The sequence below is a fragment of the Carassius auratus genome, chromosome 46, assembly GCF_003368295.1.
Source record: "Carassius auratus strain Wakin chromosome 46, ASM336829v1, whole genome shotgun sequence".
NCBI classification, from domain to species: Eukaryota; Metazoa; Chordata; class Actinopteri; order Cypriniformes; family Cyprinidae; genus Carassius; species Carassius auratus.
This window is the reverse complement of record NC_039288.1, coordinates 17,601,950-17,674,038: the sequence shown is the minus strand read 5'-3', so window position 1 is coordinate 17,674,038 and position 72,089 is coordinate 17,601,950. Positions and strand designations below refer to the sequence as shown.

The following is a 72,089-nucleotide window of genomic DNA, read 5'->3' as shown; positions in this document are numbered from 1 at the left end:
CACTGTGTTAGCCGATGGTTGTTGATTCACCATCATAGGCATAACAGCTGAAGGGTTAGCAACACTGAAGGCCAACTGAGCATGCTCACATTAGTGGCCACTCTTAAAGCATTGTCCAAATTCACCGCGCCATGCATTTTCAACTGAAGCGATGGCTCTAAACTGGTCACAAATCTACGAAACATTTCGCAATTCCGTGCTGCTGCAAAACGTTGAGGAAACACTTCAGTCACTAAATTCGTGAGCTCAGCAGCATAGACTTCAAGAGGTTATTGTGTTTTATGGAGACGTACATTCAAAAATGTCTGAAATGTGGCAAAAAATTTTGAATGGCCAAATTGGCTTTAGTTACCTCACAATCAGCTTTCACTTCAGATGAGAGAGACTGCCAGTATGCAAATGCTGGACCAGTAAGCTTCACAGGGAGGAGTTTGGCCTAATACAGGAAAACAACATTAAGTGCAACTTCAAATCTCTGTATCAGTGAACTAAAAGGCTCTGTACAGACTTTAGAAAAAGGATAAAGAAGGTCAATTTTAAATGGCAGATGTGGAAAAATAGCAAGTGAAAAACCATTCAAAAACAGTATCAACATTTCTGCAAAAAAAAAATGTAAAAAAAATATAAAGTGGTGATATCCTCATCATTCAATACAAACAAACTACAAGTGTCCCAACAAACAAAAAAACAACCAATGCTGCCACCAGTGTAACACACATAGTGCGCTTCACAGTTCTAAAAGCGCGCTGACTCGAGGGTTCTTGGCTTTGTTGCAAGGAAGACAGGGAGCTCGGCAGATCATAACACTTGATTTATTAAACCTAAAGAGGTGAACCAATCTCTGAGAGAAATGCAGAGAAACACAGACGATTCCATCAGAGATGGTACATTCATCAGCAGGAACTACACTTCAACCGTATTTAACAATTAATTATGAAATTACATAAACATAAGTACTTACGTGGTCAAATTGCATTTAATATAAATTTAAACTATTATACAGTTTAATTATTTGCAACCAACATGCAATAAGCATCCAAAAACATTATATTCAGTTTATATTTAATATTCTTTTAAAGTATATTTCAGTACTCTTTTTAAAATTATGTAAAAGTTACCTTTTTTCCGGAAGGCGATGTTAGTTTATATTTTAGTGAAGTGCTCAAGAATTTGACCAGTTTGATAGCAAGCTTGACAGTCTGATTTGTTCTTTGGTCTTGTGTCAGATTTTATTTGAGTTTGTGTGTGGAGGAAATCTTTAATTCAAACTTTAAATGACTTAAACTTTACATTAAATTTAGGGCATACTTTTTTAAATTAAAAATTTTAAGTTTTAAGTTTTTAATTGTTTTATGTTTTAAATGTATTTGGTTACCGTTGCACAATAACCATCAGTCTTTGAAGAATTAGAAAATGTATTCTTGGACTGTTTTCTCAGAAATGTTCATGTCAGTCATACCTTAAGCATTCATAATGTATGTAGTGCTAAAGTTTAAACGATAATTAATGCAATTAAATGTATTTGAAACCTCTCAACTTAGAAGACAAAAACAAAACTAAACGAGTTTGACCTGTATGAACAACATAGTACCTGTTTATCTTTACATTAATGGAGTGCTGATGATAGTAAGTCATGCAAGTTTGGAATGACATACCATTGAAAAAAATAATTAATAATAACAATATTATTATTCTAAACCTCAGTACAATTTTATGCAGTAAACCCTGAGTATACCACTTTTGTATGTCTACAAAACAATAATATTAATAATAAAAATAATAATAAAACACTTTTGTGAGTGAGAAACTTTTTTTTTTATTGATCTACAACAATGTCAGTTTCCTACATTACAATATTGACACTAGCACTTGTGTGAGAGAAGAACAGTATATGTTTAATGCTTTTGTAACGTACTGTATTTCACATCTGTGTACAGAGTATTTTTAAAATCATTGTTCATTTAAAATCACTTAAGCACATATTTAGGAGACATACTATTAATGGCGTTATTTCTTGCAATGTTTTAACACAAAAAACTAAATATTTTTACACTACACTCCGCATTACACTTTGACTTTGTACTTAAGTTTTTCTTAAGTGGGTCAAAAAACACTATAAAGTTTAACTTAAACAATAATTCATTTTCAATTAATTCCATGTAACATGCAACTAAATGTCCCCAAAAAAATTACATTCAGTTTGTACTTAAGTACGTTATTTTAAAAGTATATTATTTAAATTATAAGTACTCTTTTTAAAATTATGCTAAAGTGTACTTATTTTTTCACAAGAGTGATGTTCATTTACACACTGTAGTGAAGTGTTCGAAACTTTGATCAGTTTAATATAGTGGGCTTACTTTAAAGTGACGACTGATTTGTTTTTTGTTTTTGTTTTGTTTTTTGGTCTTGTGTCAGATGTTAATTTTAAGAAAAAAATGAAATGACAATTAATGATTTTAAAAACACCTGTGATGTTTCCTATTAATTCCTACTAAATTTAATTCCCATCCAGTTTTCATTTAATGGGGTTTAGTTAAGATTTCAAGTCAAACAGTTTCCGTGAAACAGAAACTATTAGCCTGGTTTCTCAATAATGTTCCATCGTAATGTTGGTCATAGCTTAAGCATTCTTACTGTATGATTACTGTAGTCAGTCAAGATTGAGCAAACACAATTAAATTCAAATCTAATTTGTGAAAAAAACTAAACTAAAAACTCAACTAGTTTGACCTGTATGAACCCCTTTTGTTTTTCAGTGTACAGAACACAGAAGAATGTAAGTCACACAGGTTTGAGGTGACATTATCGTGTGAAAATGAGACAATGTTCATCTCTCACGCAACCCCCACCCCCACCTCTTCTGATGAGCTATAAAATGAGCACCGGAATGGACACCTTATCTCATTCACCTCCTGATCAAAGATGGATCTGCACATCTCACTTTTTCTTCTGTGTATTCTTTTCACTGCGGGTACAAAATACAAATAGGTTCTGTAATGTTACTGGGTACAAATTAGATGTTTTTTTGTTTAACAGCTGTCTTTTTAATTACTAAAGGACACTCTCTCAGCTGTTATGAATGCAGTCTTACGGGATCTTGTACCACAAGTCAGTGTTCCACTGGGTTTACCAACTGCTTGAGCGCAGCAGTTACTGGTAAGTTCATTATGATGGATTGAAAGGGACTATTAGAACTGACTGACAGAACTTTTTTTTTGGACAGAATTTATAATTGCACTCATAGAATGTTCTATAGATTACTGAAATCATTATGATAATACACATAAAACATTTTGAGAAATGAGAAAAAAAAATACTAGTTGTCTAACACCTTTGGACCTCGTTCTAATAAATATTAGAGATAATTTAATATTGCAAAGTTTGTCCTTTTGATACACTATTGGACATGCTTTCTGTTGGTATATTTATAAATAGATTTTCCATCAAAATATTGTTCAGTCGAGCTGCTCATTTCTGTATCACTTGTGTGTTTTCAGTCAACAGTACTACAGTGAAGCTTAAAAGTTGTGCTCCATCTGTCTGTCCAAGTGGATCCATCAACCTCGGCATTGGAAGAGGCTCTACTCTGTGTTGTAACACTGATCTCTGTAACAACCAAGATCCTCCAGGTATTGTACTCTACTGTAACAGAGCATTTTATTGAACATTTAAGAAGAAAAAAAGAAGGATGGAATTTTTTTTCTGTCAGGAATGTGACTTTAGCTGAAAACAAATGTTGCTTATACAGGCAGAGCAAATTGTTACTTCTTTTTTTTCTTTTTCTTTTTTTTTTTTTTGCGAAAGATCAGGAAGACAACATGTTTTATCTTTGGTCCAATGAGCACCTGTAATGTTGTGTGCACAGTAAGACCAGGACCATGTAAAGAAAGCAAATCTATTTTCCCTCCTGTAGATCCCAGCACTAACACTCCCAATGGAAAGTCATGTTACTATTGTGATGGGAATACCTGCTCAAACACAGTTGGTTGTTCAGGGACTGAAGACCGCTGCTTTAGTACAACAGGTGAGAATCTGGAAAACAAAGCTGCATCATTATCTTTAATTTTTTTATGTCTTAACATTTGGTACACATCATGTACCAAATGTTAAGATATAAAAAAGATAAAAGATAATGAAGTTCTGTCAGTGGCCAACTTGTCTCTGACTCTAACTGTTTTCTTCCAGTCCAGTCACAGGTTTTAAAAGGCTGTGTCTCTAAATCTCTTTGTGATGCCACACAACTGATTCCTGGTTCAGGAAGTATCTCATGTTGTGAGGGGAACCTGTGTAATGGTGCTCAGAGCGTCACTCAGAGTGTTATTCAGAGCGTCACTCATAGTACTAACGGTGCTGAGAGCATCACTCAGAGCTTCCTGTTCCTCTGCTGTTCTCTGCTCTCCTTCATCCTTCTGCACTGAATCCAGCAGATCTTCACATTCTGCAGCTGCAGCAAAGATACAGCATGATGTGCTTTACGAACATATACAAAATCTGATCATTTAAATATATATTTCAAATATATATATTTGTTTACACAATATTAACATAATGAAATGAATTACTTTAGATTCACTGAATGTTTACTTGTTAACTCATTCCTGTCAGAAACTGCAGAAGGATGTTCCACTAAATCCATCTGTGATAGCAAATGTCTGTTCCACAATAACACCTTTGCAGTTTTCTGTCAGGCCTACTTTGCTTTATTGGTAAATTATTTGTTTAAAGAGGACATTGGATGCCCAAGCTGGTGTGATTCTTTAGGGTCTTTTAGGGTCTGTCGGGAGAAAATGAAGACTCGCTTCATCATCTTCGGTGGTTGTGTCCAATCACTGCTAAGACACATTTTTATGCAAACACCATGTAAAAGTGAATTTTGCATCCGATGTCCCCTTTAATATGTATTTATACTCTTGAGGTGAAGAGGGAAAAGGTGATAAATCTGTAACTCAAGGCTACTTGAGCCTCATGTTATGATGGGTTGTTGGTACACAGTGTCTTCAGTCATCTTTCTCATTGTGCTCTACACAAATATATTTTCTTTGTTTAAAATAAAACTACTGATTTAATCAACTTACGCCTCAGACTACGTTCTGTATGTTCTACATTGCTAAATAAAAATCCAGTGATTCAAAATTAATAAGTAAGTTTTGTAATTCATGATGAAATTAATAATTTACTTATCTTTTTCTCCAATACAGTATGTATTTGCATGGTTGTATTTTGTATCAGTATTTATATAAATACGGTGTAAAGGTTGACTCTGCTGCTTTATTTTTAATATTTCACTTTCTTTTACACAAGTTATGTTGCTCTACCTATTAAAGAAAAAAAGAAATTTTACCAGGACAAACAATTATATATTTTAAGATTCATATCACATTTTCCTCAAGAGGATTTTTCACTCCCCATCCTTTGTTTTCTGTCATACTGACTATAGTAAAAACACACAGTGTCCCACAAGCTCTTGCTTTGAACTCTCATCTTCAGACATGTGCTTGTCATCTCTAATAGTATGCAAAAACTGTGGGAAACTGTATATTTCTTGAGTTACTGAGCGCATGTCAAAAGATTAATCCAATTTGAAGCTTGTGACATGTAAACGCACTGAGTTCAGAGTTCATAAAGTTAATGTAAAAACTGTATGATTTCATTCTGACTTTTAAGAACGTTCAAGAAGATTTTCAAAAACATAAAAATAACATCACATGTGCTTGCACTTCTGACTGTATGTCCAATCAAACATCTGCATATGAACCAGAATGCAGCAGCACAATTGATCTTCGGTGAGCCAAAGAGAGTGAAACCTGCATGCAAGTGACTTAAGTTAGGCTTAGGATGATAATATTAATGATAGTACTCCTCCTAAATGACTTTCATATTTGTACTTTGGTCTATTGTCACATTTAATTTGAGTTTGCAGGTGCATGTTAGAACAAAAGTTTGGATGACAAAACTCTCAATGTTTAAGTTTTATGTATTAAGATGCTCAGTGTTAGATCATGCTGTTGTTAATTTGTATCCTTGTCATTGTAGATGGAGTGGATGATTACAAATGGCTGTCCCCTAAAATACTGTCCTATTTAAGGATATAGGGGGAGATCTCGGACACAGCACTGCACTCTCGTGAATGGACTACATGCACGGTTACTTCCTGGTTTTAGATAAGCCAGCTCAGTTATTTCAAAATCAACTTTCAACTTTCAAACATCAGCTGTGTTATAAAGGGAGCACATTCACAATTTTTAAAGGGGTCATATGATGCGATTTAAAATTTTCCTTTCTCTTTGGAGTATTACAAGCTCTTGGTTCAAAAAGAAGATCTGTAAAGTTGTAGAGAGAGTCTCAAATCCAAAGAGATATTGTTTATAAAGATAAAGACTCGTCCACACCCCACTAAAACAGCTCGTTCTAACACGCCCCCACATCTCTACATCACTATCTGGGAATATTTGCATAACACCACCCAGATTGTTCACACAAAGAAAGAAGGTGTACCTTTTATTCTTGTTGTACAATTGTTTAGTTTTTTTTTGCCGCCACCATGTTGTATAAATGCTATGAAAGCGAAAATACTTTGTTTGGCCTTCCAAAAGAGGATAATATCCGTTTCGTCATGCCTGGAGCTGATCTGTGCTGCTGGCTGAGGGAATACATCAACTTTGCACTGTGGATCGCTGGATCGGCTTTCACCGTGGACGAAGTTGCAAGCCGCAAATTTTCACCATCTTTACTTACTCCTTCGTAGAATCCGCCGGCCGTGCTGTTCTCAAGCCGGTCTCCGCTCACTCTAGACACTTGTGTGACGCTGTTTCGTTGAGAAAGCCAAACTACTTCGCTTGGCCTTCCAAAAGAGGACATGACTAGAAATCTATAATTTTTTATACCTTAAACTTGCATAAACACAATTCATTACACCAAATACACAAAATAATGTTATTTTAAGCAACGTCATATGATCCCTTTAAAAAAAGTTTTAAAAAAAGTGGCCGAGACAGCTCAACACGCTGCAACTTAAGAAAACACATGCAAATTGAAAAAACATCAGCAAGTGAAGAAAACATCTTCATCAGTTTGACAACACAAGTGTTGCAAATCATCACAACACATGCATATAGCGAAATGCACTACAGATCCTCACAACACTTGCATACAACGAAACGCGCTGCAAATACTTCACAACACATGCATATAGCTATGGAAGGCCAAAAGGGTCAAATACACGTCAATTTTAACATGTTAAATACGTGTATTTCACGCGTAAACAACATGTATTTAATGCGCTAAATACGTATTGTTTACGCGTGAAAAATCATTTCACGTATTTCACGTGTTAAATATGTGTGGAATACGCATGAAATACATACAAGTTATAAATGAGTTTGAATGGGTCAATGTCATTGGCTGCTGAGGACTTGGGTCAAACCACTTCTGTGAGCTTAGGGGGTGTAGCATTTATAGACAGGTAACCACCATTTCACAAACTGTTCAAACTGATTTTTAACTCGTACTACACATGTATTTCAGGTGTATTTTGTATCATATTGTATATGTTATACACACTCTAAAAACGGCTGGGTTATTTTTTAACCCAAAATGCTGGGTTGAGTCTGTTGGGTCATTTTGTTGGGTTATTTTATTTCTTTTTAAACACTTTTGGATAGTTTCAGTTTACCAGGTGTTGGGTTAAACCTGCTGGGTTGCGTCGCTGGGTTGTTTCAGGTCAGCGCTAGGTTATTTAACGCGCCTTGAAGATGTTTAAATCGCTCCCCAACTGTCATTTTGGAAGAACAACGGGGCAAAGCCACGGCTTTCAACTGTTTTAAGGTAAGTTTATTTAATGTTTTCATTAATAATTATTTTAAATTGGCAGAATTATAACTTTTTTTTGCGGCAACAATACTGTTAAACGTCTACAGGCCAACATTATTTACGTTAAATGATGAACTGTTGAACGTACCTCAAACGGCCAACCTACGTTACGTGACTCGCATAATCGTGAGACGACAGATTAATAGTTTTATTAAGTTTCAGACAGTGACGGATGGCTGAAATATGCGAATACCTGTGAAAATAGAGGAAAAAGTCGTTTCTGACACTGAAAAGCGAATTTAACATTTAAGTGAGTCAAATGAGTTCAAAAAGTGAATACGACTTTCTGCTCTAATTTAAACGCCTGCAGTTGTCCATATCGACATGTAAATCATACAAATTACGTACAATATAGTCGGACTGCAGGTCTAAAAGAACCGACGATCCAGTTCAAATAAACCGGTTCAGTAATTCTCGAACAAATTTCCCGGAAAAGAATCGACGTCTCAGGGCATTTCAAAGTGCGCGCACGCACAGCGATTGACTTAGGACGCGTTAGTGAGGTGTTTTGATGCTTTTGTGGTTTATAAAGTCTTTTTACATACAAATTATAATTCAAAATGTGTTTTTTCCTGTCAGAAAAGCACATGGATACATTTGTGAGAGAATAACTCGTCGAGTGCAGTCTTATTGATGTGTCTAACGGTAAGTTTGTGTTTATTATACATTTTACATAATTGCTTGTCTGTTATAATCAACTAACGTTAACCCTTACGTAACTTAAACGCACATATATTTGTATTTCGTGCTATAGTTAAAGCTAACTTTGTGTTCAGAATGTAACTTACCTAATTTAGCAGCGTAAACATCATATTATACCAATTTTCCAGCTCGTGTTTTTGACTTGTCCTTATCACTTTGGTACATCTATAAGTGTTTATATATGGACTGTTTTAAAGCTGCGGAGTAACCCCGTACCTGCGTGACTTGTCATAGAAATGTCTGTGTGCGCGCATGCAGTGTGATCTCCCTTATCTGTGCCAGTGACTGTGTGTGTTTGATATAGCCAGCATATTAACATAAAACTGTGATTTATAATAACTGGAACTGGACAGTTTGAAAGCACACCTTTCAGCCAATCACTATATCATATTCTGTTTATATATAACAAATTTTTTTTTTCCCCTTATTTTAAAGGTTGGAACAAACATGGAATTCCTTAACCCAGCAGAGTCCACAAAACCCCATCCAATTGTCATGGCGATTTAAAAATGCCAGCAGATCTCTCAGACATTGATCATAATCAATGGACAGGTAAGGATATTCTGGACTATTTTCCAAATAAATTGCAAATTGTATATTTAATTGCATTTTTCCACATGTGGACGCATACATTGTGACATAGTCCAAACGCAATTGAAAAGCATTTGAATTACAGATGCTTTACACAGAAAGCTGTCAATTTGTGTCAAGCGTGGGACTATACTATGGGGCATGTTTTTATTGGGATATATTCTGTAGTTTTACCCCTAATCTCTCACTGTATGCACTCTGATGCTCGTCAGCAAAACAACATTGCAGTTCTACTCTTATTTACCTATTTGCATCTTACCCTATATTTTATTCCTCAGGTGAAAAGCATTTGGTTAATGGTGAATATTGACCAATAGTACCATGTGGCTCTAACTGTTAGCAGGGGATAGTAGTTGCATTTGGGGTAAAAATGACAGAATTATTTATTGTGTGAGGTGCCAAGAATATAGGGAGATCCGGGTTGCACTGTCTGTTCTTTAACACGCATCTCTCGGAGCGGCAGCTGCCTTTAGTAGTGCCTTAACCTCCATTGTTCAAAGCATTTGGCTCCATAGTATGGTACCACCTCTAGCAAAAATTGACAGTTTTCCATGTGAGGCTAAAGTAAATTGCTAAAGTAATTGCGATTCCCTTTGAGTTTTGGCAGGTAACGTGCAACACAGTGAAAAAACAGACATAACAGGTAATTAGTAACACCTCATGTACTTATTCTTATGTTGCATCTATGCTAACATTAGTCTGTTTCTCTCTTGTTCCGAGGTCACCGTAGCCACCAGATCCAGTCTGTATCCAGATCAGAGGGTCACTGCAGTCACCCGGATCCAGTACTTATCCAGACCAGATGGTGGATCAGCACCTAGAAAGGACCTCTACATCCCTGAACGACAGCGGAGACCAGGACAACTAGATCCCCAGATACAGATCCCCTGTAAAGACCTTGTCTCAGACGACCACCAGGACAAGACCACAGGAAACAGATGATTCTTCTGCACAATCTGACTTTGCTGCAGTCTGGAATTTAACTACTGGTTTCGTCTGGTCAGAGGAGAACTGACCCCAACTGAGCCTGGTTTCTCCCAAGGTTTTTTTCTCCATTCTGTCACCGATGGAGTTTCGGTTCTTTGGTTTTCCTTAGTTTGGGACAATTAATATCAAGCCATATCATCGACTTGATCGCACAGAGGGACGATACATCACTGAATCAATGATGAACTGACTTTAACTGAAAACTGAGTGTTTACTGTTGTCTCTTTGCATTATTACACACTATTTTCCTATTTAATACTGTAAAGCTGCTATGATGCAGTATTTGATCAATATGAGAGGCTTATTACTCATAATAAATGGAAAATACAGCTGCAAACGGACTTTGCTTTTCCATTTGAAATTTGGCAGTCACTGTGCATTCATGAAAACTGAAAAGGTAATTTTTGTTCGTTGTTTCTGAAAGTGTTTTTGTTCAAGATTTGCAATTGTGTTTGGATTTTGTCACAATTTGTCACATGTGGAAAACGCAATTGAAAACATAATTTGCAATTCCTTTTGAAAATTGTCCTTCCATTGACAGGCTCTAAAGCAGAGTACACTGCTCTCAGGTGATCTTTGAGTAGATCTTTGAATTTTCATTTTTGGGTGAACTATATATGTTGAACTACCCTAAGCAGTGCACATCTACCTACATAGGAGTCTTTCTATACTTGATATAAATTTAAGGACATCTTTAAATTGTTTTACATTTAAATTTAAAGAATGTTAATTGTCAATGTCATTTCACTGTGTATTTAAATAGCTAAACATGTCAAAATGTAATAGTTAAACAGCTAGACACAGGTCATTTAGAAATAATTTTCTTATTTATTGCAACTGTAATTCTGAGATTTTTATTTTATTAATTTTTTTTGCATTTGCTGGAAACAAAAAAAGGGAAAATTCCATGTTGTTTGTCATTGGTACACATCAGATGGCATTAAAAATATTTTTTAACAGTCTAAATAACCTGTATTCTTCATTATTTATTAATCCATGATTGCTTTGTTAAGCAAAAGTGAAATTATGAGAATAACCCAGCAAGAATAACCCAGAATCATAAAAATGCAAACCCACAAATGGTAAAAATGACTCTAACTTGGGTTTTCTAAATAACCCAGCATGCTGGGTTAAAATATGTAAACCAGCATGCTGGGTTACTTTAACCCAGCATGTGTTCTGTCCAATATTTACCCAGTGCTGGGTTGCCAATTGGGTTATTTTTAACCCAGCCATTTTTAGAGTGCATATGAGTTTATGAGGACATATAGTGGTCATCTGATATAATGGCATCCAGAGTCACGTGTGTATTTTTGGTTACTGAAAGTAGTTAAATAAAGTTAGGTGATGGCGCAGCAGCTCGTGTTCGTCTGTCAGTCTTTTGAGAGTGAGGAGTCACGTGTCGATTTGGGTTGATTTGGGAGGGGTCTGAGCCGATCGGCCATGATGGTAGGACACGCTATCGGTTGCCAGGGGCAACGCCTTCAGAACTTCACAGAGGCGCGACTAAACATTTCAGAGCTCTTAAATTTTTGCGCATTTATTATGTCAGTGGAACAGAGACGGATCTACGAATACGAGAAGGAAATGAAGAAAGTAAAGCAATGCAAAAAGATAAAGCGAAAGAAAGGGGACATTACAGGAACAAGCTCACACCAAACGCAAAACAGTGGTATTTGGAGAAGCTCTCAGGCATCCAAAACACTGACCCCTTTGAGTTCCCTGCAGCGACACAGAAACCTGGACCATTTACCTCAATGAACACATACGGACATTGTGAATTATATTTTTCAAATGTTGACACACTTTGATACTGTTATTTACTGTTACTGCTGCTGTGTGTAATGTTCATTTGTTTACGCTAGCCATATTATTGTTTATATTACAAATGTTATATTGTATTCTGTTTTCTCTGTTCATTATAGACCACACACACCCACACGCCCATATGCACCTCTTATGGGCAAGTACCTGTAACAATTCAAGCATTCAAGAATATTTCAAATAAAATCCTTCAACTGGGGCCTGCTCTCTTTACTCCCATTACCATTTCTACATGTACATTCTACAACAAACTCTTGAGCATCCCTTACGCTCGTGTAACGTAAGACTTTGTGACTTCCTGCACTTGCTATACTTTATACTTCAGTACAGTAAAATGTGTTGCAATAGTAATTTTATAATAAATCCAAAAGCAAGACATAAAAAAAAAAAAAAGAAAAAAAGAAAAAAACCTTGTCACAAAACTGCTACTCATTTTCCAGGAAGAATTTACAAATTCAAACAAAATTTTCTAAAATTCTGATATTTCATTTGTTTCTTTGGAAATGAATGTTACTCTTGTGATGGACAGAGCTGCTCAAACACATTTTTTTTTTTTAGTATTTTTTTTTACGTTTTCTCTCTTATGTTTAAACATTTAATACATATCATATAAATCAGTAAAGCTTAGACTCAACCTGTTTTCTTTCTTCTCATCAGGGACTTTCAAAAGCCAGTCAGCGGTTGTAAAAATCTGTGTTTCTAAATCTATTTGTGATGCTGCAACATCAGTAGAGATGTTCTCGTGTTGTTCAGGGATCTTGTGTAACGGTGCAGAGTTTCCTGTTCCTCTGCTGTTCTCTGCTCTCCTTCATCCTGCTGCAGTGAAGAGCAAGAGGTATTAAGTGTAACTGTAATACATAATTCTTTGGGTAATGATCCAGATTCTACGATTCGATTCTGATTCACAAGCTCTTCATGTCTTTTGCTTTTCTAGGTCCTTGAGAGTTTTGTTATAGCCTAAGTGGGCATTAATCAACTATTTAGTTTCTAAGTTCTTTATTTCAACTAAAATGTTGCAAAAATATTTTTTAAGGTCGGTTGAATAAAATGTAAATTTTAGCAACGTTTATCAACGTTTAGTAACATTTATCAGCAGGTGGCAGCAGATTATCTTTTTGACCATTACATTTGCTTACAACAAGCACCTACTGGAGACTGTGCTCATGAAAAAATATTTAAGGGTTTAGTTTTAATTTGTTGTTGTTGTTGTTGTTGTTGTTGTATCAATAATCTATTAATTGCTTTTGTATGTTAACTCACCTGTGTCATACTGCAGAACTATAGAAAGGTCATCAGACAGAATAATGTGACTATCAAGTGATTTAGTGATTTATCACTAAAATGGAAACTGCAAAAAAAGAAAAAGAAAAACTGAAGAAAATCGCAATTGCTTCACAATTATAAACCAGGATAACTTTAAACCTAAGCTCCGCTGATGATTGACTGCTTATTTAGTTAATTATTGTGATCTACAGAAGTAAAATAAGTCATGCAGATGAGCTTCACAGTTCTTACAGAGCACTGGCTCATGGGTTGTTGGCTTTGTTTCAAGGAAGACACTGACAGGGAGCTCAGCAGATCATAACACTTGATTTATTAAACATAAAGAGGTGAACATCATGAATTAACCACATCCGATTACAAAGTGTGTGTCATCTCTCTCTCTCTACCTCTCACAACTGCACATAGACCATTCTTTATACCTCTAGATCTTATTTAAAGATATAGAACATTAATTTTAACCTTGAATTTCACTCCCTACATAATACTCCCATACCCAACAAGGAATGTCCTCATTTCTAATACAACCCCTATAATTCTATGGCACAAAACAAAATGTAGACACAACATTCAAAATAATATATTACCCAAAAACTGTATCAAGAGGGGCAAAACTTACTAAAACATGTCTAACAATAATACAACATAGATCACATAGGCCCATAAGAAGGGTGCTATTTGTGAAAAAAAAACAGAGGGGGGGATGTTTTGAAACATTTTAATTCATAAAAATAAATCATGAGAACATGAACTTCATCACTGCATTTGCAGGAATTGTAAAATCTTTTTTCTTATTAACTCATGAAGCAGCCTAACGCAGTATTTTTACTCTAATAGCTTATCATTCCCCACACATATGACCTCTGATCATGCACAATGAAAAAACACACAAGAATTAAATCCCCCTCCCAGTAACATGGATAGTGCCACTCAGCTAGACATGTCAAAACACTTTTATGAATGATAAAACTAAATGGCACAACGTAGTGTCAACTTAAACATAAATAGGCTATAGTGTAGGCCTATGCATTATACTAGGAAAGAGTCTGCCATGATGTGCTCGTCTTCATCAGATGGCCAATTTGATGGATTTAGAGCAGCTGCATCAGAAATAATTCTGTTGTCATCCAGCCTGTCCTCAATGTTGTCGGCCAGGGAAACAAACAGTCTTTCACGAAAGACCTATGCCTTCCGATGATCACTGTCACTTGGCTGAGACACATTCACTCCCTTGAAAGAGTGGAAACTTTCAAATTCCTCCTTCAGGCCTCTTGCGTTCACACCATCTTCTTGCCACATAGACCTCAGTGTTCTCAGTGCAACATCCACCTCAGCACTGGCACTGACAGCTGTGGCAACTCTCCTCTGCAGAAACAGGAACAAGGCTTGCAGGGTTTCCAGTGCACCTTTTACAAACGCCATCTCCACCAAAAAAAGCCACTGTGTCATTTTACCATGAATGCCCCAATTCTGCGAGTGTGCATGCCCAGATCGGAAGCTGCAGACTCAAACTCTCTCTTATATGTTTTGGGCTTTAAGAGAAAAATGAATACAGAGAGTCAATGAACATCTGAAAATGGCTCGCTCTGTTATGTGTTTCACAGCATCATGGACCGCAAGTTCCATCTGAATGATGGTTAGGTTAGGGTTGATCTTGTCACGTAGGAGTGTGGTTGCTCCCCTGTATCGGCCCATCATAGCAGCACCCCCATCTGTTGCAAAGCCAGTAAGCCCGGTGCGCAACATGTCTTCAGAGATGCCCCGTGTATAAAGGCTTTGGAGCAGGATGTCACAGATGGCCGATCCAGTGCACGACTGCAGCTCAACAAGTTGAAGGAAGAAGTTGCAGACCTCACCTTCATAGGGAATCCTAATGTAGATGATTATGCATTTTTTGTTGAACACTGTTGTGCTCTCATAAATGAGAATACTGAACTTATCAGTTGATTTTTTGATACTGAACTTATCAGATGAGCTCTGCGCGAAGTCCACTAGCTGAGTTATCATTTTTTCTCCAATAAACATGAGCATATTACGACAAGCCTTGTCAGAATGCAGCATACATCCCAGGTTTACACCATTCAGTTGTAGTGAGAGGAAGTTCGGATAATTTTACCGACTCTGACTTTTGAGTCTTGTTCAGTAAAATGAACTAATCTTTTTTCGAGTCATTTCGTTCATTTTGTTAATTTTAGCTAAATGTAACTAAAATGTTACCTGTTACTTCCCCAACACATCTAGTACTTACGCAAACGTTGATCACACTACAAACAATACAAAACTAAAATGCTATCAGATACAAAGAAGATTAATTCAATGTTTACCTGGGTCTTCAGTCTGTGATTAGCTCACCTCACCTCTTTTCTGAACAGTCTTAAGGTTCAAGTCATTCCTTAATCACGTGACAGCCCCATACGCTATCTCTGACATTTCTATAAACCCTGTTATAAATAAAATATTGATGAATTTGTCTTTTTAACTGTCTATCAGTAAATAAACACTAGGCTATATAATAATATAATAATACAAGCCTACAATACAAACTATTTATAGCCTAGTTTGTTCATTTTTAATCCAATTTTGAGTTTGCTGGTATAATAATTGCTTTTCCTAAGCAAACTTGACATTTTGGTCTAATATATGTACAAGAAGATTGCTCAAAAAAGGACATAATGACATAAATTAAACGCAACTAACATTTCAATCCTAAACAAGTAACACTACAGTTCTACAGTCTAATCAGAAGGGTGAACTCAAAAGACATAAATCATACAACAAGGTCATTTCTGAAGTTTAGAATACACTGTAAAAAAAGAAAAAAAAGAAAAACAAATTGCAAAAGTATTAAAGATCTATTAATAATCGTATTTATCAAAGTGATTTCGCCATCATATGGACAAAATTTAAAGCATAACCAATAATTATAATAAAAATAATAATAAGTACTATGCACCCATTTGTAAGGAAGGTTGTAAATTAACTAATACTCTAGTCTAGCCAATGTTGTCAAGTCACGTGACAAAAGAACAACCCGAAGACCCAAAAGATGAAATAATCAATTCTCTTTCGGGCTCAATACCGCATTGGTTTAATGTATGGTATGTCACGTGATTAAGGAACGAGTCAAAAACCCGATTGACCCGAACTATGAACTAATCAATTCTCTTTCCGGCTCAAGACTGCTTTGACTGACACAGGTGAATTACTACTACTAGAACAGATCCTATAGAATATTGCGCATGCGTGACTGAACATTCTTCCCGAGTCACATTAAAGATTTGTTCAAAATGAACGAATCATTCAAGAACGACACATCACTATTCAGTTGTTGCAGTTCCTCCAGCTGTGGCTGGATTTTGAATGAGAGGTTGTTTTGGCAGATCATATAGGCTGTACATATGCAATTCTCAGTTACTTTTAAACTCTTCTCATTGTGTTTTCTCCACAGAGCTGCACTGTTATCTACTGCCTTTTCAATTGCTGTCTCGCGTCTTCTCTGCAAAATTTCTATGCATTTGATGTGGGACTGACACTTTCCATGTCTGCTTATTTTGTCATTTTATTTTTTTTGCAGACTTTGCTTTTATGCCATTAATAAAAGCAGTATAATTTCTCATTGTTCCAAGCTAGCTAGCTAGAGTTTTCGAGGTGAAATAACAAAAATATTTGTACTTGGTGACATTCTGAAAAGCTGTACATTAATCAAAGCTAATGGACAGGATCAGATAAATTAGCTGCAATTTCATCTATTGTATCAGAAGGCTAACGCTGACAGTGGGTGGTCCATTTCGGATTTTATTGTTCTACTATTCCCACTTCAGAAATATGCTGAATATGCTGCCTTCCTTTGTTTCGACAATGGTTTCGACACACAGCTCCACTGTCCAGCAGACTGGCTTCAACCATCTCGCAAGTGTTGATAGGCTATTACTCGTGAGGTGTTACCAATCAAATAGCGCTGTGGGCGGGACATTGAGCAAGTCTGCAGAGAGGCTGTGCAGCAGCTATATCAGAGCCAGCCAAAGTAGAGCATTTTTAAATAAAATTGACTTTAATCAAACCACGGATCCGTGATGAGTTTTGTGATCCGTCTCGCCACTAGTGTAGTAGCACTGATCACTTTGAGGGGGGGATAAATTTATATAAAATAATTAAGCAGAGGCAAGGGCATACATTGACCAGAAAGGGGGAAATCCCACGCATCCCCCCCGGCAAATCGCACCCTGCCCATAAGGAATCAGTATATCAAGAAACTCTGCATTCATATTCTTATTGTTACATGTATTAGCCCAGTACATAAAAAAATAACAAAGTTCAGAGAACATTTAGCAAATCAGTAAAATGCTAAATCCCTCAAATGGTAAGGCAATTGACGTTTCCTGGGAAGCACATTCCGAGTGGACTCTGGAGTATCAGTTGATTCAGAAACCGCTGTTGACAGTCCAGCTTCAGGTGTGCCCAGTGTTGGAATCAACAGTCCAGAGTCTGAGCCCTGTGGGGCAGGTTGTAGGGTTCTGGGTGGTTGTAATTGGGGTGAGGTTGCAACTAAGACAACGGTAGTGGTTCCCATGGTACCTGAGGTGTGCGGAGTCCCAAGGTATTTCTCAATGTCAAGGAAGGATCCTAGGAAGCCAGTATTTCGAGGATGCTACATCATCGACATCCGTCAAAGGACTGTTCCAATGTCGAGGATCCTCGGAATTTCAACCAAGGACTGAGTCCTTCATTCGAAAAATATCCCATACACAGGAAAGGATGCACCTGTGTAGCCTTCGCGCTCTTCGCACTCTCAAATCACCCACAATCCTATGCGCGCAGCTTCTTGTTCAAAAAAATTATGTCTGACGTTAGCGGAGTCGGAGCATTAACGGGCAATATGCTTTCAAATGTAAGTATTATTTACGTTACCAAACATTTGTTATAACTGTAAAATATGTCACATAAATAACGTTTAAATGCCAGGACAAATTATTACCGTATTGATATTATAAATTATACAAATTATGTTATTGATGGCTAACTGAACCGTCATATAACAATTATTAGCTTTTATTATTACCAATATTAGCAATTATTGGTTGCCGTGACCGGCATTTCTTTTATAAATAACTAGTTAAGTTGTCCAAAGTAATTTAACGTTAATATTCATTCACCGCATTATTCACAGCTTTCTCGTCTTTTCGGGACCAAGGAACAAACGGAGGCGTTCATACGTCTCCGTATAAAAAACGAGCAGCTGTTCACCGGGGGGAGAGACACGGCGGTGAACGGATATCGGTGAGAAGCAAATTAATTAATGTTCAGAAGTGATAGCTGTATAATCTTTTTATTTCTTCCCCCGTCATTCACATAGGCTTATTTTGGAGAAGATGGGGCTCGAAGGGAGGGTTTCCCACGCCCAGGCTAAAAAAAAGTGGGACAATTTAAAAACGAAAGTGACAGTAAAGACCTTTATAATGTTACAAAAGATTATTTTTCAAACAAATGCTGTTCTTTAGAACTTCCTATTCATCAAAGAATCCTGAAAAATACTGTACAACTGACAGACTGTTTTCAACATTGATAATAATAAATGTTTCTTGAGCATCAAATCCTCACATAATACTGATTTGTGAAGGATCATGTGACACTGAAGACTGGTGATGCTGAAAATTTAGCTTCGATCACAGGCATAAATTACACATTACTGTATATTCACATAGAAAACAGCTGATTTACATTGTAATAATATTTAATACTATAACTGATTTTTGTAGTATTTTTTAATCAAATAAGCACAGCCATGGTTAGCTGAAGAGAATTCTTTTTAAAGCATTTAAAAATCGTAATGACCCCAAACTTTTGAACAGTGGTGTACATCATCACAACTTTTTGATCTTCACTGTTTACGAGTGTAAGTGTCCTGCCACAGGTCAAGGGACAGAGGATGGCAAGGGGACCGCAGCAAATTGGCCCTGGTTTGCACTCATGGACGAGGCATTAGGGCAGTCTGCTGCAGTCTCGCCCCCCTTGCCTTATTGCCTCGATCCAAGAGGAAAAACCAGGGCCAAGCACTGCTCAAGAGGTAGATGAAGGGAGAGGAGAGGATGAGGATGAGGAGGACAGTGAGAGACAAGAGCAAAGAGAGCAGGACACAGAGGAGAGAAGAGGAGAAGGGAGCAAGAGGATCCAATCCTACAACTACTAAAGGAGGATATCAAGTACCAGAGGGAGGCAGATGAGAGAAGGGAAGCAGAAGCTAGAGAGAGGGCAAACCGCTTTTTTTTGCTGTTGGAGAGGTTGGCAGAAAAATAAATGCTATTAAATTGAACTGGTTTTGTCTTTGCCTCTTAATTATTTAATATAAACTGTATATCCATTTTTTAAAAACCTTTGTTCTTTAGACCGCAATAGAAAAACAAAATGTATTGAACAATGTCTTCACCCTTATTTACAACGTTTTGTGATTTAGTATTCCAAGCTCTACAGAAAGCATTAAAGGGGGGGTGAAATGCTATTTCATGAATACTGAGTTTTTTACACTGTTAAAGAGTTGGATTCCCATACTAAACATGGACAATGTTTCAAAAATTAAGTTGTACGTTTGAAGGAGTATTTCTGTTCCAAAAATACTCCTTCCGGTTTGTCACAAGTTTCGGAAAGTTTTTTTCGAGTATGGCTCTGTGTGACGTTAGATGGAGCGGAATTTCCTTATATGGGTCCTGAGGCACTTCTGCCGGAAGAGCGCGCGCTCCCGTATAGCAGAGCACTGAGAGCACAACAGACTTCACTGATCAGAGCGAGAGCGTCACGAAAAGTCACAAAAGAAGTGTGTTTTTGGTTGCCAGGGCAAGACAACCCTGCACAGATTACCAAAAATAAAACAGCATTAAGGGACCAGTGGATGGAGTTTATTTTTACAGAGCATCAACGGAGTTGTGCAAGTGTTTTTGTTTGTTCCCCTGCATTTCGAAGATGCTTGTTTTTCAAAGAAGGCCCAACATGCGATGTTGTCATCAAACTGCACTTTCCACATGTACAGCTTAAAAAAAAAAAAAAAAAAAAAAAAAAAAAGACGACAAAGTGGAACTTAGTCATTTTCCAAAACCGCTAAGCAAATATATACAGTTTCCGTACATACCACATAGAGACGTCGTTGCTGATGCAGCTCTTGTTAAATTTCAGCCTCTGGATCTGATTCTGGATCATAAATAAACGGCTGAATCTGACTGTTAGCTATGGTTTGTTTTGGATGGTTTTGTCCTCACGGTAATGTCACAGCTTCCAAATGCTCTCAACGCAAAAGCCTACTCGCGCTCGTGATTCTTTAGCTCCGCCCACACGTCACGCCTCCAGCCGGTCGCGTTTTTCCGGGAAAAATTGGTACAGACTATCTTTCTCTTAGAATATAATAAAACTAAAGACTTTTTGGAGTTATTAAGGATGCAGTACTACTCTATAGGTACTCAAGATTAACAGGATATTGAGTGAAAACGAGCATTTCACCCCCCCCCCTTTATTTCATCTTTGTTACATAAAAAAATTTATTTAAACATTTCTATATTGAGAACTATATACATGAAGCAGCAAATTAATTTAAACAACATTTTTATATCTACAACTATATACAACAACCTAAACATTTACACCATATATACAACAAGACAAGAACTCAAGTGAGCATCAGCCACACTGCCTTACAGCACCCCCGCTGCTGCTGTTGTTACTTCAAGGCTGCAGACAGAAGAAGAAAGTCTAGGTTAGTCCAATGGTAATCCAATCTGACATGTACATTTAACATTTACAGACAGAAAGATGATAATTGTAAGATGATAATTGATCCTACAACAGTTGCAGTATATTTAATATATCATTTTAGGAAAATAAAATATACTTAATGTAATTTTATGGTCAGTTAAGACCATAATACAGTACATCACTGGTACATTAAGTATATTTCATTTACCTTCTTGACAGTATGGGTGTTTACCAATGGTGGTGTTGTATGTACTTGAATGTAAGTGCAGAAGGTCATAGTCCACACTTAAATATTCACCTGGCAAAAATAGTCATGGTCAAGAGGTGCCTGGTGGAGTGCAGACACCTCTTTGGTCAGCGCAGCCCGCCAAGCAGCTCCACTTCGGCTCTCCCCACCATCAAGCTCCCCAGGTGGCTGGTTGTCCTCCTCCTCCACAACCTCTTCCAGCACATCTCCGACACCAACACAAATGTTGTGCAGGATTACACATGCTGTCACCACCTGTGCACAAGGCAGACCAAAAGGATACAAGACATCTGTTGAGATGTGAAAAAACATGAAGCACAGAAGATAGTGTTACTTTAGAAGTTGTTAAGCATTAACTGTTATTTTGAGTAAGATACTATGATTTGATAAAAAAAAAATCCACTACAGAAGTATTGCAATGATTTATTACCTTAGGGACAAACAGTGAATGTACTTCAAGTGCTTCTAAAAAGATGCACCTGAAGCGGGTTTTCATCATTCCAAATGCACGCTCAATGATTGTGCGACCTTTGGAATGATGGTAGTTCAACCTTTGCTCTGCCATGCCTCTCACTGGCCTCTTATATGGTGTGATAAGTGCCAGGGGTTCCTGTAGACATGGGTAGCCACCGTCAGCTAGGAGAAAATACCCAGGCGGAGGGTAAGTCCCCCAGTGTAGATGGGGCTGTTCTTAAGGATGCGTGCATCATGCACACTTCCTGGGTAACCCACAAAGATGTCAATGAAGCGACCCTGATGGTCACAGACTTCCTGGAGCACCACTGAAGGGAAGAGCTTTCGGTTATTATAATCATGACCATCAGGGCCACCGGTGTGCGTGGGAAGTGCACAAATTGGGGGAGCACAGCCACCACCTCATCCACCATCTTGTGTACAACCCTGTGCACTGTGGGAAGAGGCATGCTGAAGACCCTGGAGACAACTCTGTAGGCTGAACTGGTTGCCAGCCAGAACAGGAACACGAGTGTCTCCAGGGCCGGGCCCCATCCATGCTGCCTGTCAGTTTTCAGGGCCACCATCAGCTGCTGTATGGCCTCTCTGCCCAGCCTGAAGTCTGGCCGAGTGTCCTCCCCTCCATAGTACCGTTGCAGTACTGGCACTGTGGCATTGATGGCACAGTAGTGTCGAGCCTGTACAACATGTAAAAGAGAGGAAGGTTTAAGTATATTTTCAGTTTTGCCATTAATTTAATGTTTGTTTAACTATTAAACATATCAGCTCAACTGATTTGCATTAGGTGGATTTAAAGCTGTTCCCATTTACTGGTGATTCACCGTAATTTTTACTTAATATAGCTTTTTGATCACATATTTTACCATTGCATGTGTTTTAATAGCTAGAATGTTACTTAAGCTTAACACTCTATTATGTTGTGGGTCAATTTGACAATTTGTCAATTTATTCTTTCAACATAAAAGTGTCAATGGAAAAGATGCCAGCTCTGCTCATCTCGACAAGCCAGTAAAACCAGTACAACTTGTGTTGAATGCAATAAATACATATGCGAAAGCACACACATACATTATGTTCAAAATGTGGAGAGAAAGACTGAAGGGATCATTTTGCTCAATAAAGTAAAAAAAAGTTGGGGAAATGTAAAAAAACATTGTTTATGAGATAGGACAAGCCTTTAAAGGGGAGGTGAAATGCTCGTTTTCACTCAATATCCTGTTAATCTTGAGTACCTATAGAGTAGTACTGCATCCTTCATAACTCCAAAAAGTCTTTAGTTTTATTATATTTATAAGAGAAAGATAGTCTGTACCGATTTTTCCCGGAAAAACACGAGCGGCTGGAGGCGTGACGTGTGGGCGGAGCTAAAGAATCATGAGCACCAGTAGGCTTTTGAGTTGAGAGCATGTGGAAGCTGTGACACAGATCCAGAGGCTGAAATTGTGCCAACACACAATTGTGACCCTTTTTCGTTGGCACTGCATTATCCTTAAGAAATAAACGACGTGCAATCCGAAATGCAGGGAACAAACACAAACACTTGCACAACTCCATTGATGCTCTGTAAAAATAAACTCCATCCACTGGTCCCTTAATGCTGTTTCTCTTTTGGTAATCTGCTGGGTTGTCTCGTGTTTTTCCGGGAAAAATCGGTACAGACTATCTTTCTCTTATAAATATAATAAAACTAAAGACTTTTTGGAGCTATGAAGGATGCAGTACTACTCTATAGGTACTCAAGATTAACATGATATTGAGTGAAAACGAGCATTTCACCCCGCCTTTAACAGTGTAAAAAAACTCAGTATGCATGAAATAGCATTTCACCCCCCCCTTAACAAATAGTTCTTATATATATTTTTTAAATCTAAATTATAATTGGCTTGGTTGAATTCCAGTCTGTTATTTCTAGATAACAGACCACTGCGAAGTATAACACACCGTTGCCATGAAAAAAAGAGCGCTGCCATGGACACAGTTCTGTTCCCAAAGGCAATATAATCGCAATATAATCGCTTTTAAACCAATAAACTCAATTTTAATCATATTTATTCAAGTATGTTTAAACAGTGCGGGTCAATTTACAACTTGACCCATAACATAATGGATGTAATTATTTTTAAATGAATGATAAGAGCGTTAATGTTACTTACCATCCCACATCTTTGACGGCATTAAAAATCTCCTCCTTCTATCCTGACGCTGATGCTGCCTCACCAATTCAATTTCCATTTTGGAAAAAATGCTATACAGCAACCAAAGAACAAACATTTCCATCTTTTCAGTGCCGAAAGCGGACCTTTTCACTGACGTAATGACGCAATGACATGCACTTGGTAGTCTGTTCCATTTACGTGTTCTCCGAATCCTACACAGGAGACTCACCTAGCCTCCGAAGGAAGTGACTTGGAAGGACAAGTCCTGCTAAGGAAGGATCCTTGACATTGAGAAACGCCTCCAATGGAGCAGTGTAATATGGGGTGAGAGGAGTCCAGACAATGTGTTCAGAGCGGTCGGCTGAACAGGGGAGGAAGGGGAGGTGAGGGCATATGGGTGTCCTTTAAGTAAGTGATCTACAGTTTCAGGCGATTATAATGAATGATTTTTGCTTTTGCATGAGGTCTAGATACATCCCAAACTTAAAAATTAACTGGGGTGGAACTACCACACTGTAAAAAATCCAACTTACATTTTGTATTGCAAACTCAGTTTTTAAAGTTAATTCAACAATTTAACATTAAAAAAGTTGAGATAACACAGAAATGTAAGTTGAATAGAAATTAAGATCAATTTGTTACACCAAATTAATATTTCAAGTTAGAACAACTAACAACTTTAAGTTGGTTATTAGTTTTGCCAACAAAGGCTGATGAGCATGCGCAGTTCGAATGCTTTATTATAAACAACGCCATTTTATTTTCTCCTGTTTCATTTTCGAGTCCCCTTAAGCGGCTTCTGTTTATTCCCTCATTGTGATCGCTCTGGTAAGTGTAGTTCTATGTGTATCAATTCAAGATATGATTTAAATAAAGTTTATTCATAATATGCACTTTTGTACAACATAGGTGGCAGCAAGTTAGTCAGTTAAATTTTCCCGCCTGATCTTATTGTTGCCTCAGGTCAGACGTTGCCTATTTTTTCTGCCTGACAGTGTAAGTTAATCTCTCCGGTAGGTGCTGTTCTCTATATTATATTTACCATAAGAGTTGAAATATGTTTGTTCAAAATATGTGCTTTTGTACGCCGTTTTAGAGTTGCCTCAGGCTGCGCCCTGTTAACGTTGGTCCGTCATTGTTATCACTCCGGTAAGTGGTGGTTCTTTATGTATCAATTTAAGCCATGATTTAAATGAAATTTGTTCACAATATGCACATCTTTACAACGGTGTAGGTGGCGGCAAGCTAGTCATTTCAGTTTTCCTGCTTCGTCTTCGAGTTGCCTGAGAAGGGTCAGACGAGAGCGACTTTTTTTTTTCTCGACAGTGCAATCGCTCTGGCAGGTGAGAATAATTAACAATAAGGTCTGAATGGTATTTGTTCACAATATGTGCTTCTGTACAGCTGCTTAGGTGGCTCCAAACTGGTCAGTTCAGTTTTCCTGCTTCATCTTCGAGTTGCATGAGAAGGGTCAGACGAGCGCGAGGTTTTTTTTTTCTCGACAGTGCAATCGCTCTGGCAGGTAATTTTCTATGCAAGTAATGAGAATAATTAACAATAAGGCCTGAATGGTATTTTTTCACAATATGTGCCTCTGTGAAGCTGCTTAGGTGGCTCCAAACTCGTCAGTTCAACCTCTCCTGCTTCGTCTTCGAGAAGTCTTTAAATCATTCGGTGGCTTTTTTTCCCGACAGTATCATGATGACTTAGGTAAGTACTGTTTTATATATATTAAGTAAAGGGATTTAATTATTGTTAAGGATATAGAGTTTTATTTATTTGTATATAATATGTTCATTTTGTACAGTTGTGTGGGTGCCTTTGAGTTTTGAATAAGGTTATTTAAGTTATAAGTGTATTAATAAAAAAAAGTTAAAACAACTGTAACCGTATAAGATAAGCTTAGGTGTTTTCGTCTCAAAGATCTATTTTCTTCTTTTAACTTCTTTTAAATTTATGTGCTTATGTTTGCTAGGCGTGCTATAAATCTGTATGTTGTAAAAATGACTTAAGAGCAATTTTAAAGCTTAAATTCATCGTTTATATATATATATATATATATATATATATATATATATATATATATATATATATATATATATATATATATATATATATATATATTCGTTTAAAGCTCCAGTATGCGATTTTTGTAATTGACCACAAGAGGGCGCATTTCCAACAATAACAAAGGCGAAGCTTGATGACGCTATGAAGCAGGTGATGATGTCTTTTTTAATGCGTTTTCACCATAGCAATGTATCTAAACTGGATAAACGAATCATGATCACGGATGAGGTAATTTATTCGTTTTTGTATTACCTGTATATCTGATTGTATTATTTTATGTCATCATAATTAATGAACTGCAAGGAACGTGAAATGTTATACTATATTATCACGTTACAATTTACAGCTATTTGTTAAATGATTTGTTGGGTTAATGTTGTGCAGTGTTACGTGTTTATGGTTAATGCCGTGTTGTTTAACGTACTCAAACCAATCGTTCTAAAAGTAAATTTGAACGAACATTTGCAAGTAATGACTAAATATATTTTTAACAACACATATCCGATTGTATTTAATTGTACTGCCATAATCTCAGTCACCACACGTGATAAAAATCCTTACCTTAGTACAAAGAGCAATATAACTTTGTTTATAAGTGCTATTATTGACAGTTGCATGTGTTGCAGGGAAACACAGATACATCCTCACTGGAATTATCAAATCCAGATGAGACCTGGACCATCTTTACTGTAACTATTACGTTACTTGTACAATAACAAAATAAATAATTGATTTGCTTACCTGTCTATCAATACACTCGCGAGAGCAGAGTCTCTGTCAAATCCAAGATTTTCGCGCAGCTCTCTCCATCTCGTAAACGCCTGGCCGATATTTTTTTTTTGTCACACAGTGTCTGCGTGTATCCGAATATGGACGCTTAAGTTTTACTGGCACTTCAATACTCGCCAAAGAGTAATCGTGATCCATAACAACTACAACCAAACCATATGCGCGGCTATAACACCAATTAATAACCAACAATTCCGCATTTGACCATTTGATATTCCGGTGTGGTGGAACATCACATGGTCTACACCAGAAACAAAGTATAGAACGGACATTGCGTCACTGAGAGGTGACATTTATTTTCCGGGACGGCCAGTTATTTAAAATCGGAATTTCTCTGAAATAAAAAATCTTTGGAGACTTTTGAGATATTGTAAGTACACAACTGGAGGAAATATATCACACTGTGCAAGTTATTTTTGGAAATTTTATTTAACCAACTTGCTTGCTTTTAGATAGTACTTTAAAGGCATAGTTCACCCAAAAATCATAATTATGTCATTAATAACTCACTCTCATGTCGTTCAAAACCCGTGAGACCTCCATTTAAGATATTTTAGATTTAGTCCGAGAGCTCTCAGTCCCTCCATTGAAGCTGTGTGAACGGTCTACTGTCCATGTCCAGAAAGGTAAGAAAAACATCATAAAAGTAGTCCATGTGACATCAGAGGGTCAGTTAGAATTTTTTGAAGCAAGGAAAATACATTTTGGTCCAAAAATAGCAAAAACTATGACTTTATTCAGCATTGTCTTCTCTTCCGTGTCTGTTGTGAGAGAGTTCAAAACAAAGCAGTTTGTGATATCCAGTTCGCGAATGAATCATTCGATGTAACTGGATCTTTTTGAACCAGTTCACCAAATCGAACTGAATCGTTTAATACGGTTCGCGTCTCCAATAACTTTTTTAATGTGACTGACACTCCCTCTGAGTCAGAATAAACCAATATCCCAGAGTAATTCATGTACTCAAACAGTACACTGACTGAACTGATGTGAAGAGAGAACTGAAGATGAACACCGAGCAGACCCAGATAACGAACAAAACATTGACTTGTCGGTTTTCGGGTCACTAGTAGTTATTTCGGACAGTTCGATTCAATAAACCGGGTTGAAGAAAACGATTCACGGGTTCTTTTGCGCTCGACGTAATGGCATCATTGGCGATGATTGCAAGCCTTCGGTTTACCCGCACTCATAACATTAGCACAGAATAAGTTCAGAATCAATCACCAAAAGAATCAGTTCGGTTCAGACGCTCTGTGTGTCGGTTTGCGTCACGCTAAATCACACATGCACAGCATCATCAGCTCCTCGGTTCTCGAATCGGACACGTCTGACAGAAACGGTTCTTGATTCGTGAACGAGTCATTATCTGGCTCGGCTCGGTGTTCATCTTCAGTTTTCTCTTCACAGCAGTTCAGTCAGTGTACTGTTTGAGTAAATGAATTACTCCGGGATATATGTTTGTTTTAACTCGGAGGGAGTGTCAGCCACATTAAAAAAGTTAACAGCTTAAGTCATTTGTGGATTAATGCGTATTTGAGATGCGAACCGATTAAAGCGATTCAGTTCGATTTGGTGAACTGGTTCAAAAAGATCCGGTTACATCTAATGATTCGTTCGCGAACCGGATATCATAAACTGCTTTGTTTTGAACTCTCTCACAACAGACACTGAAGAGAAGACAATGCTGAATAAAGTCGTAGTTTTTGCTATTTTTGGACCAAAATGTATTCTTGATGCTTTAAAAAATTCTAACTGACCCTCTGATGTCACATGGAATCTAAATCTAAAATATCTTAAACCATGTTCTGAAGATAAATAGAGGTGTTACTGGTTTGGAACAACATGAGGGTGAGTTATTTATAACATAATTATGATTTTTGGGTGAACTATCCCTTTAAGTTGCTATTTTATATTGTTCTCCAGCAATTAATATATCCTTGGTGGTAAAAAATAAAATAAAATCGTATGTTGTTGCCAAAATAATTAGTTCTAACGTTAGCGCTGTAATGTGTTTATTTTATTTTTATTTTTATTTTTTTCTGATTAGGTTGATGCAGGGCAAGATATTCAGATTTGAACACCCTGCCCAGGAGGTCCTTTTGAAACATGATCAATTGTGCCACTACCAGGGAAGATACTGCCAACTACCCTGCCTCTACACAGATTGCATCTGCTCCTTTAAAACCACTGGTTGAAGTCTCACCTTTTAAGATCACACAAGTGCTTATCTTCACATGAGAGTCACTTAACATTGAATGGTGAATTGTGTGACTTTAAGGAAATTTGTAAAACACCCTATTACTCTAAACATATAAGGAGTCATTTAAAAAAAATCATGAAACTTTAAGGTGCCCTTTTAGCCAGTGTGGTTTTTAAAACACATCTGATTTCATCATCCAGTGGTCACAGAAGTCCAAAAAATTTGCAGCTTTTCCACTGACTGGACCCGTTGTTATTTTTGCACATTATTTTGGACTTGAATTTTGTGATAGTTTTTATTTGATGCTTTCCCAATTTAATTAACTGTGTAGAAGTTTTTAATTTTGCAACTCAAATGTGATAAGCTCTTAACTTTAAAAAAAACTTTCTATTGTAATTAATTTTATTACGAATGAAATGACTTGATCTGGTTTGTTATTTAAAGTTGCTGTTCTACAAAAAAAAATCATATTGATGAAATAAAATTGTGATTCTGTCCATTTAAAGATTTTTTTTGAGGACCAATGTTGTACTGAGTAGCATTTAACAAATTAATTCACTCATATTGGATTGACAGTTTTGTGCTGAACTTTAAACTGCTTGAGTAAAACCTAAAGTTCTGAAGCTGTACTGTAAACCCCCCCCCCCCCCCCCCACCCAAAAAAGTTGAGAGCTCAAAAAAATTCGGAAGCTGGTTGCCTTAAACTGAAATTTTTTCAACTTTTTTTTTTTTTTTAAAGCAACTTTCCTACCATCAGGTTTTGTAAACTTATAGAATTTTTATAATTTAAGACTATATTTCTAATCAACTAAACACAAAGTGGAAAGTTTAACTAAAAGTTCACTTAACTTAATATATTATGTTGATTAAACATGCACAAAAGTTTGTACAACTAATTGACCTTTAAGTTGAGTAAACTCAAAAATCTGCTGAAGCTGGTAGCTTCAGTCATAAGTTGGGCCAACTTTAAATTTTAAGGCAAAAAACTTCAGCAGATTTTTGAGTTTGCTCAACTTAAAGGTCAGTTAGTTGTACAAACTTTTGTGCATGTTCAATCAACATAATATATTAAGTTAAGTGAACTTTTAGTTAAACTTTCAATTTTGTGTTTAGCTGACTTAGTCATAAGTTGGGCCAAATTAAAATTTTAAGTCAATTAAAAACAAAATTAAAAGTTTAACTAAAAGTTCACTTAAAGGTGCTGTAGGGAACTATTTCATATACATATTTATTAAACCTGACATTATGTCCTGACAGTAGAATATGAGACAGATAATCTGTGAAAAAAATCAAGCTCCTCTGGCTCCTCCCAGTGTCCTATTGCCATTTGCAGAAAGTCATCCGCTCCCGGTAAAAAACAACCAATCAGAGCTGCGGTCCGTAACTTTGTTTGTGTTCAAAATGTAGAAAAATGAACATAATAAGCGAGTACACCATGAATCCATTTTCCAAACCGTGTTTTTAGCTTGTCCTGAATCACTAGGGTGCACCTATAATAAGTGTTTATATTCGGACTATTTTAGATTGCCTCGGGGGTATACCGCGGCGGAGTAACACAGTACCTTTGTGATTCTTCATAGACATAAACAGAGAGAAGTAGTTCCGGCTACAACGTTCTTCCGCAAGACGCAAGCAGTTCTGTTTATTAACCTGCTGATCACACTGCTACACATGATTTTCTATACCCTATACTCTGTAAATTTCTACCCTTTGATTACAAAACCTACCAGGGTTACCACACACTCAGCCTCTCTCATAGATAATATTTTGTTTAACTCCTGTGACTATAAAGTGTCATCAGGGCTGTTATGGTGTGACGTGTCAGACCATTTACCAGTCTTTCAAATTATACATTCTGTCTTTGGAGCTTGTATTACTAATGATGTGCATGTAAAATATCGAAATTTCACCCCTAAAAATATTGGAATATTCAAATTAGCCATCAGCTCTATCATATGGGATGAGGTCATGTTGTTGCAGGATGCTATTAAAGCCTATGATTTATTTTTCACTCTCTTTAATTCTGCTCTGGAATCCAGTTTTCCTCTGATAGCTATGAAATCCAAATAGAGACAAACCCTGGTTTACTGGTGAATTGAGGAAAGTATCTAGAAAGAAAAATCGGTTGTATCGCAAGTCTGTCACCAAGCCTACTCCTCATAACCTAGAAACATACAAAAAATATAGGAACCAATTCACAAGCTTAATTAAGGCGACAAAAAAAAAGTTTAATACCGACCAGTTTAATCGAGTCTCTAATGACATTAAATCAACCTGGAACATTATAAATCAGGTACTGAGTCGTAATAGGAAGGCTGCATCTGCACCCACAGAGATGAGGGACAATGATAGGTGTCTATCAGACCCTATTGATATAGCTGATGGCTTCAATAATTTCTTTACCAAAATTGGTTCTGATTTAGCACACAATATCCAGAAAACGGATAATGATCCATGTAGCCAAATAAATGGGCGGTACTCTCCCCTCCTTAATCTTGATCACCCAACTACGCAGGAGGTCCGAGATATAATTTTTTCTTTAAAGAACTCAGCCCCTGGCCACGATGGCATTAAGAGTATCCTCCTTAAGGAGACCATTGATCATATTATTCAACCTCTTACTTACGTAATCTCTTTATCATTTCAATCTGGAATTATTCCCCAAGCTCTTAAAATTGCAAAAGTTATTCCGATTTTTAAATCAGGTGATACAAAGGTATTTAGCAATTATCGTCCAATATCTATTCTGCCCTGTATTTCTAAAATATTTGAGAAACTCGTCTATGAACGATTAAATAAACATTTAATTGTTAATAACATTATATACAAACATCAATATGGGTTTCGATAAAAATATTCAACAGAACATGCATTAATACAGCTTGTAAATTATATATCAAATGCCCTCGATAATAAAAATTTTTTGCGCTCAGTGTTTTTCTCGATTTAAGTAAGGCTTTTGACACTGTTTCACATGATATTTTGATTTCTAAGCTTAATAGATATGGCGTGGAGGGTACTGCCTTAGTTTGGTTTCGCAATTACTTTATTAACAGAGAACAATTTGTTTATCTCAATGGTTTCTTTTCTAAAACTTCTAAAATTTAATTTGGGGTTCCTCAGGGTTCTATTCTGGGTCCTTTATTGTTTCTAATTTATATTAATGATTTATTCCTTTGTTGTGATCATTTTCTACCGATACTATTTTCAGATGATACCAACCTCATTGCAGTACACAAGGTCACCTTGATCCAACATGTTAATGACGAGTTAAAAATATTATCAAATTGGTTTCGCACTGTCAAGCTAACGCTAAATGTCAAAAAATGTAATTTTATGATATTTCACAATATTAATAAATTCTACCCCAAAGAACATGCTTGTATAGAAATTGATGGAGCTCCAGTTACTCAAGTGGCTTCAACAAAATTTCTCGGTGTCCTGATTGACAAAGGTTTAACTTGGTCCAAACACGTTGATATAGTCTGTACTAGATCCTCTAAAATGTTAAATATTCTAAGAATTGTTTTACCTTCAATTCACTCATCTGCTCATCTAACGCTTTATTACAGTGTTTTATTTCCCTTTATGAATTATTGTAATATTGTCTGGGGTGCTACTTTTCCCACTTATCTCGCAAAAATTCAGAAGAAGTTCTTACGTATGATTTCCTACTTTTCTAAATATGCTCCTTCTGCACCTCTATTTCTCATATACAAGATTTTATCAATTGAGAAAGTCAATGTTTATTTATCATGCATATTTATTCATAAGTTTATTTATAAGAGAGAAGATATCCCACCAACATTACAACACTTCTTTACTTTTATTTCAGATACTCATATCCATCAAACCAGGCATAGAGAAATAAATATTTTCTTACCGTTTGCTAGAACTTCAGGTCATAAAACTGATCTCAGCTTTAGGGGTCCTCAACTATGGAGTAAATTAAGTTTGTCCCTAAGATCCATGTCCTCTTTGCTTGTCTTTAAAAAACAGTTGAAAGATCTTTTGATTTTACAATGACAGCTTTTGTTATAGTACTCTGCAGTATACTATAGTCTTGTTGACTCTCATATGCTGCTCTTTACTTTTGTTTCTCCTTTACTATTACCCTTTAACATCTGTAACTTTAAGTTATTTTCATTACGATAATCATGCTTCTGAAAATGTTTTTTCCCTCTTTTTTTATTTTTCAACTTATTTGTCTGCGTGCCTTTTTCTGTTTATTTATGCAAGTGGAGTGGAACTCTGTATAAACCCAATTGGGTTTTTTTTCCTCCTTGTACTGTATCCATGTGATATCCGTGCAGAACAAATAAAAAAATAAAAAAATAAATAAATAAATAACTGCTAGAGCGTCAAAAGTTCCATACTGCAGCTTTAACTTAATATATTATGTTGATTGGACATGCACAAAAGTTTGTACATCTAATTGACCTTTTAAGTTGAGCAAACTCAGAAATCTGATTGAGATTTCCCTTACTGAAAATCTGAAGTTTGTTGCCTTCAAATTTTAAGTTGGCCCAACTTTTAATTTTTTACAGTGCAGAGGGGCATAGTGGTTCAAAACCTCATAAACGTGGATACATATTGTTGTGGCAGTGGGCAGGATCATCCACTAAAACCAAGTCACCAGTTATATGGAGTGTATTTCAAATGACGATCATAGTTCAGGAATTGTTGGTCTTGAGCCTTGCCTCTGAAAGCAGTTGCAGAACGACAAGCACATTCCAGTCTCTTGAGGAATTTTTTTTAGCATATGCTGCTGGTGTGCCCACTGTTGCAGAACTGGAAACATTATTGTCCTGGAGTAGTGTAACCAAGGAAACTCAGGCTTCACGGTCATGAGCCAGAAAGAAGGGTGTTGTCCCTGTGCTAGTGTGCTTGGTGGTGTGATAAACCAATGCTATCTGCGGGAGGTGATCATAGCACTCTGTATCCAAGTAAAAAAGTTGTTTGGAAGGTTCAGAGAGCGATTAAAGTGCTCAACAGCTCTGTCACCCTGAGCATGATAAGGGAACATACAGAGCGTCTTGATTTACAACAAGCTACAAAGGTGCTTTATGAAGTCAGATTCAAACTGTCTGCCCTGTAAAAAAAAAAAAAATGTTCATTGGCAATGTTTGGGTGTGTGCTGAGACCGGTTTTGCTTTGCTTGCTTGCTACTGAAATGTTGAACACGTCACCCCGATAACAACTATCAGATTCCACAGGATTAGTGTCTGGCCACCTAGACATGGTGTCTGTATTAAAGTGTTTAGCACTGGCTTGTGGGTTCTTGCCTTTGTTGCAAGGAAGACACTGACAGGGAGCTCAGCAGATCATAACACTTGATTTATTAAACATGAAGAGGTGAACATTGTGAATTAGCCACATCTAATCACACAGAGCGCATCATATCTTTCTCTCTCTCTACGTCTCACAAATGTATGCAGACCATTCTCTCCGGTCTCTGTTCTCGCAATATTACCTTTGGATCTTATGAAATTTACAGAACATTAATTTTACCCTTAATTTTCAATCCCCTACACAGGTAATTTTTTGGTCAGCTGTCCAAAAAAGCTGCTATACTTTTTTTTTTTTTTTATGATACAAAATCATTCATTAAGAAAGTACGTAACCAATCAGTATGCTTGAAGTGGGCCGGTACACAGTAAGTCTTCATGCTAGCACTCTTTCATGCATACCAGGACTGAAATGTTCTGAAATGTTAGCAGTAACTATTTTATATACTGTATTTATAACTGTATTTTACAGACAAAAAAAATGTATTATGAAATTACAAATAAACATTACATGGTCAAATTGCATTTAATATACATTTAAGCTATTAACAGTTTCATTAATTGCAATCAACATATAATCTAAAAACATTATATTCAGTTCACATTTAATATTCTTTTAAAGTATATTTCAGTACTCTTTTTAAAATTATGTAAAAGTTACCTTTTTTCAGGAGGGTGATGTTAGTTTATATTTTAGTTAAGTGCTCAAGAATTTGACCAGTTTGATAGCAAGCTTGACAGTCTGATTTGCTCTTTTTATTTCAGTTAGTGTGTGGAGTAAAATTTGTATTCACGCTTTAAATGACTTAAACTTTAAATTTAAGCTAAGTCATGTCTTTTGTCTTTTTGTCTTTTGTAAAATCATACATTTTTAGTTGTAAGTTTTAATTGTTTTAAGTTTTAAATGTGTTTGATTACAGTTGCAAAAATAAAAATAGTCTGTAACACTTTAGTGTAGGGTCCAATTCACACTAATGACTAGTTGCTTATTAGCATATCTATTATTAACATATTGGCTGTTTATTAGTGCTTATAAAGTACATATAATGCATAACATCCATAATCCTACCCAATACCCTAAACTTAACAACTACCTTATAAACTATTAATAAGCAGCAAATAAGGAGTTCATTGAGGCTAAAGTCATAGTTTATTGTTAGTTAATAGTGAGAATTGGACCCTAAAATAAAGTGTTACCAAATAGTCTTTGGAAAATTAGAAAATTAAAGTATTCTTTCCCTGGTTTCTCAGAAATGTTCGACTTTAATGTTAAACATACCTAAGTATTCATAATGTATGTAGAGATAAAGTTTAACATACAAGATTTAGCATTAATGCAATAAAATGCATTTTAAACCTCTCACTTGTGAAGACAAAAACAAAACTAAACGAGTTTGACCTGTATGAACAACATTGGACCCCTTTTATCTTTACATGATTGGATCACTAAAGACAGTTGAGTCATGCAAGCATGGAATGATATTCCATTGAAAAAATATATATATATTTTTAAGATATATATAATTCTAAACATATATATAATTCTAAGCCTCAGTACAATTTTTTTGCAGTAAAACCTGAGTATACCACTTTTGTATGTCTACAAAACAATAATATTAACAATAACAAAATAATAATAAAACAATTTAGTTCTTTTAAGTTTGTGAGTGAGAAACTTATGCAACCCCAGCAGCACTTTTTTTAAATTGATCTACAAGAATTTAAATTTTTCTACATTACATTATTGACAGTGACACTTATGAGAGAGAAGTACAGTATGTGTTTAATGCTTTTGTAACGTACTGTATTTCACATCGGTGTACAGAGTATTTTTATAATCATTATTCATTCATAATTAGATATGTAGCACATATGTAGGAGATATACTATTTATTATAATTATTTCTTGCAGTGGTTTAACACGTAATACACTTTGACCATGTTAAAAAGACAATGTAAGTAATTATAAAATTACATATAGATGTTTTTAAGTTCTTCTTAAGTGGGTAAAAAATACTATGAAGTTTAATTAAACAATAATTCATTTTCATTTAATTCCAGGTAATATGCAACTAAGTGTCCAAAAAAGTTTCTACTTAAGTTATTTTAAAAGTATATTATTTACATAATAAGTACTCTTTTTCACAAGAGCAATGTTAGTTTACACACTGTAGTGAAGTGCTCAAAAAATGTGATCCGTTTTATATAGTGGGCTTACTTTAAAGTGACTAGTGATTGTTTTTTGTTTTGTTTTTGTTTTTTCATCTTGTGTCAGATGTGGATTAACTTAAAACAAATTATTAAATGACAATTAATGATTTTAAAAACACCTGTGATGTTTCCTATTAATTCCTACTAAATTCTAATTCCTATGTAATTTTCATTTAATGGTGTTTATTAAGATTTTAAGTCAAACACTTTACTTGAATTAGAATTGGAACTATTAGCCTGGTTTCTCAATGATGTTCCATCTTAATGTTGGTCATAACTTAAGCATTCTTACTGTATGATTACTGTAGTCAGTCAAGATTGAGAAAACACAATTAAATTCAACTCTACTCTGCAAAAAAAAAAAAAAAAAAAAAAACTAAACTAGTTTGACCTGTATGAAACCCTCTTGTCTTTCAGTGTACAGAACACAGAAGAATGTAAGTTACACAGGTTTGAAATGTTATTATTGCCAGTAAGTGAGACAATGTTCAGCCCCCCCACCCCCCTCTGATGAGCTATAAAATGAGCGCAGAAACAGACACATTATCACATTCACCTCCTGATCAAAGATGGATCTGCAAATCTCACTTTTTCTTCTGTGTATTCTTTTCACTGCAGGTACAAAATACAAATCGGTTCTGTAATGTTACTGGGTACAAATTAGATGTTTTTCGTTTAACACCTGTCTTTTTAATTACTAAAGGACACTCTCTCAACTGTTATGACTGCACAAGTCTGACGGGATCTTGTACCCAGACAAGTCAGTGTTCCACTGGGTTTACCAACTGCTTGAGCGTAGCAGTTACTGGTAAGTCCATTATGATGGATTGACAGGTACTATTAGAACTGACTGACACAAAACTTCTTTTCTGGACAGAATTTATAATTGCACTCATAGAATGTTATAAAAAGATTAGTGAAATCATTATAATAATTCACATTTAAAAATGTGTGAAATGAGAAAAATTCTAAATAAAAAAATATCCTAGTTGTCTCACACCTTTGGACCTCATTCTAATAAATATTAGAGATCCTTTAATATTGCAAAGTTTGTATATTGTTACACTATTGGACATGCTTTCTGTTGGTATATTTATAACTACATTTTCCATCAAAATATTGTTCAGTTGAGTTGCTCATTCCTGTATCACTTGTGTGTTTTCAGTCAACAGTACTACAGTGAAGCTTAAAAGTTGTGCTCCGTCTGTCTGTCCAAGTGGATCCATCAACCTCGGCATTGGAAGAGGCTCTTTTCAGTGCTGTAACACTGATCTCTGTAACAACCAAGATGCTCCAGGTATTGTACTTTAATGTAATAGAGCGGTTTATAGAAGAAGAATAAAAGAAGGATGGAATTTTATTTTCTGTCAGGATTGTGACTTTAGCTGAAAACAAATGTTGCTTATACAGGCAGAGTGAATTGAAAGAAAAAATGTTTTATCTTTGGTCAAATGAGCACCTGTAATGTTGTGTGCACAGTAAGACCAGGACCTTGTAAAGAAAGCAAATCTATTTTCTCTCCTGTAGATCCCAGCACTAACGCTCCCAATGGAAATAAATGTTACTATTGTGATGGGAATACCTGCTCAAACACCGTGAGCTGTTCAGGGACTGAAGACCGCTGCTTTAATACAACAGGTGAGAATCTGGAAAAGAAAGCTGCATCATTATCTTTCTTTTTTTATGTCTAAACGTTTGATACAGATCATGTATACCAGTGGCCAACTTGTCTTTGACTCAAACTGTTTTCTTCTTCAATCTTTTCATCAGTGCCTGGAGTCCAGTCACAGGTTTTAAAAGGCTGTGTCTCTAAATCTATTTGTGATGCATCAACACTGGTTCCTGGTTTAGGAAGCATCTCGTGTTGTTCAGGGAACCTGTGTAACGGTGCTGAGAGCGTCTCTCAGAGCTTCCTGTTCCTCTGCTGTTCTCTGCTCTCCTTCATCCTGCTGCACTGAATCCAGCAGATCTTCGCATTCTGCAGCTGCAGCAAAGATACAACATGATGTGCTTTACAAACATATAGCATTTATTACCTCTGTACTATTTTTGATTTGTTGTGAAGAATAAAAAAAAAAAGATATACAAAATCTGATAGTTGAAATACACACACACACATATATATATATATATATATATATATATGTTATCTACACAATATTAACATAATGAAATGAATTACTTTAGATTCACTGAATGTTTACTTGTTAACTCATTCCTGTCAGAAACTGCAGAAGGATGTTCCACTAAATTCATCTGTGATAGCAGATGTCTGTACCACAATAACACTTTTGCAGTTTTCTGTCAGGTCTATTTTACTATATTGGTAAATTATTTTTTTAAAGAGGACATTGGATGCCCAGTTTGGTGTGATTCTTTAGGATCTGTCGGGAGAAAATGAAGACTATGCCAGTTTCACACTGCAAGCTTGAGCTTCGTGTCAGCGCTTCGTCGTCTTCAGTGGTTGTGTCCAAACACTGCTAAAACACATTTTTATGCAAACACCATGTAAAAGTGAATTTTGCATCCGATGTCCCTTTAATATGTATTTATACTCTTGAGGTGAAGAGGGAAAAGGTGATAAATCTGTAACTCAAGGCTACTTGAGCCTCATGTTATGATGGGTTGTTGGTACACCAGTGTCTTCAGTCATCTTTCTCATTGTGCTCTACACACATATATTTTCTTTTTTTTAAATAAAACTACTGATTTAATCAACTTAGGCCTCAGACTACACTCTGTATGTTCTACATTGCTATATAAAAATCCAGTGAATCAATATGAATCAGTAATTTTTGTGATTCATGATGAAATTAATAATTTACTTCTAATTTCTTGAGTTACTGTGTGCATGTCAAAAGATTAATCCAATTTGAAGCTTATGACGTAAACGTGCACATCAACCCGATCGCTTTATTACAGTTCATGTAAAACGTTAGGATTTCATTCCGATTGAAACAAAAAGTGTCCATTTAAACTTGGCTCATGCAATCACACTTGACTTACTGAAATAGCCAAAACCATTAAAAGGGTGCACTCAAAAAAATGACTCTTTAAACTTACTTAAGTCAATTATGGACAGTGGTTCCACACAACCAAATTGTGTTTTGATAACATTAATGGAATTTTTTGAATCTATGCAAACTCCTTGTGTTGTGACAACACAACTGAATGAGGTAGAATCTATGTGAAATAGTAATGTTCAACCAACTCAATTTATTGACTTTGCTTCAACTTAAACTGGTTAAGTTAACTCAACATGTTTTGGTTTATTACAATCTAGCCAAATTTGTTTCACTCTATCAACATAAGGAGGTTTGTTTCAAATTACTCATTTCAATTATGGACAGTGGTTCCACACAATTAGTTCTAGTTACTTTAACACAATATTTTCTTTTTGAAGTTACTCCCTTCAACAAAGCATTTTTTGTATGTTTTGTCTTGTAATGAGACAAAAGACAAGATGTCACAAATGATCAAAGTGTATTTGTTAAACAAGCAATAAATAATTACACACAGTAAAATACAGTTTAAACCACATTACAAAATTACACAAAATAGCAAATACAATTCTAATTGGCATTCATGGGCAACCAATCAAACCTTATTCCAGGAACAGGAAGTGGCTCCAGAAATAACTTCTTCAGTATTCCAAATGTGTACCTGAGTTCAGGAGGGTTGCTCAAGTTCAGTCCATAAATCAGTCCCAGTAACATGGTTTTACAGACTGTAAACTGCTATAGGTCCTGAAGAACTTTATCCTTTAGAACTCCAACTTCTGCTGGACTTTCTTCAATGATGCAGCTTCAAATAGATTCCCATGAGTCTTCTGGATCACCTCCTGACTGCTGGCAACGTCTGTATCCTAGAAGTATTTAAAAGCATGGAGAACTCAAATTATTGTGTATTAACTTTAACAAATAATTTATTAACCTTGAACTCACCATATACTCCATACTGCTAGGGTCTTCATTTGGATACTTCAATTTCATTAGTCTGAAGATGAAAACAACAAAATTTAGCCTTTGTTTTTTTTTTCTAAAATTACATGAAAAAAGTCAGTCATTCATCTTCTTATGGGAAATCCAGGCAAGCAGTCAAGATGGGATTCTAACAAACATTACAGTGGAAAATGTTACACATCTGGACCCTGTATGGTTAACAACAGAACTGGAATGTTCCCAGACCCAGAAACATAGTAAGGACATCAGTAAAACAGTCCATGTGACACCAGTGGTTCAACCATCATTTTACAAAGTAAACAAAAATACTTTTTTGTGCAAACAAAATTAAAACAGCGACTTTATTCAACAATTCTTCTCCAAATCGCATCTTCCACCATTATCAACAGCATGTAAATAATTCATGCACATGGTGCTGCTGACCTACAACACGCCTGCACTGAGCCTTGATTACACGCAGAGGAAAGCAATGTTCATGCCTCTTGTTACTGTCCATAATGGCAGAATATGTGATTTGGAGAAGAATTGTTGATTAAAGTCGCTATTTTTGTTTTCTTTGCACAAAATGTATTCTTGTACCTTTGTAAAAGTGTGGTTGAAGCATTGATGCCACATGGACTGTTTTACTGATGTCCTTACTATGACTCTGGGAACATTTCAGTTGCATTGCAGCCTTTATGGAGGTTCAGAAATCTCTCGCATTTTCATAAAAATATTAGGGATGCACCAATTGACCGGCCATAAATTGGAAACCAGACGGTTTTTGCTTTAAATACGCAATTGGTAATCGGCCGGTCTTTGGAATTTTTTTCAGCCGATTTTTCCGGAAGTGCGCCCGCGTGCTCCGACTACATTACTTCTGTGTGAAAGCAAACACATCCCGGGATTGATTCCAGCATTGAACTCGGGTCGGGGACGTAGTAACATTGCTGGGTTCAATCCCGGGACAAGCGCTGTGTGAGCAAAAGCCAGATCTAATGCCGTGTCGTAGTGATGACATTATCGTGTGACTCTTTTACTGGCTGTTTTGAAGGAAGATCAACGTTCACTGAAAAAAAAAAAGTGCAAACTGTATGAAGCAGAGATCAGTTAGTTCCTCACTTTCCACGGTGACACCGAGATCGTTCGCCAGATTCAGTGAAAGTATTACATGCCTAATGTTTTCGACTCGTACATTACACGTCACGCCCTGATGTCACGTGTCGTTACGGGATCTGTATTTGCCGGAATCGCAGTGTGAAAGGGGCTTTATTGAGCTTTCCCTCAATTTTGGACTGTAGACTGTGGACTGTCCTTCCTTCTTGTTTGTTGCTTAAAGATAAAAAAAAAAAATCGTCCAGTTTGCTTGTAAAAGAAATCGGTATCGGCCATGAAAAATCATGATCGGGGCATCCTTAAAAAATATCATAATTTGTGCTCTGAAGATGAATGATGGTCTTACGGGTTTGAAACGACATGAGGGTGAATAATGACATGTTTATTTTTGGGTGATCTAGCCATTTAAACACACCTGAACCAGCTAATCAAGGTTCTTGGGAATTTTAAAACAAAAAAGTCTTACCTGAAGTTCCAGGCAGGTGTGTTAGAGCTGAACCCCACAGAACACTGGCTTTCCTAGAGCAGGTCTGGACACCCCTGCCTTGCATCAAAATAAATCTATCAGTTTATAGATATACCACATATTTTGTATTTATTGTATTAATAAACCTTATCTTATCTGTCTTTTTTTGTCAATTTCCAGTAACCAGTGAGAGAATAATGTTTTAATACAAGATTGTGTTGAGTGCAGTTGTTCTTACCTGTGTAGTGGGCACCAAGAGGGTTTCAGTATTTGTCCAAGGTCTCTTCTTCAGTATGAAAACATCTTCGTAAATTTTGCAGTCCGAATCAAGTTTGGCAAAGATTGTTGATTCTAATGGGCCTATGGTAATTCTGGATGTCTCAAATTCTGCACAAACCTGTACACATGAAGTGCAATGTGTTACAAAAAAAAAAAAAAAAATTGAACAGCAAAAACCAATTCAATGATCAAAATATTAAGTGATTTATTTGTGTGAGTGATGAATAGTGTCATGTTTACCATTCCTAAAGGAGGACCTGATTACATATCTGGAGCATATGTATAATGTGAACAGCTCAGAGTAGTGTCCGGTTTAAAGTCATTGTATGACCACACCGCCATGTTCATAAACAAAGCTTCAAATACTCCCACTGTGCTGAGCCAGGGCTCTCAAAACTCGGTCAACATCTCATGGTTGGACATTTATTGATTATTTATCTTTTTAAATTAGTTAAAATATACATATTATAACAAATAAAGGTAATTACTTCCACTTTTTAAAGTCATTATGTATTACTAATACAATTAATTTATACAAATATATTTGGCACACAAAATGAGATAAGAGAGAAACTCCTATTCGCCATTTGATTAGTTATATGAGGAAGTAGCTGAATGACAAATCATTCTGTCTCTTAACATCTTTTATTGTAAGCCATATGTATAATATAAAGTAAAGGTAAGTGATAGGACGTTTTATTTTTGGATAAACATTTTATTAATAAATACAATCTCTCTTAAAATACCTTATTGGGTTATGATAATCAAAACAGTTTGGTTTGATCTAGCGCAGAACTAAGACTTTAATGAAATATTTCCCCCACTTATAAAATGATTTTATTATTAGCTAGCTCCATACCGGAGAGCTGCTTTATAAAAGGAAATCAAGTTATAATTCTAGCGACACTTACTCTGTATTTTCATGTTTAATATTGAAAAGCTATCGATTGCATAAAGGACTGTTATATAAATAAACGTGACTGGACTTTTCTTTACTGGAGTGCCTGGAGAACCTCAGAGTTCGTGCAAACATCCATATCTCTGTGTTCTTAAGAGCTGCTTTTACATCGCGGTCAGTTTTTTGTTGTGTTTATGCAGTTATTGAGAGGAAGGCGTGCAGTATATATTTACATATTCATCCAAGGTTCGGATCGGGTCGGTTTGCCTCATAGACAGTAAAAGAAATGGACACAGCGACCCCATTGGAACTCAATTGAGACAAATGAAGCCCAGTTTTAGCGTTTTTTAGCACTTCCGTTTCTGCCGCGCAGACTCAAACGAAGCTTGACGACGTCAGCAACCTGTCTGACAGATGTAAATCTTCTAGTAGCTGTGCGTGCAAACTGCCATCGTTAATCTTGCAGAGACGGCGAGCTTGAGCAGGGAGTTTTTTGGCGTGAGTGAGCAGGAGTAAGTATTAGGATTAATTATTTTGTATAGTATTTTAAAATGTAACGCCAGTACGCCATATTAAGTTAATTGCCTGCGAGCTTCTCCACCTGTCTGTACGGTAATGCGACAGAGAGCCGAGTGGTTATGACGCAATCGTTAGCCTATTTTTTACAAAAACTGTTTATACGGGGCCATAATGTAACATAAAAGGTAATGGAGCCCTTTATACATTGTCGTGTATCTTTAGAAATAAATAATGGACAAACGGAGTCTTTAAACGCCTCAGATGTAAAGTTATTCGCTGTCAAAGTGACGCCAAAATGAATGGGAGTCAATGGGATGCTAACGCAAGTGAAGTTCTGCTAAAAGATGGCAGCCCCCACCCGACTTCAACTTCCGGTCGAGTTCCTTGCCCCTTGGTTTGCCTCAAACTGAAGTGCTATCTTCTTCTTTTTAATTGAATCAGGAGAGTGTATTACAATCTTGCGCTACAGCGCCACACTGGTCAAACTGCATTAATGCAGGCTTTCAAATCAGGCAGATACGAGATCAAACCACTAACGTTACTCAAAAACATTTGCTGAAAATTTTATTTTTATCGTCGACGTTGTCGATAATGTCGAGTAATTGTTTCAGCCCTAGTGTATATATATATATACTAAAGTAAATACATTACAGAGAGTCGTGCGCTTTCACATCTCCCAACGCTTCAAAATCATCTATTAACGGTGCAATAAACCGATTACACAATACTAGACTGCAAAACAAAAGCACCTCAAAACAGAAACTCTAAGAGAAATTAAAGACTTTGACTTAACACAATAAAAACTTTAGATTTTCTTACCTGACTGATACCTCTTGCTCCCCTCCACACCGTCATCAAATGCGTTGGAAATCGTCACTTCCGGTTTTTTTTGAATCACGAAATTAAACCCTTTACGTTACTTTAACGATTGATAATTAAGTAAAATTTAAAATTAAACATTTTAAGTTGATTAAACACAATACAATTGTGTTTTGTCGGAAAACTAAATATATTTGTGTTGTTTTAACAAAACATATATGTGTAAAACGAACAGTGCCGGAAAACCATTTTTTTGAGTGTGTGTCCACATATTATTGAAAACAAGCTTTAAATTATTTGCTGAAACCATTTTGACTGTCTAAAACAACTAAGTGAATATTCATGAATCTTCTTCTTTTCTTTATTTTTATTACATTTCATTAACTCAAATCATCCATATTACAAAGTTTCAAGGAGCCTATATACATTCAGTATAGTCTATAATTAAGGTGAAGGTATTCTATGATTACATTCTTTGGAAGATTTTCAAAAACTTAAAAATAACATCACATGTGCTTGCACTTCTGACTGTATGTCCAATCAAACATCTGCAAATGATCCAGAATGCAGCAGCACAATTGATCTTCGGTGAGCCAAAGAGAGTGAAACCTGCATGCAAGTGACTTAAGTTAGGCTTAGGATGATAGTATTAATGATAGTTCTCCTCCCAGGCGACTATCTGTCATGTTTGTTCTTTGGTCTATTGTCACATTTAATTTGAGTTTGCAGGTGCCTGTAAGAACAAAGGTTTGCATGACAAAACTCTCAATGTTCAAGTGAAGTTTATGTATTAAGATGCTCAGTGGTAGATCATGCTGTTGTTAATTTGTATCCTTGTCATCATAGGCGGACTGTGTAATTACAAATGGCTGTCCCCTAAAATACTGTCCTATTTAAGGATATAGGGGGAGATCTCGGACACAGCACTGCACTCTCATGAATGGACTACATGCACGGTTACTTCCTGGTTTTAGATAAGCCAGCTCAGTTATTTCAAAATCAACTTTCAACTTTCAAACATCAGCTGTGTTATAAAGGGAGCGCATTCACAATTTTTGAAGGGGTCATATGATGCAGTTTAAAAATTTCCTTTCTTTTTGGAGTATTACAAGCTCTTGGTTCAAAAAGAAGATCTGTAAAGTTGTAGAGAGAGTCTCAAATCCAAAGAGATATTGTTTATAAAGATTAAGACTCGTCCACACCCCACTAAAACAGCTCGTTCTAACACGCCCCCACATCTCTACATCACTATCTGGGAAGATTTGCATAACGCCGCCCAGATGTTCACGCAAAGAAAGAAGGTGTAACTTTTATTCTTTTTGTAGTATTGTTTAGATTTTTGCCGCCACCATGTCGTATAGATGCCATGAAAGCAAAAATACTTTATTTGGCCTTCCAAAAGAGGACAATATTCGTCATACCTGGAGCTGATCCGTGCTGGTGGCTGAGGGAATACATCAACTTTGCACTGTGGATCGCTGGATCGGCTTTCACCGTGGACTAAGTTGCAAGCCGCAAATTTTCAGCATCTTTACTTGCTCCTTCATAGAATCCGCCGGCCGTGCTGTTCTCAAGCCGGTCTCCGCTCACTCTAGACACTTGTGTGACGCTGTTTCGTTGAGAAAGCCAAACTACTTTGTTTAGCCTTCCAAAAGAGGACATGACTAGAAATCATCAGCGCTTTTCAGAAGGCAGGACATATAAGAGAAACGGTAATGTACAGTATGTGGAAAATAATGTTTTTTTTTTGTTGTTGTTTTTTTACCTTAAACTATGGAAGGCCGTTTCAGCATAAAAACGTTCCAGCGTTACTCGTCGTAATTATATTTTTACTAGTAACAATTAAATTAAAGAGCTCTATAATTTAATTTGTACTAGTAACAATTACAATTATAGAGCTCTATAATTAAATTTTTACTAGTAACAATTATGATTGTAGAGCTCTCTAATTCAATTGTTACTAGTAACAATAAAAATTAGAGAGCTCTACAATTCATTTATTACTAGTCATATGTCTCCATTGACTTCCATTAATTTTACAGGAGAATACAGGAGAAACAGGAAATTCATAGCTGGGTGGAACCAGCGGAGAAGCAGAAAATTCAAAGCTGGGCGGAACCAGCAGAGACACAGGAAACTCAGGGCTGGGCAGAAACAGCGGAGAAACAGAAAATTCAGGGCTGGGCGGAACCAGTGGAGAAACAGTGGAGAAACAGAAAATTCAGGGCTTACCTCCATAGACCAGTCCATTAGATCCATAAGTTACTCCATATTTCCCGAGACCGAACACAGCTCACCCTCAGTCGCGGAAGTGCAGGCAGGGCTTTCCTCCACGCCCTCGATCTCCACTAAAACTCCCATGATGCACGGTGTTGCCGGCTCACACACCTGGTGAGTCGCGCTCTCTACGTCCTGCTCCCTGTCAGTGGATGGCTCGGGCTCTGCGGCTGCGGAGGCCTCTGGCTACAAAGACATTAGCCAACTATTTTCATAGGCTATGTTATTATATATATATATATATATATATATATATTTTTTTTATATATAAAAGAGTTAAATGCACAGTCAGAATTCCTCACTGTTCTCTTGTTCATTTTACTTTACAACAAACACATGCAACCACAACAAGCTTATTTGAAGGCAAAATATTAAATCTTGCAACCTGGAGAAAAAAAGTTTAACAAACTTTAGGCTAGATTAAACCTCGAGTCACAATTTATAAAAAAGTTTAAGACTATTTGGCATAATGTTTTCTATTTTACTAAACAACAAACACAATCATTCTATTATTGCATAACAATACTTAACACTGTAATTATAGAGCTCTTTAATTCAGTTGTTACTAGTAAGAATACAATTGCAGAGCTCTATAATTCAATTAGAGAGCTCTACAATCATAATTGTTACTAGTACAAATTAAATTATAGAGCTCTATAATTTAATTGTTACTAGTAAAAATATAATTACGACGAGTAACGCTGGAACGTTTTTATGCTGAAACGGCCTTCCATATTAAACTGCATAAACACAATTCATTACACCAAATACACAAAATAATGTTATTTTTAGCAACGTCATATGATCACTTTAAAAAGAGTTTTGTTTGTTGGTCTAAGAGCACCATAGTGTATACTGCTTCAGGAATGACAAACACGTGTAAAAAATTATGCGAGTGAATCCGCTAAATTGTTCCGCAAGTCATTGCTATGATTGACAGTGATAACTGTACCAAAGGATAGTATATAACATCTGGCAATCTGATGTCAAATATAAACCTGTGCATTAAGTGACTGAGAATAAATTCAGAGTAACAAAAATACAGCAGTCACAAGTCTGTTGTTGACTGAATATATTTAGCAGCTTCTACAGTTAAAAGTAAAACTTTACAAAAATGTAGTCTTTAAATCAAATCAAAAAATATTTCAAAATATTTAATGCATCAGTATTTAAATAATTAACCCTTGTTTGTGTCTGGGTATGAATTTAGTTTTTATTGTTATCTTTTTTAAATAACGTGTGAATGAAAGCCCAACGACGCCACCCAGAGGTATCTTTATGTCCATAACCTTTTAATGCTTGGGAGAGGCTGTCTATGGGCTGAACAAATCAAGACATGCAGTATTCCAAATATCAGGAGGCAGTCTATAAGAATGGGTGGAGTGATTTACTTGTTGATTGTGCAAGAAAAGGGCAAGAGGAACTACTGCATGTTTGTTTCTTCTGTGAGTGACTGATTAAAAAGTAAGTTATACGTTTTATATTCTATGCTAGACATACTAAAATACATTTTCATTCTGTTATTGTCACCTTTAAACTTTATTACTTCAAATAATGACTTGAATAGGTTGTATAATTTGCGTGAGTTGCAGGCTGACTAAGTGCTAAGTCAAATGTTGACACTCATTCAATACTGCTTAACTGTGCATGTTCTACTTCCTAATTTAGATACATAGGCTAAAATTGTACACCTGTTTATAGTACATATTTAAATGGTAAACACTTTGTCATGCAATGCAGCTGTTTAAATGGTTTACTACTTGATATTTGATACTGTTATTTACTGTTACTGCTGCTGTGTGTAATGTTCATGTTTACGCTATCCATATTAGTGTTTATATTACAAATTTTATATTTATTTATATTTTATATTCTGTTTTCTCTGTTCATTGTAGACCACACACACCCACACGCCCATATGCACCTCTTATGGGCAAGTACCTGTAACAATTCAAGCATTCAAGAATATTTCAAATAAAATCCTTCAACTGAGGCCTGCTCTCTTTACTCCCATTACCATTTCTACATGTACATTCTACAACAAACTCTTGAGCATCCCTTACGCTCGTGTAACGTAAGACTTTGTGACTTCCTACACTTGCTATATTTTATACTTCAGTACAGTAAAATGTGTTACAATAGTAATTTTATAATAAATCCAAAAGCAAGACATCAAAAAAAAAAAAAAAAAAAAAACTGCTACCCATTTTCTTGGAAGAATTTACAAATTCAAATTAAATTTTCTAAAATTCTGATATTTCATTTGTTTCTTTGGAAATGAATGTTACTCTTGTGATGGACAGAGCTGCTCAAACACAGTGAGTTGTTCGGGGAGTGAAGACCACTGTATTACAGCAACAGGTGAGAATCTGCTAAAGGAAGAAAAATTTAGTTTTTTTTTTTCATTAAGTTTTTTCTTTTTTTCTCTATCTCTCTCTTATGTTTAAACATTTAATACATATCATATAGATCAGTAAAGCTTAGACTCAACCTGCTTTCTTTCTTCTCATCAGGGACTTTCAAAAGCCAGTCAGTGGTTGGTTGTAAAAATCTGTGTTTCTAAATCTATTTGTGATGCTGCAACATCAGTAGAGATGTTCTCGTGTTGTTCAGGGATCCTGTGTAACGGTGCTCAGAGCTTCCTGTTCCTCTGCTGTTCTTTGCTCTCCTTCATCCTGCTGCAGTGAAGAGCAAGAGGTATTAAGTGTAACTGTAATACATAATTCTTTGGATAATGATCCAGAGTTGACGATTCGATTCTGATTCACAAGCTCTTCATGTCTTTTGCTTTTCTAGGTCCTTGAGAGTTTTGTTATAGCCTAAGTGGGCATTAATCAACTATTTAGTTCTAAGTTCTTTATTTCAATTAAAATGTTGCAAAAATATTTTTTAAGGTCGGTTGAATAAAATTTAAGACATTTTAGCAACGTTTCTCAACGTTTAGTAACATTTATCAGCAGGTGGCAGCAGATTATCTTTTTGACCTTTACATTTGCTTACAACAAGCACCTACTGGAGACTATGCTCAATGAAAAAAATATTTTAGGGTTTAGTTTTAATTTGTTGTTGTTGTTGTTGTTGTATCAATAATCTATTAATTGCTTTTGTATGTTAAAAAAAACAGCTTGAAAAAAACTCACCTGTGTCATACTGCAGAACTATAGAAAGATCATCAGACAGAATAATGTGACTATCAAGTGATTTAGTGATTTATCACTAAAATGGAAACTGCAAAAAAAGAAAAAGAAAAACTGAAGAAAATCGCAATTGCTTCACAATTATAAACCAGGATAACTTTAAACCTAAGCTCCGCTGATGATTGACAGTGCTTATTTAGTTAATTATTGTGATCTACAGAAGTAAAATAAGTCATGCAGGTGAGCTTCACAGTTCTTACAGGGCACCGGCTCATGGGTTGTTGGCTTTGTTTCAAGGAAGACACTGACAGGGAGCTCAGCAGATCATAACACTTGATTTATTAAACATAAAGAGGTGAACATCATGCATTAGCCACATCCGATTACACAGTGTGTGTCATATCTCTTTCACACTCAGCTGTTGACACTGGGTGTGTGGAGACAGTAATGAGCACTTTGCCCAGATTGTCTCCTGTGATGCCATGACACTTGAATTGGTGGAATTCCTTGATGAGTATGGCGCTGGTTGCAGCCTCAACAGTGAGAGTCTTCTGAATGGTAGGTGAGAAATTTGTTGTCTCCATATAGGATGTGCTCGTCTTCATCAGATGGCCAATTTGATGGATTTAGAGCAGCTGCATCAGAAATAATTTTGTTGTCATCCAGCCTGTCCTCATTGTAAGGGTAAGACCCTGCATATTTCAAAGTGTCTGTTTATGTATAGATCTATGTTTTGTAGGATATACACAATAAAATATGGAGCCAAAAGAGTCTCAATAAAGATAAATGCACACACTACATTCACATATGCACACACAGGATTCATACATGCACACACATGATTCATAAATACACACACAGGATACACAAATGTGCACAAAATTTACAAATGCACACACAAAATTTAAAAAGCACAGAAGATTCACAAATGCATACAAAATTCAGAAATGCACAGAAAAATCCGAAATACACACACAATTCAGAAATGCAAACAACATTTACAAATGCACTCAAGATTCACAAATGCACAGAACAAGATTCAGAAATGTATTTCTGATGCACACACACATATATCTTGATTTACAAACTGCTTGCAGTCTGTGAACACTGCATTTGTGTGTGAATTTTGAGACTCCTCTGACTTGGCTCGACACAAAAATGCATGGAATGATCAGCAACAAATCAGATGTCTCCCTTCTTTTAGCCAATCACAAGAACGCACTCCACGTGGTTGTTTACTTATAAGCCAATCACATGAAAGTGTTCACACAGCCTATTTATGAAACTGTATGGAAATACAGATGTTTAGATTACAATTCAGGTTTATTTTTTATTATTTTTTACAAAATATAAATGTAAAAATGTCTCAATACATATAGCCCAGACTGTGACTGCAGAAAAAAAGTTAACCATGGATTCATAAATTTGCAATATAGGCAATTATTTCATTTTATTGAAATATTTTAATGAAAGTAAAAAAAAAATAAAAAAAAATTACACCTTTTTGAATATTTTAAGTATATCTAAATATTCTTTTGGATGCAATATAGAAGTCATTTTAATTATAATATTCGGTCCCTACATGAAGAGAGAGTCAGTGGTCCGTTGAGAGAGGAAAGTGACTCTCCGGCTGCCCAAAGTGAGTCGCCCAAAGTGAGTCGCCGCTGCGTGAGGAAAGGGAATCGTTCGCTCAACTTCGCTGGGTGAGGAAAGTGAATCGTTCGCTGAGGAAAGGGAGTCGTTCGCTGCGTGACTCGTGAGGAAAGTGAGTCGTTCGCTGCGAGAGGAAAGTGAGTCTCCTGCTGCGCAAAATGAGTCGCTGCTGCGTGAGGAAAGGGAATCGTTCGCTCAACTTCGTTGGGTGAGGAAAGTGAATCGTTCGCTGAGGAAAGTGAGTCGCTCGCTGCGTAACTCGTGAGGATGCATGATTATCTTTGGTGTCAATTTTCTCTAGTTTATTGCTTGACCTGCTTTTATGTCTTTGTAATTTGTGCCTGCTTGTCTGTTTCAATTTTGTACCACCTTGTTTGTTTGTCTAAGCTCTTGCTTAAGCCTTGTATTAATTGCAATGTATTTATTGATGTATGCCAATTAATAACTGGCTGGGGACTACAGCTGGAAATTAGCCGTAGAGGCTAAAGCTGCTCTTTTGATTAAAAGAGGTTGTCCACATTACTATAAACCAATAAAGTAAAGTAAAGTAAAGAAAGTGAGTCGTTCGTCGTTCGCAGCGTGAGGAGAGTGAGTCGTTCGCTGCTAGAGGAAAGTGACTCTCCGGCAGCGGAAAGTGAGTCTCCTGCTGCGTGAGGTAAGTGAGTCGTTCGCTGCGTGAGGAAATGAATCGTTCGCTGAGGAAAGTGAGTCGTTCGCTGATTGAGGAAAGTGAGTTGTTCGCTGAGGAAAGTGAGTCGTTCGCTGATTGGCTTATAAGTAAACAATCCCCCACGTGGGGTGCATTCTTGTGATTTGCTCAAACAAGGATGATATCTGATTGGTTGAAGATCATTCCCTGTTCAAAAAAAGGCATTTGTGTGTTGAGCCAAGTCAGAGGAGTCTCAAAATTCACACACAAATGCAGTGAAGTTCACAGACCGCATGCAGTTTGTAAATCAAGATATATGTGTGTGTGCATCAGAAATACATTTCTGAATCTTGTTCTGTGCATTTGTGAATCTTGAGTGCATTTGTAAATGTTGTTTGCATTTCTGAATTGTGTGTGCATTTCTGAATTGTCTTTCTTCTGGTACAGAACAGAATGTTTTAGAAAGTTTTCTAATTTGTTTATTTTACTCAGGCAAATATTTAATTGGATTAAAGCATTACATTTATCAAAAGTGACAGTAAGTACATTTATAAGATTTTCTATTTTCACATAAATGCCGTTTGTTCGAATTATCTATTCAATAAATATCCTTCAGAAATCTATAAGCTATAAAAGTTTCCATTAAAAAAACAAACAAAATAAACATAAAAAATTTCAGGATGCTTGGTAAAATACAAGTATACAAACTTCTGATCATTAGCATATTAAATGCTTTTGGGAAAGATGAAGATTTGGTGTATCTGCATTTTTTAAACCCACTTCTTCACATTTCATAGTAATTTCCTTATTCCTCATTTCTATTTCCTGAAATATCTTCATCCCCTTTTTCCAGGATATAAAAACGGCACTAAAACACATTGCTGTACACATTACATTCACCTCCTAAACAAAGACTGTAGGACCTAAACTGTACAAATACAGGATCTCTCTCTCACATCTCTCTGTTTTATTACTAAAGGACACGCTCTCAGATGTTATGAGTGTAATGATCCGATGGGTTCTTGTGCGGATAAGAAGGAGATAACTTGTGAAGGTGAATCTTCCAAGTGTATGAGTTTAACAGCGGTGACACCAATAGGTAAGTCCAGTTGATGAATTGAAATTGACGGTTATATTTGTGCAAATGAATATGCAGATTAGATTTCCACTGTACATGTGAACTTGTCATACCAGTATCATTCTTCCTTCCTATTTTTTTTTTTTTTTTTTGTAGGTAGCACTAGTCATACATTAAAGGTTAAAGGTTGTGCTTTACCAAATAACTGTCAAACCATGTCCTACAACTTTGGCAGTGCAAAGATGTCCTCTTTCTGCTTTGATACTGACCTTTGTAATGACCAGGATTCTTCAGGTATGATACCTTAATGTTCATATGCAAATAATCCAATCAACACGCATTTTACTTCTATTATCAGACATTACATATCCTGCTATAATAAAGAAATTTCTAGAGTACAGACCTTGAGTAAGGTTTGATGTGAGAGACATGTCTATGCAAATATAAAATCTGGACGAGCACAGTGTGTGTTTTGATTAGACTTCTATAATCATTTAAAATGTACAGTCAGACTTTCTAGGCTGTTGTTTCATTAGATATATTTTGAACAGAAATAAAATAAAACTTTTGTAGATTCCATCTCCAATGGAATGAAATGTTACTCTTGCGATGAGAAGAGCTGCTCAAACACAGTGAGTTGTTCGGGGAGTGAAGACCGCTGCATTACAGCAACAGGTGAGAATCTGCTAAAGGAAGAAGAAAGTCATTTTTATTTCTGTTAAGTTTGGGTTGTTTGAAACCAATACCATACACCAGTAAAACTAAGACTAACCTTTCTTTTCTTTCTTTTCATTCAGGGAGTTTCGGAGGCCCGTCAGTGGGTGTGAAAGGCTGTGTTTCTAAAGCCATTTGTAATGCCACAACATCGGTTCCTAATGTTCAGAGCATCTCATGTTGCTCAGGGAACCTGTTTAACAGTGCTCAGAGCGTCACTCAGAGCTTCCTGTTCCTCTGCTGTTCTCTGCTCTCCTTCATCCTGCTGCACTGAATCCAGCAGATCTACACATTCTACAGCAGCAACAAAGACATGCAAGCATTGATGTACAAAAATACAATTCATTATACAATTATATATGATCTTTTTTGTTATTATTATTATTATTATTATGTTTAGAACAAACAATATGCTTATATTAAATATTGAAAAAAAAAAGTTTAACAGGAGACATTTTCTTGTACACACTTGCAGTTTTCTAAAAAAAAAACCTTTTTTTTCACATTTTTCACATCCTTTCAAAAGGATGTGAAAAAGCCCAATTCAACACCGCAGTGTTCTGGCGTTTAGGGCTCAAGCAGAGAAAGGCATCTCAAAACACTTGAACACAGAATTTGCCTCTTTTTGCTCGACAAATACATACAAAATATATCAAAATACCCGTTTTGGAAAGTATGTTCGAAAAAACTGCTGGTTATGTCTTAAGTAAAAGTAGAAAAAAATCGGATGTGTACTATTATACTGGATGCATTCATTGACTCTTAAAGTGACCGCACCTTATTTAGCTACTGGCAGTAATGTTAATCCAAGAAAATTAAATTAAGAAAATCCCTCACTGCTCTTGACTGAATTACTACGTAGTTTTAACAAGAATGAGTGCACAGTCAAACCAAAAATTATTCAGACACCATATATTATATTTATAAAAAAAGTTTTAATAGGTGCAGGACACTATAATTAATTTAGGTAAGTGAGTATAGCAAAATAAAGTGAACTGTGACATATTATACCCCCCAAAAAAATCTTCATATAGTGGACAACTAGTGAAATTGATAGAAAAAAATGGGACCAAAAATTATTCAGACACTTTAACCTCATGGTTTGCTTATGTGTTTTTATTTTTTTATTTTTTTATTTTTTTTCTAATGCAACCTTTTCACACCAAAGACTGAACAAAATTAAGCATTGCTTGGTAATTGTTCAACATTGATAGTTGTGTAAATATTGTCATACTAACAGTTGGCTGAAGTTTGGTTTGATTGTTATCCATTACATATCTTTCTATCAAAGTTATCTGATATTATCAAGATGAATTTGTTCTGACAGTTCAACTCTGATTTCTTATCATATTTTATTACCATTTTATAAACTAGAGCAAGTAAACTGTGATAATGTAAGAAATGTTGAAGGTGTCTGAATACATTTTGGTTTGACAGTTAATTTAATTTTAACAGTAAAAACTATGCAGTGCTATTTTATATTTAATTATTTGTTTTCTGTACCTATACACCTACACACATGAAACAACTTAAACATTGTGCAATTAGCACAAATAAATAAATAGCCTACTAATTTCTCCACGTTTGTTTTTTTTTTTTTTTTTTTTTTTTTTTTACAGACTTCATTTTTAATAAAATGCATAAAATAAATTTCTATTTTCAATTAAAAAGTTTTGAGTATATATCAATTACTGACACAGCTTTCTTATTTTTTACAAATTTAAGAGACTCAAAATATATATCAATTTCAATTTGGAAAAATTTAAAACATGGTCTTGATTTGGAAAATTTAGCTTTATGAATATGGAATTTACCTAGTAAAATAAAGAGATTTACAATATTACATAAACTTCTATTACTACAATCAAAATATGTAATAATCTGTTTCCCTTCAAGCGTTATTGTATGTTTTGTTTTAAATGCCACATAACTTTCAACATTTTTCCAAAATGTAATACAAAATGAACAACCATAAAAGAGATGAGATAAAGATTCTTGTTCATTCTTACAAAAACTACAAAGATCATCAACAGGTTTGAATTTTGAAATAAACAAATTTGTGGGATATATATTGTGTAATATTTTCAAATGTAATTCCCTAACTTTATTTGTGATACAAAATTTAAAAGGAACAAGCCACGCCTCATGCCAGTTGATCTCAGGAAAATGAGAATTCCAGAAAAATTTTCCACGAGGTGTTATTTTCTTTAAACTTGAAAAACCTTTTTTAATGTGCTTATTAGTACAATTGCTACTCATAATATCCATACCGTTTATATAAAGAGAAGTATTTAAACCAGAAACTTTGTTTTGTTTTTTTATAACTTTTCATTAGTTCTAATATGCCATTAGGTATAGACTTGAAAACAGAGTTATATTCTTTGAATGTTATTGGAAATGCCTTCTCTCTGAGAAAAGTTTCATATTTACATAATTGATTATTACTGTCAAAAAGATCTTTTAAAAATATAATATCTCTATCGATCCATTTCTGCAAATAGAGTGACTTGTTCCCCTTAGTAATGCATTCATTATTCCAAATGATGGACTTGTGTGGAGAGAAGTTGTGAGAATGACAGAGCTTCCAAGCCAAAAGAGCTTGTTGATAAAATTGGGATAGTTTTAGTGGCAATCTTGTAATATTGTAGTTACATTTCAATAAAAATTTTAGGCCTCCTACATTATTAAAGATGTTATTGGGGATAAAGTACCATAATGATTCAGGTGTCCTCAAACATTCCTTCAACCATTTCACCTTAAAGGTATAATTTAAGTCACAGAAGTCCAAAAATTCAAATCCGCCTTCATCCTTCGAACCAGAGAGCACCGCTTTTTTAAGGTGATGGTGTCTGTTTTTCCATACAAAATTTGTAAATATGGTATTTATATCTTTACATATTGAATCATGAACATTAAGAGAGAGAGCAGGATAAACAAATCTTGAAATCCCTTCTGCTTTAGTCAAAAGAATCCTTCCTAAAATAGAAATATCTCTTTGAAGCCATAAATTTAAAATTGTTTTGGATTTCTTCAATTTAGATGAAAAATTTAGTTGTTGACGTTGTTTGTGATCCTTGCAGATATGAATACCTAAATATTTTACACATTTTTTAACAGGTAAATTAAACATTTTTTCCTCTTCAGTCTGATACAGGCATAGGACTTCACATTTAGATTTGTTAAGCATTAAACCTGAAGCAGCAGAGAATTGGTCAATTAGGGTTATAGCTTTATCAATTTGATGTTTGTCATTCAAAAAGAGAGCTGTATCATCCGCTAGTTGAGTTACTCTAATTTCCTTACCGAAAATAGACAATCCCTTAATAATAGGACTGTGTTTAATATGTAATGATAGTAATTCAACCACCAGCAGGAACAAAAATGGTGAAATAGGGCAACCCTGGCGAACTGATCTCAGTACAGGGAATCTTTTGGTTGTGTTGGGATATATCATCACAGAACTATCAATATTTTTATAAAGCATTTCAACCATAGATATAAAATTTTGTCCAAAATCAAAAATCTGAAGTGCTTTAAATAAAAAATAGTGTTCTACCGTATCAAATGCTTTATAAAAATCAAGAAATACTATTAGTGCATCAGTATTAATGTTATCAGAATAATCCACCAGGTCTAGAACAAGTCTTATATTGGAGCTAATGTGACGTTTAGACATAAAACCTGTTTGTGTTTCACTTATTATCTCATGAAGACCTCTTTTTAATCTTTTAGCAAAAATGAATGATACAATTTTGTAGTCAATATTTAAGAGTGTAATAGGTCTCCAATTTTCTATCAGTAAATGATCTTTATCAGGCTTAGGGAGAAGACATATTAAACCTTGCTTCATGCTCGAAGACATTTCCTTTTTTAACATACATTCTTTAAATAACTCAAATAAAGGATTTTCAATAATCTCCCAAAAATGCAAATAAAATTCAACTGAAAGCCCATCATTACCTGGTGATTTACCTTTTTTCATTGAACAAACAGCCTCTGACATTTCCGCTTTAGTAATAGGACGATCACAGTCTAACTTAAATTGTTCAGATATAGTTGGTGTAAATGCTTTAACTGAATCAATGAATTTATCACACTCAATAAATTGAATGTTAGACTTATATATATTGCTATAAAATGTACCAACATATCTTGAAATATCTAAAGAATTAGAAGTAATGTTATTATCAATTTTAAGAGTAGTTAAATTATTTCTCTTGCGATTTCGTTTCTCTAAAGCAAAGAAATAACTCGAATTTTTTTCTCCTTGCTCTAGCCATTTTGCTCGCGACCTTACAAAAGCTCCTTTAGCCATATCAATATACATATCATCTATTTCCTCTTTTAATTTTTTCATTATAGTTTCTTCTTCCTCTGAAAGATTATTCTTCATCATTAAAATATTTAAATTATCCATAATGCTTATTTCTTTTGCTATATTATTTTTTTTAATTGCTTTACTTCGTTTAATTGCTATTTCTCTAATTTTAAATTTGAAAAATTCCCATTTTTGTATGTGATTCACATCTTTATTATCAAATATGCTTTTTGCTGTTATTTTGACCAAATCACAAAACTCATTATCTTTTAATAAATTATTATTTAGTTTCCAATAACCACGTATATTACCATTTTGTTGTTTTGTTCCTGCTAAATGGATTGCAATTAATTTATGATCAGAAAATGGAGCATAACTATGTGATGATTCTGCCACAAATTGCAGACAAGAGGGAGATATAAGCCATAGATCAATTCTAGACTGAGAGGATCTACTAACATTGCTCCAGGTAAATTCGTTAATATCAGGGTTTAGAAAACGCCAAACATCTATAATTGCTAGTTGTTCACAAATATATGCAGTACTTTTGAATCTTGAATGTGGAGTTAATCTTACAGGTACTCTATCTACAAGATCATCTGGAGCATCATTATAGTCACCTCCAATAATTAAATGTGCCCCTTTGTATTTGTTTTTAAAGGCTTCAAGTTTCAAACAAAGTTGTAAAAACATTATTTTTGCTTGAGCTGTATTGTTATAGTTGTATAAATTACAAATTATAAAAAAAGAGTTGTCTAATTTGAGAACCAAGATTATCCATCTACCCTCGTTTGAGGTCATTGATTCAATGATATCTCCTTTAAATTTATTAAGTAAAATGGCGACACCTGCAGATTGTTGTGAGGCATGACAGAAATAACATATATCTCCCCATTGTGCTTTCCAAAACTTCACATCATCGTCCACCGAATGAGTCTCTTGTAAAAAAATTAAATCAGCATCTTTTCGTCTACTGAATAAAAAGATTGATTTCCTCTTGGTGCTATCGCGAATACCTCTTACATTCAAAGATATTATTTTTAAGGAACTAAAACAGAAGTCTGTCATAATACAAAAAAAGAAAAATAATGAACTGGATGTCTGTTAAAGTTATAAGAACTAAGTTAGTTAAAGGAAAAGAGAAAAAAGACCTGAGATAGAAAATATAAAGTATTAGCTTACCGCCAAGTAGAAAACTCTGAAGTTTATGAGTACCTCAATAAACTCCTTAACATTCTTATTTTAAACTATTGGAGTGAACATATTGCTCTTTTAACTGTCTACCAAAAGAGCTAATCGTGTGACATAAACTTGAACATTTTACCTCACATTAAGGTAAGTTTAACAAATTATGCGGTGTGTCTCACACCGTTAATGATGACAGCAGACCCCTGCCATTTCGTTTTCTTTCCGTCAGCACGCGCTTTCTGAACAAGAGGCCAGAGTTTATTTCTGCATTGTCTCTCCAGTTGGGTTAGATCTTCCGTCATTCGAAGATTCTTTCTCTTCATGACATCAGCGTTGAGAGAAGCTCTCCATAGTCTGAATCTGAAGGTGCGCATGGTGAACTGAATGATGATTGGACGTGTGCTTTTATCCTCTCTCGGGCGTCCAACCCTGTGCACAGTGTCCACCATGAACCCAAGCTTGCTCTTTTCCTCTGGGATGATTTCCGCAATAATCTCCAGCACCTCCTTCCTCACGTCCTCGTTGCTGCTCTCTGGAAGATTCAGAAGACGAAGATTCCATCTCCTACTGTACCGCTCCGACTCTTCTTGTTTCTCCCTCAGGATAGTCATCTGGTCACTCATCTTTTTTACTGCATCCTCAGTACCTTTACACTGAATCTCCAACCCTGTCACATTTTCTTGCACTTTAGCAATCTCTGCTGTATTTTTCATAATCATTCCTTCAAACTTCAAAAAACGGTCGTTTAAGCCGTTAATGGCTTTTAGGATATCAGCATTTGAAACTGCTTCCTCCTCTTTAGTGCAGACTTTTTTAGGATTTGGGCTTTTTGTTGGAGTATCAGGAAGAGGTTTACATAAAACCGAGAACGAACTTTCAGCATCTATGTCCATTAGCAAGCCTTCCTTTCTCACCTTCTTAGCATCTCTCTTTGACATCGTAGCACACTTGTCCTGGCTCATTAGCAAAACTTTAGCTTACAACACAGTGGGCACGTGTCCTCGTTTAGCAAGACTTTGGTTAGGCAAAGGGCCTTTTATTCGAGTGAAAAAACTTACTGGATGCAAGAGCAACACTCCACTCCTTCATTTGTCGATAATACAGTCTCAAAAATTTAATCTAAATCATAAGTACTCGATCAGAGTCTCGGAGCTCAGAATAAGACATCCGCACCGGTCGCCATCTTGGACCAACCAATTTCTCCACGTTTGTCTTAGCGTAACGTTATCTTTTTAACGTCATCAGAGAATGCCCTTTTAATTGGTCGTTTCAGGCATTCTGAGTCACGTATCGTAGCAACGATGACGACAAGCGACAACAGCGGGAAATGTAAAAATGACTACCTCCGAGCAGCCGGCGAAAAAGAAAAGAGGACAAAAATATAGAATTGACTGGGAAAATAACTACCCGTGGCAGGAATGCATGAGGAACAACGAATACAAGGCCAATTGTACCATATGCCGTCGCGTTTTTTCTGTCTGTCACGGCGGAGTGTGTGATATAGCCCGCATCAGGCGAAAATCACACGAGGAAGCGAGAGGCTCCGGGCGTACGAGGAAACGAGAGGCTGCGGGCGCACAAGGAAGCGACATGAAGGTTGGTTCCTTGTCCTTCAGACCAGATGATTCCCGTGGCTGATATGGTAGGCGATGTAATCATGTGTATTTTTAAAACTCAAATATAGTTGATAAGAAAGTGGTTATATTTAAAGAGATGGTACAGGTTTAGCCTAACATTCCATATACATCTCCCCCTTGTTGCGTTCCTGTCTCCCGCTCCCTCAAAATGTCAATCATTTCTGATGGGTTTCTTAATAAGATATCTGGAAAATAATTATTATTTAATTAATAATTGTTTTTTATGTATTATTGTTTTGCACTGGAAAGAAAGTTAATTATAATGGAAGTATAATTATATAAAGACATTGGCACTACACATCCTTAAAATGTTGTCTAATTAAATTACAAATATAATTTTTTGCACTGGAAAGAACATTCTAGAAGTCTAATTCTATTGAATAAGTTTGCACAAGGCTACAGAAAACTGATGTGGTTATTTTTCTTCAAATGCAGTCTAAGCCAATGAGTATTGAATGTTATATGTTGTATTTGTTTAAGTTAAAATTAAAATGTGTTATAAACAAAAAATCTCACATCTATGTGGTTCAGTCTTGTATATTGATTAGGGCTACTTTGCTATTCTATAAATATATAGGCCTAGTAAGTTGTTTTATAATATGCTATAATGTATTAAATATATTTATCTAAATGTATCAGTTTCCACAATATTCACCAGAAGTCATAATTTCAACAGTTATTTTATTTATTTTTTTCTTCCGTTGGGGCATGTCACCGGAAGAGAATTAATTTAGGAAATGCTGGTTTTGAGACCATGGTGAACTTGAGATGGTTTTGCACAGGACACTGACTTGAGTTCAGACCCTGAGGTCTTAAAGTGACAGAAGCTGTTTGTGTCAATGTTAATCAAACATCAGAAAGAAAGTAATTTACTCCCCTTGACTGAATCACTTTTGTAAAATAAATAAGAATGAATGTTGAATTTATAGTGAAAACTATGTATTGTATATTTGATTACTTTATACAATATAATATTATTCAGTGCTTTAAGTTTTTAAAATAGCAATTTTCTTAATTGTATATTGTAAAATAATTGGCAACTGTTATTCTGAATGATTCTAGATTATATTTATGTAAAACAACTTAGCAGTGTTTTAGAAAAATGCGGGGATATTTCTCTCTCTATTTGGTGAGCTAAAGTGGTGGGGGGGCCTTGTTACTGGTGCCCTGGTGGCAATGCATTCACAATCCACGTTTAGCGAAAACGATTCTTTGAAAAGCATTAACAAAGAATAAAGCGTATTTGAAGAACCTGTTAAATCTGTGCGACTGAGTTCTTTTTTTTTTCATTTTCATTGTGCTTTTCTTTTCTTTTTTTGTAATGGTATATTTTTGATAGTTTCTGAAAAAGTTACGTTCAGTTTTATAAAGTTTCGTTCATTTTCATTGTCGCAAATGTTATTCCATAGAAATGATGCTATAATGAAAGCACAGACTTTGAGATGATAAATAACTAACGTTACAGTGCTGTCATCTATGCAAGACACTGATTGCATTAGATTAAGTTTGTAAATGACAGCCTGTGCCCTTTTGTAGTGTGTACATGTACTATTTATCACCAAACTGTGATAACTGTGACTATACGTCTGCCATATGTTGCCACCCCTCAAAAATTCCTTCCCCCTTCTCGCCACAACGTCAGTATTTTTCTAGATCCGCCCCTGGAAATGCCACTATAAAACACACCACCCAGGAAGTCATTTGAAACCGGTAAACTTCTGGAAAAGTTCAAGGATCCAGCAAGGGAATGCATTAGTAAAATAGTGCTAATGCAGAGAAAACACGAATGATTCCATTAGAGATTGTACATTTGTCAGCAGGAACTACACTTCAACTGTATTTAATGGACAAAATAATTATGAAATTACAAATAAACATTACGTGGTCAAATTGCATTTAATATAAATTTAATTTCATTATTTGCAATCAACATGCAATAAGCATCTAAACATTATATTCAGTTCACAAAAATAAAATATGCTACAGTTACCTTTTTTCCGGAGGGTGATGTTAGTTTATATTTTAGTGAAGTGCTCAAGAATTTGATCAGTTTGAAAGCAAGCTTGACAGTCTGATTTGTTCTTTGATCTTGTGTCAGATTTTATTTGATTTAGTGTGTGGAGTAAAATTTTAATTCAAACTTCAAATGACTTTAAATTTAAAATAGTCTTTTGTCTTTTTTGTCTTTTGTTAACTTTTTTTTTTTAAGTTTTAATTGTTTTAAGTTTTAAATGTGTTTGGTTACAGTTGCACAAATACAAATAGTCTTTGGAGAAATAGAAAATTTACATATTTTTGACCTGGTTTCTCAGAAATGTTCTATCTTAATGTCAGTCATACTTTAAGCACCCATAATGTATGTAGAGATCAAGTTTAACATACAGTACAAGATTTAGCGGTAATGCAATTAAATGCATTTTAAACCTCTCACTCGTGAAGACAAATACAAAACGAAACAAGTTTGACCTGTATGAACAACATTGGACCCCTTTATCTTTACATGATTGGATCACTAAAGACAGTTGAGTCATGCAAGCTTGGAATGACATTCCATTAAAAAAAAAAAAAAAATATATATATATATATATATATATATATATATATATATATATATATATATATATATATATATATATATATATATATATATATATAATTCTAAGCCTCAGTAGAATTAATGAAGTAAAACCTGATTATACCACTTTTGTATGTCTACAAATCAATAATATTAACAATTACAACAACAATAATAATAAAACAATTTAGTTCAAGTTTGTGAGTGAGAAACATATACAACCTCAGCAGCACTTTTTTTAATTGATCTATAAGAATTTCTATTTTCTACATTACATTATTGACAGTGACACTTATGAGAGAGAAGTACAGTATGTGTTTAATGCTTTTGTAACGTACTGTATTTCTCTTCTGTGTACAGAGTATTTTTATAATCATTGTTCATTCATAGTCAGATAAGCACATATGTAGGAGATATATATTATTAATTAACATTATTTCTCGCAATGGTTTAACACGTAATACACTTTGACCATTTTTAAAAGACATATAAGTAATTATGAAATTACATACAAGATGTTTTTAAGTTCTTCTTAAGTTGTTAAAAAAAATACTACAAAGTTTAATTTAAACAATAATTCATTTTCATTTAATTCCAGGTAATATGCAACTAAGTGTCCAAAACAATTACATTCAGTTTCTACTTAAGTATGTTATTGTAATAGTATATTATTTACATAAGTACTCTTTTTACTTAATTATGTTGAAGTGTACTTATTTTTTCACAAGAGTGATGTTCATTTACACACTGTAGTGAAGTGCTCGAAACTTTGATCAGTTTAACATAGTGGGCTTACTTTAAAATGATGACTGTTTATTTTTTTGATTGTTTGTTTTTTAGTCTTGTGTCAGATGTGGATTAACTTTAAATAATTATTAAATGACAATTAATGATTTAAAAAGCCTACTAAATTCTAATTCCCTTCTAATTTTCATTAAATGGGGTTTAGTTAAGATTTCAAGTCAAACACTTTACGTGAATTAGAATTGGAACTATTAGCCTGGTTTCTCAATAATGTTCCATCTTAATGTTGGTCATAACTTAAGAATTCATACTGTATGTAGAGCTTTAGATTGAGCAAACACAATTAAATTCAACTCTAGTTTGTGAAAAGAAAAACTCAACTAAAAACTCAACTAGTTTGACCTGTATGAAACCCTTTTGTCTTTCAGTGTACAGAACACAGAAGAATGTAAGTCACACAGGTTTGAAGTGACTTTATCGTGTGAAAGTGAGACAATGTTCATCTCTCCACCCCCACCTCTTCTGTTGAGATGAAACACATTATCGCATTCATCTCCTGATCAAAGATGGATCTGCAAATCTCACTTTTTCCTCTTCCATTTTTTCTTTTTACTGCGGGTACAGAATACAAATCATTTCTGTAATGTTACTAGGTACAAATGAGATGTTTTTCGCTTAACACCTCTGTCTATTTAATTACTAAAGGACAGTCTCTCATCTGTTATACATGCACAAGTCTGACGGGATCTTGTCCCCAGACAACAAGTCAGTGTTCCACTGGGATTACCAACTGCTTGAGTTTAACAGTTACTGGTTAGTCCATTATGATGGATTGAAAGGGACTATTAGAAATGACTTCTTTTCTGGACAGAATTTATAATTGCACTCATAGAATGTTCTAAAAAGATTAGTGAAATCATTATGATAATTTAAGTAAAAAAATGTGTGAAATGAGAAAAATGCTAAATTTAAAAAAATCCTAGTTGTCTCACACCTTTGAACCTCATTAAATATTAGAGATCATTTAACATAGCAAAGTTTGTTCTTTTGATACACTATTGCAGTGGTTTTCAACCTGTGGGTCGCGGTGGTATTGAAGGTGGGCCACCAATTACTATTAAAATAAATTATAATATAGTTTATATATGTAAAAATGTCTAAGTCATAACCACTGTTGGGAACATTACTTTAAAAAAGTAATTAGTTATAGTTACTCACTACTTGTTCCAAAAAGTAACTGAGTTAGTAACTGAATTACTCTATAATAAAAGTAACTTGTTACCAGGGAATGTAACTATTTGCGTTACTGGAAAAAATATATATATATATATGTTGTTGCAACTAAGTGTCCGAAACAATTACATTCAGTTTGTACTTAAGTACGTTATTTTAAAAGTGTATTATTTACATAATAAGTACTCTTTTTTTAAATTATGCTAAAGTGTACTTATTTTTTCACAAGAGTGATGTTCATTTACACACTGTAGTGAAGTGTTCGAAACTTTGATCAGTTTAATATAGTGGGCTTACTTTAAAATGATGACTGATTTATTTAATTATTTATTTATTTTTCTAGTTTTAGTTTTGATCTTGTGTCAGATGTGGATTAACTTAAGAAAATATATTAAATGACAATTAATGATTTTAAAAACACCTGTGATGTTTCCTATTAATTCCTACTAAATTCTAATTCCCTTCTAATTTTCATTAAATGGGGTTTAGTTAAGATTTCAAGTCAAACACTTTATGTGAATTAGAATTGGAACTATTAGCCTGGTTTCTCAATAATGTTCCATCTTAATGTTGGTCATAACTTAAGAATTCATAATGTATGTAGAGCTTTAGATTGAGCAAACACAATTAAATTCAACTCTAGTTTGTGAAAAGAAAAACTCAACTAAAAACTCAACTAGTTTGACCTGTATGAATCCCTTATGTCTTTCAGCGTACAGAACACAGAAGAATGTAAGTCACACAGGTTTGAAGTGACTTTATCATGTGAAAGTGAGACAATGTTCATCTCTCCACCCCCACCTCTTCTGTTGAGATGAAACACATTATCACATTCATCTCCTGATCAAAGATGGATCTGCAAATCTCACTTTTTCCTCTTCCATTTTTTCTTTTTACTGCGGGTACAGAATACAAATCATTTCTGTAATGTTACTAGGTACAAATGAGATGTTTTTCGCTCTCTGTCTATTTAATTACTAAAGGACAGTCTCTCATCTGTTATACATGCACAAGTCTGACGGGATCTTGTCCCCAGACAACAAGTCAGTGTTCCACTGGGTTTACCAACTGCTTGAGTTTAACAGTTACTGGTAAGTCCATTATGATGGATTGAAATGGACTATTAGAAATGACTGACAGAACTTCTTTTCTGGACAGAATTTATTACCAATCTACTTTCTGAGTACTAAGTTATTAACCCAACAATAGCGGGGTCAGTTAATCTTTTTTGCAGTGGACCGCGCGAACATATGTGTTTGGTTGTGTGGGCCGCGAGTTGAAAAATTTTGGGAACCACTGCACTATTGGACATGCTTTCTGTGTTGACATTTATAAAAACACTTTCCATCAAAATATTGTTTAGTTGAGCTGCTCCTGCCTGTATCACTTGTGTGTTTTCAGTCAACAGTACTACAGTGAAGCTTAAAAGTTGTGCTCCATCTGTCTGTCCAAGTGGATCACTTCGGCATTGGAAGAGGCTCTACTCTGTGCTGTAACACTGATCTCTGTAACAAACAAGATGCTACAGGTTTTGTACTCTACTGCAACAGAGCATTTTATTGAACATTTAAGAAAAAAAAAAAAGAAGGATGGAATTTCATTTTCTGTCAGGAATGTGACTTTAACCGAAAACAAATGTTGCTTATACAGGCAGATCGAATTGTTCCTTTTTTTTCTTTCTTTCTTTCTTCTTCTTCTTTTTTTTTTTTTTTTTAGCGAAAGATCAGGAAGACAACATGTTTTATCTGTGGTCCAATAAGCACCTGTAATGTTGTGTGCACAGTAAGACCAGGACCATGTAAAGAAATCAAATCTATTTTCCCTCCTGTAGATCCCACTAGTGCTCCCAATGGAAAGAAATGTTACTATTGTGATGGGAATACCTGCTCAAACACAGTGAGCTGTTCAGGGACTGAAGACCGCTGCTTTAATACAACAGGTGAGAATCTGGAAAAGAAAGCCGCATCATTATCTTTCTCTTTTTTATGTCTTAACATTTGGTACAGATCATGTATACCAGTGGCCGACTTGTCTCTGACTCTAACTGTTTTCTTCCAGTCCAGTCACAGGTTATAAAAGGCTGTGTCTCTAAATCTCATTGTGATGTCCTACAACTGATTCCTGGTTCAGGAAGTATCTCATGTTGTGAGGGGAACCTGTGTTACTCAGAGCTTCCTGTTCCTCTGCTGTTCTCTGCTCTCCTTCATCCTGCTGCATTGAATCCAGCAGATCTTCACATTCTGCAGCTGCAGAAAAGATAAAATGAGTAAAGGTGATAAATCGTAACTCAAGTCTACATGAGCCTCATGTTATGATGTTTTGTTGGTATACACAGTGTCTTCAGTCATCTTTCTCATTGTGCTCTACACAAATATATTTTCTTTGTTTAAAATAAAACTACTGATTTAATCAACTTAGTTGTCAGACTACACTCTGTATGTCCTACATTGCTATATAAAAACCTAATGAATAATTAATTATTTTTAAGTTATCAAGCACGCTGCTGTTTGCAGATTTACCGGATTTGCGTCATTGTGGACATTTGTACTGACAAACACGCGCAGACCTACGTCACCAGTCTATTTGCCTAATCTTCCCGGTACTTTACACCACGGTGGAAACGCAGAAAGCTACAAGTCTGGGGGGAAATAGTTCCTGGGAAAAAAAGTTCCAGGTAATTTCGATGGAAAAGCAGCAATGGATACCATCATGAAGAAGCTCATGGCTTTGGAAAGGCATTGGAGAAAATGGATGGATTTGGAGACCAGAATGAGTGACCTATTTTTCTTAATATTATGCTGTATCTCTTCTTCCCCTGTACTACTGTATTTCGTTGACTTGTACCCACGTGTGCAATGTCATTAAAGTTTAATCTAATCTAATCTAATTTAGATAGATAAGCTAAAATTGTACACCTGTTTATAGTACATATTTAAATGATAATCACTATTATTATCTAAGCTATTTAAATGCTTTATTACCTGATATTTGATACTGTTATTTACTGTTACTGCTACTGTGTGTAATATGCCCCTCTTATGGACAAGTACCTGTAACAATTCAAGCATGCAAGAATAATTCTAATAAAATCCTTCAACTGGGACCTGCTCTCTTGCTCCAGTTTCTCTAACCGGAAACTCCCACTACCATTTCTACATGTACATTCTACAACAAACCCTTGAGCTTCCCTTACGCTTGTATAACGTAAGACTTTGTGACTTCCTGCACTTGCTATACTTTATGATTCAGTACAGTAAAAATATAAAAATTTGTTACAATACAAATTTTATAATAAATCCAAAAGCAAGACATAAAAATAAAACATGTTTAACAATAATACAACATAAATCACATAGGCCCATAAGGAATCAGTATATCAAGAAACTCTGCATTCATACTCTTATTGTTACATGTATTAGCCCAGTATATAGCAAATCAGTAAAATGGTAAGGCAATCAACGTTTCCTGGGAAGCACATTCCGAGTGGACTCTGGAGTATCAGTTGATTCAGAAACCACTGTTGACAGTCCAGCTTCAGGTGTGCCCAGTGTTGGAATCAACAGTCCAGAGTCGGAGCCCTGTAGGGCAGGTTGTAGGGTTCTGGGTGGTTGTAATTGGGGGTGAGGTTGCAACTAAGACAACGGTAGCGGTTCCCATGGTACCTGAGGTGTGCGGAGTCCCAGTGGCACAGGTGTAATATGGGGTGGGAGGAGTCCAGACTATGTGTTCAGAGCGGTTGGATGAAAAGGGGAGGAAGGGGAGGTGAGGGTATGGGTGTCCTTTAAGTAAGTGATGTACAGTTTCATGCAATTGTAATAAATGTTTTTTGCTTTTGCATGAGGTCTAGATACATCCCAAACTTCAAAATTTACTGGGGTGGAAATACCAAAGGGGCATAGTGGTTGGTGATCATACCACTCCATACCCATTTCAAAAAGTTGTTTGGAAAGTTCATCTTTTAGAGTGTGATTAAAGTGCTCAACAGCTCTGTCACCCTGAGCATGATAAGGGTACGTACAGAGTGTCTTGATTGACAACAAGTTACAAAGGTGCTTTATGAGGTCAGATTCAAACTGTCTGCCCTGTAAATAGAAAATAAACATTTTGTTCATTGGCAATGTTTGGGTGTGTGCCGAGACCAGTTTTGCTTGCAAAGGTATTGATTTGGTTTGACTTGCTACCGAAGTGTTTGACACATCACACCGAGAGCAACTATTAGATTCAACTGGATTATTGTCTGGCTGCCTAGACATGGCGTCTGTATTGTTGGGGCAAAATTAAATCAACTCTCATCAGCATAAGAGAGAGGCTCACTCTCAGTTATAATTAAAAAGAAAACTTTTATTCCTTGCAAAGAAGGTCAGACAGTCATACAGTAACACAAGTTCCTGCAGAGTGCGACAAAAGCGGATGGCAGTCCTCCACCTTATATCCCTCTGCTGCGTCACGGTTATAAACCCTTAAAACTGTACTTTTCCATGGATAACATAAAAGTCAGAAAACACACTCTTCTATGGGTTGGTTCTCACACATTTAGAGCTTAGATGACCCCTCAGGTCATCCTCAGGCATTCGTTCCCCCATTCTATTGCCCAATGACCTTCTCAGGTCATTCTCAGACATCTGTTTCCCCCCAGGTGTCTCCCTTCTGCACCCACACGGCTCTGTGAATCACCTGCTGCCCATTACTTTTATTCCCAGACCCATCTCACGGTGTCCACACAGCAATTCTAAGAAAACACATGCATATATGGGCATGCAGAAGCAATGTAAATTAATTTTTCCACCACAGTATTACAGTGTTTAGCACTGGCTCATGGGTTCTTGGCTGGGTTGCAAGGAGGACACTGACAGGGAGCTCGGGAGATCATAACACTTTATTTACTAAACATGAAGAGGTGAACATTGTGAATTAGCCACATCCAATCACACGGAGCGCATCATATCTCTCTCTCTCTGCCTCTCACAAATGCGCGCAGAATGTTGTACTGAAATGTTCTGAAATGTTACACCTGTTGTAAAGCAAGTAATTTGAAACCGGTAAACTTTTGGGAAAGTTCAAGGAACCAGTAAAGGAATGCATTAGTAAAATAGTGCTAATGCAGAAAAAAAACACGAACGATTCCATCAGAGATGGTACATCCATCAGCAGGAACTACACTTCAACTGTATTTTACTGACATTTTTTTAGTATGAAATTACAAAGAAACATTACTTGGTCAAATTTCATTAAATATAAATTTTAACTATTATACAGTTTCACTATTTGAAATCAACATGCAATAAGCATCTAAAAACATTATATTCAGTTCACATTTAATATTATTTTAAAGTTTATTTCAGTACTCTTTTTAAAATTATGTTAAAGTTACCTTTTTCCTGGAGGTTGATCTTTTGTTAAATCTTGAATTTTAAGTTGTACGTTTTAATTGTTTTAAGTTTTAAATGTGTTTGATTAAAGTTGCACAAATACAAATAGTCTTTGGAGAATTAGGAAATGAAAGTATTCTTGCCCCGGTTTCTCAGAAATGTTCGACTTTAATGTTAGACATACCTAAGAGTTCATAATGTATGCAGAGATAAAGTTTAACATACAGTACAATGTTAGACATACCTAAGCCTCCATAATGTATGTAGAGATAAAGTTTGAAACCTCTCACTCGTGTAGACAAAAACAAAACGAAACGAGTTTGACCTGTATGAACAACATTGGACCCCTTTATCTTTACATGATTGGATCACTAAAGACAGTTGAGTCATGCAAGCTTGGAATGACATTCCATTGAAAAGTAAAAAAAAAAAAATATATATATATATATATATATATAATTCTAAGCCTCAGTACAATTTTATGCAGTAAAACCTGCGTATACCACTTTTGTATGTCTACAAAACAACATTAACAATAACAAAAATAATAATAAAACAATTTAGTTATTTTAAGTTTGTGAGTGAGAAAAACTTATGCAACCTCAGCAGCATTTTTTTTTTTATTGATCTACAAGAATTTCAATTTTCTACATTACATTATTGACAGTGACACTTATGAGAGAGAAGTACAGTATGTGTTTAATGCTTTTGTAACGTACTGTATTTCTCATCGGTGTACAGAGTATTTTTATAATCATTGTTCATTCATAGTCAGATAAGCACATATGTAAGAGATATACTATTAATTAGCATTAATTTTCACAATGGTTTAACACGTAATAAACTTTGACCATATTTAAAAGAAATATAAGTAATCAGTTTCTACTTTTGTTATTTTAAAAGTGTATTATTTACATAATAAGTATTATTTTTAAAATTATGCTAAAGTGTACTTATTTTTTCACAAGAGTGATGTTCGTTGTGCTCAAAACTTTGATCAGTTTAACATAGTGGGATTACTTTAAAGTGACGACTGATTTTTTTTGT

General features: G+C 35.4%; 3 protein-coding genes and 1 long non-coding RNA gene across 7 annotated transcripts; all 4 read left to right on the top strand.

Annotated features, from left to right (window-relative positions):
• Positions 1-2,711: 2,711 nt before the first annotated feature.
• On the top strand, positions 2,712-5,073 carry LOC113063774 (urokinase plasminogen activator surface receptor-like). Its single transcript, XM_026234093.1, has 5 exons — positions 2,712-2,974; positions 3,061-3,159; positions 3,501-3,632; positions 3,917-4,027; positions 4,189-5,073. The coding sequence occupies exons 1-5, from the start codon at positions 2,926-2,928 to the stop codon at positions 4,419-4,421; spliced, it is 624 nt and encodes a 207-aa protein (XP_026089878.1). The 5' UTR covers positions 2,712-2,925; the 3' UTR covers positions 4,422-5,073.
• Positions 5,074-24,394: 19,321 nt separating this feature from the next.
• Positions 24,395-25,681, top strand: LOC113063773 (uncharacterized). Of its 2 annotated transcripts, XR_003278740.1 has the most exons (5): positions 24,395-24,699; positions 24,781-24,884; positions 24,968-25,020; positions 25,106-25,393; positions 25,474-25,681. It is a non-coding gene; the product is annotated as an uncharacterized LOC113063773 (long non-coding RNA). The 2 variants fall into 2 exon arrangements; XR_003278739.1 differs by having other exon boundaries at positions 24,781-25,020.
• An 11,261-nt stretch (positions 25,682-36,942) lies between these two features.
• On the top strand, positions 36,943-68,086 carry LOC113064425 (urokinase plasminogen activator surface receptor-like). 2 transcript variants are annotated; one of them, XM_026235261.1, is made up of 5 exons: positions 36,943-37,050; positions 37,136-37,240; positions 37,598-37,729; positions 67,505-67,612; positions 67,732-68,086. In XM_026235261.1, the coding sequence occupies exons 1-5, from the start codon at positions 37,002-37,004 to the stop codon at positions 67,932-67,934; spliced, it is 597 nt and encodes a 198-aa protein (XP_026091046.1). In that variant the 5' UTR covers positions 36,943-37,001; the 3' UTR covers positions 67,935-68,086. The 2 variants fall into 2 exon arrangements, with proteins under 2 accessions (XP_026091046.1, XP_026091047.1); XM_026235262.1 differs by lacking the exons at positions 67,505-67,612; positions 67,732-68,086 and adding exons at positions 37,960-38,070; positions 38,203-38,528.
• Positions 48,152-54,300, top strand: LOC113064427 (phospholipase A2 inhibitor and Ly6/PLAUR domain-containing protein-like). 2 transcript variants are annotated; one of them, XM_026235263.1, is made up of 8 exons: positions 48,152-48,211; positions 48,643-48,821; positions 49,051-49,108; positions 49,261-50,568; positions 53,166-53,285; positions 53,421-53,558; positions 53,838-53,939; positions 54,062-54,300. In XM_026235263.1, the coding sequence occupies exons 5-8, from the start codon at positions 53,201-53,203 to the stop codon at positions 54,250-54,252; spliced, it is 516 nt and encodes a 171-aa protein (XP_026091048.1). In that variant the 5' UTR covers positions 48,152-48,211; positions 48,643-48,821; positions 49,051-49,108; positions 49,261-50,568; positions 53,166-53,200; the 3' UTR covers positions 54,253-54,300. The 2 variants fall into 2 exon arrangements, with proteins under 2 accessions (XP_026091048.1, XP_026091049.1); XM_026235264.1 differs by lacking the exons at positions 48,152-48,211; positions 48,643-48,821; positions 49,051-49,108; positions 49,261-50,568 and having other exon boundaries at positions 52,531-53,285.
• Positions 68,087-72,089: the final 4,003 nt, after the last annotated feature.

Bases quoted from the DNA above. Each gene is read 5' to 3' on its own strand.
- LOC113064427 (XM_026235263.1), top strand. From the start codon at position 53,201: ATGGGTTCTTGTGCGGATAAGAAGGAGATAACTTGTGAAGGTGAATCT. The intron at 53,286-53,420 runs GTAAGTCCAGTT...TTTTTTTTGTAG, and splicing joins AACAGCGGTGACACCAATAG to GTAGCACTAGTCATACATTA. The intron at 53,940-54,061 runs GTGAGAATCTGC...CTTTTCATTCAG, and splicing joins CCGCTGCATTACAGCAACAG to GGAGTTTCGGAGGCCCGTCA.
- LOC113063774 (XM_026234093.1), top strand. From the start codon at position 2,926: ATGGATCTGCACATCTCACTTTTTCTTCTGTGTATTCTTTTCACTGCG. The intron at 2,975-3,060 runs GTACAAAATACA...TAATTACTAAAG, and splicing joins GTGTATTCTTTTCACTGCGG to GACACTCTCTCAGCTGTTAT. The intron at 3,633-3,916 runs GTATTGTACTCT...TCCCTCCTGTAG, and splicing joins TAACAACCAAGATCCTCCAG to ATCCCAGCACTAACACTCCC.
- LOC113064425 (XM_026235261.1), top strand. From the start codon at position 37,002: ATGGATCTGCAAATCTCACTTTTTCTTCTGTGTATTCTTTTCACTGCA. The intron at 37,051-37,135 runs GTACAAAATACA...TAATTACTAAAG, and splicing joins GTGTATTCTTTTCACTGCAG to GACACTCTCTCAACTGTTAT. The intron at 67,613-67,731 runs GTGAGAATCTGG...GTTTTCTTCCAG, and splicing joins CCGCTGCTTTAATACAACAG to TCCAGTCACAGGTTATAAAA.